This window comes from Indicator indicator, chromosome 11 (genome assembly GCF_027791375.1).
Source record: "Indicator indicator isolate 239-I01 chromosome 11, UM_Iind_1.1, whole genome shotgun sequence".
NCBI lineage: Eukaryota > Metazoa > Chordata > Aves > Piciformes > Indicatoridae > Indicator > Indicator indicator.
The window spans coordinates 17,559,626-17,622,496 of record NC_072020.1 but is presented as its reverse complement, the minus strand read 5'-3'; the positions used below and the strand labels follow the sequence as shown (position 1 = coordinate 17,622,496).

At 45.0% G+C, this 62,871-nt stretch overlaps 1 protein-coding gene across 1 annotated transcript; it reads right to left on the bottom strand.

Moving 5' to 3' along the window:
- Positions 1 to 5,222: 5,222 nt before the first annotated feature.
- Positions 5,223 to 40,410, bottom strand: ANKIB1 (ankyrin repeat and IBR domain containing 1). Its single transcript, XM_054384905.1, has 19 exons — positions 40,223 to 40,410; positions 36,006 to 36,306; positions 34,102 to 34,284; positions 30,761 to 30,878; positions 28,565 to 28,773; positions 24,492 to 24,580; positions 22,620 to 22,764; positions 21,158 to 21,324; positions 20,151 to 20,239; positions 18,516 to 18,646; positions 14,506 to 14,640; positions 13,846 to 13,932; positions 13,678 to 13,744; positions 12,512 to 12,657; positions 11,286 to 11,464; positions 10,717 to 10,768; positions 7,661 to 7,772; positions 6,323 to 6,456; positions 5,223 to 5,975 (listed from the first exon to the last, which is right to left on the bottom strand). The coding sequence occupies exons 1-19, from the start codon at positions 40,408 to 40,410 to the stop codon at positions 5,223 to 5,225; spliced, it is 3,285 nt and encodes a 1,094-aa protein (XP_054240880.1).
- Between the last annotated feature and the right edge of the window lie 22,461 nt (positions 40,411 to 62,871).

The following is a 62,871-nucleotide window of genomic DNA, read 5'->3' as shown; positions in this document are numbered from 1 at the left end:
GGGACAACACAGCACGATGGGTGTGGCAGAGCACAGGAGCTACCTCTGCTACCTGCTCTCATGTTTACAGCAGGACACTGGACTCTCATCCCAAGGTGTTCAGCTAGCCCCTTACTCACCAAAAATCAAGAAGAGGAGAGATGGATTCAAATGGCTCTCCTGATTCAGGAGAAGAGGGACTGCTCCTCTTGCATGAACCCTTGGTGGCATATCAAATACTGTAAATGGATAGGAAATGAACTTTGTGAGGGTTTGCCAACTAAATGAAGCATGGATTTAGCAGTACTTCTTCACCCCACTTACACGGAGCCCAGACCTCCCATTCCTTTAGTCTAATATTAAATACTCACTCACATGCAAGGACTTGCAGGCTCTTAGTTTCCATACTCAGCCTTCAGCATTTGGTTTAATTTAAACCGTCTTCGCTGCAAATGAAACTGATTTTTGTCTTGTTCTCAGTGGGCAAAAAGAACAAATAATCTTTAATACCATTCATACATAGAGGAATATGACCTTGCTAAAATAAAACTATTATTTTCTGTCAAATAGAGGATGTTTCAGAGGTATTATGTTAACAATTGCATAACCAACAATTTGCAGGGATCCGTTTATAGATGCTTCAACTCCTGCAGTGTGTCTTGGCTGGAGGGCTTCCCTGGGTTCGTGCTGACTCTTCACTTAACCTCTTGCACTTCTCTTTCACACCAGCTTTAACTTTCTTGTCCCAGATGCCAAATTTATTTCCTCATTTTGAATTAAATCCTGTTTTACCTTTCAAACTCTTCATAGTTCTTGGACAGATGTTTATTTTTTTCTTCTCTGCTTCTTTAATCCATCCCTCTGTAGTTTTATAGAATGATTTTGATTGGAAAAGCCTTTTAAGATCATTGGATACAACCACTAACTCTGTCAAGGCTGGTGCTAAAACCATGGACCTCTGGAGATCGAATCCAAGCTCCCTGGTAAGGCAGGTTTCCCTAGACCAGGTAAAATAGCAACACATCCCCAGGCCAGTTTTGAATCTCTCCAGAGCTGGAGACTCGACCACCTCTCTGGGCAGCCTGTTCCAGTGCTCCAGCAGCCTTAAACTAAAGAAGTTCCTCCTCGTGTTCAGATGGAACTTCTGATGTTCCAGTTTGTGCCTGTTACCCCTTGTCTTGTCACTAGGCACCACTGAAAAAAGACTGGCACCATCCTCCTGCCACCCACCCTTTAAGTATTGATCAGCATTGATGAGATTCCTCTTCAAGCTGCCCTTCTCCAGACTAAAAAGCCCCAACTGTCACTCTTTCCCCATCACAGAAAATTTCCAGTCCTCTAATCATCTTCGTAGCTCTTTGCTGTCCCCTTTCCAGCAAGTCCCTGTCTCTTGAACTGGGGAGCCCAGAACTGGACACACTGCTCCTGATGTGGCCTGAGTACAAAGCAGAGGGCTAACATGCCAACCAACTTAGAAGCTTAGATTTTAGAAGCTCTCCAGCACCTTGCTATGTTTGTTGGAGGAAGATAATTAAATTATTGTTACAATAATGTTTTGTAACATGCTGGAACTTCCTGAGAGGAGCACAAGCCTGGATATTAAGTGGTATTTACAAATCCACAGATCGCACTGGTTTAGAAGGGACCCTCAAAGGTCATCTTGTCCAACCTCCCTGCAGTCAGCAGTGATACCTCCAACTAGGTCAGGCTGTCCAGGGCCACATCAAGTCTGATCTTGAATGTCTCCAGGGACAGGGACTCAGCCACATCACTGGAGACATTCAAGTAACATTAATTAACAAGATCTTCCCCCAGATTATTCCCCCTCTTTAGCACCACTGTTTGCAAAGACAAGGTATGACTTTACAAAGAAGAGCATAGTAAGGCTGCAGCAACTAAGACAAAATTAGTAGCAATTCAGACAAAACGATCTATTTTAGATTGTTTTCAAAGCTTAGTGAATCTACTTAACATTCTGATTACAACTCAAACCATTCCACTTACTCCATGGGCCTCAGCTCTGAACATATCCTAAAATTGTCTGTCACAGAATCACAGAATGGTCGGAAGGGACCTCCAGAGACCATCGAATCCAACCCTCCTACCAAAAGCAGGATCACCTAGGCTGATCTGCACAGGAATGCATCCAGGTGGGTTTTGAAAGTCTCCATAGTCTAAAGCACCTGCTGCAAGAAATCTAAGATATAATGAGACAAAATTAGTTTAAGTAATAAATGTTTAATCAAAGAATTTTACATATTATTAACAGCATTCATTTGGCCAAACATCTACATGGTTGTAGTATCCTACTTGTATATAAAGTGGGAATGTATCAAGTATAGACTATGAAAGTGCAAATAACAATTCAAGGTTAGAGTAATTTTTTCTTTTTTTCTTCCTTTTTACATTATAAAATTAACAGGTTTACAAAATAGTCTTGCCAAACTTTTTTTTTCTTTTTTTTTTTTTTTATTTCTGAACTGTAAAGTCAATGACTATGATGTTAAAATAAGTACCAAGAAAATACAAATCTTCATCGGCTAATTTCATGCTCATAAGAGGAACACGGAAATGATGGATTATACGGCACAACGGAAGAAAAAAACAGAACCCACAAGCTTCACCACCTGACCAGACCTCACTGGAACTCTGCAAGACATCTCAATGCAACACACAACCTTCTGCTGAGGATCTTGCTCTTCAGAAATGACAATTGGAGGGAGCTAGGGGAGTTGAAACAGCACTGACTGACTTTGAACAATCGTTTACAGAGAACCGTTTGAGCTGAAGGATTTTATACCACACGTGTTTTTCCAAGGTCGCCAAAGGTTTATCATAGAATGGTTTGGGTTGGAAAGGGCCTTAAAGATGAGCCAGCAATGGTCACTTGCAGCCCAGAAGCCAACCATATCCTGGGCTGCATCAAAAGCAGTGTGACCAGCAGGACAAGGGAGGTGATTCTGCCCCTCTGCTCTGCTCTGGTGAGACCCCACCTGCAGCACTGAGTCCAGTTCTGGGGCCCCGAACACAAGAAGGACATGGAGCTGCTGGAGCAGGTCCAGAGAAGGTCGTGAAGATTATCAGAGGGCTGGAGAACCAGGGCAAGCTGCAAGAGCTGGGGCTGTTCAGCCTGGAGAAGAGAAGGTTGTGGGGCAACCAGAGAGCAGCCTTCTAGTACCTGAAGGGGGCTACAAGAAAGCTGGGGAGGGACTTTTTACAAGGGGCTTGGAACTAGATGATCTTCAAGGTCCCTTCCAACCCAAACCATTCTATGAATCTATGAATCATCTACTTCCAACCCCCCCCACCACAGGCAGGGACACCTTCCACTAGACCAGGTTACTCAGGGCCTCATCCATCCTGGCCTTGAACACATCCAGGGAGGGGGCAACACCTCCAGGAGCAGGGCAGCTAGAGGAAAAGCTGGCAGATGATTTGAGACTGCTCTATTCCCTTTTTTATAAAGATGCTTGCAAAATGAACAGGGCTTTTATGGCATGAGGGTAAAATATTCTTAATTAATTTGTTTTTTACTAACATGAACCTTGTGACTGCAAGGTTCAAAAGCTGGATTTGCAACGAATCAGTTACCAAAACACTCACTTGAACTCACAGTAATCAATACATCAACTTTGCTATCATGATACTTTGCCTATACACACTCAGGAGTAAGAAACTTTGATACCATATCAACAAATCTCTGGTAACAGTTAAGCAGAACTTAGAATGGAGTGTATGGAATTTGCTCGTGTTTTGATTATAGGTAATTAAAACAGCCATTTGAACAACTTACTCTAGTTGTAATTACATACTGTACCATTTGTATCTCACTAACTGTAGATTGAGTTATTTATTTATTTAATTCCCCCCATCCCCCACAGTACAACAACTAGGAAAAGGTTTGTTTGGGTTTTTTTGTGTTTTTTTTTCTTTTTTAGTTTTTTGTTGTTGTTTACACTAAACAGTAATCACACAGCAAATGAATATTGTGCAATTGAACAAATACCTAGCAGTGTTTTGTTTCTGCCAAACCACTGACTGAACATTGAGTTATTTACTTGTAAAGGCAAGGCCATGGGTGGTTTTTATGGAGGTCTTTGCAATTAATAGCATAGTTACTCCAGACCAGACAATGGCATTTTAATTACTGAACTGTGGCAATTATCCAGTTGGGTTAGGCAAAAAGGCACCATTAACGTGTTGAGCAAGGATGTGTTATCTGAACTTTAGTTTGTGAAGCTGGCTAAGAGATGAAAATTCTGTCTTCCTAGGGTCTTTATAAAATGCTGTTCAGTAAAAGTCAGTGCACTGGTAGTGCAGAGAATGCTGGGTTGGGTTATGAGAACAAATGTCGACGATTGCACTTCCATTAAAGTGTCTCTTCAAACACAGTCCAGCTGGTGCTACCTCGCTGCTTTTTCATCTTTACAAGAACTGTCTAACAGCAGCATTAGGTTTCATTAACTTAAGATACAGGCTACATTTAATTAAATGCAGTCACCATGGCAACAGATGCCAGTTCAATTTAGAGAAGCAATGCTACCCAGTGGTTTCTCTCACTGCTAAGGGTCGTGGGGTTAGTTTGATAGAGTAACACTGCACTGTTTCGTTAGGCTACTGCCAGCTAACTATTCACAGTTTGGCACATTTGGACTGTAAATAGACACAAAGAAACCTTTGATGGGAAAGAATATCCCCTCAGACTTGTTCCTGGAGCAGTACTAAAGAGAAGCATGAAATACTTCTGCTCACACTGCTAACCAAAATGAAAAATGAGTCAGGAAAAGTTATGGAAAACAAAAGGCAAATGAATCGCTAAATGTTAATTCTGGTGAAAGAATGAGTTCTTTAAAATAAAAAAAAACTTGGAATCAACTATTTCTTAGGAAAACCCAACTGAAATAATCAGTGTAAGCCTTTAATCCGTACTTTCAAGTTAAGGATCATCAACCTAAGGCTAAACAGATGCTGCATTGTTTTAGGAATGTGGAATACAACCTACTTACTCCTTTTTTCTTGAGAGCAAAAAAAGGCAAAGACTACCTAATTAAATGCAAAGGATATTCCTTGAAAGGTTCACATTATGGTAAAGAACTACAATCCAAGAGAACTCCTAACTATCCGTCGCTACGTCAGTGGTTACAGCTGAGTTGTGGTTAGGTGGAACAAAGCCTCCACAACGCTCACTCTGCATCCGCCACCGCCCGTCACCGCCGCACCTCTGCTCCAGCTCTACTTCCTATTCATACCAGATGAACATGTTCAAGCCATTCACTTGAGATCTGAGGAGTCTGACTCGCAGTATCTCCTGAAGCATTCAGGTTGCCCATTCGCTCCCTGCTGCTGTCACCACTTGGTGATACAGTTTCACCTGGAAGGAGGTTTTCTTCGGCAGCGCTTTCCTCTGTCTGGGTTCCTCTGCCTTCATTTTTGAGTGCGTCCTCGAACAGGGCGTGCTCCTCCTGAGCCTCCAGCCCTGGCTCTATGACATTGGCTTGTCCTGCTGAGCCATCTTCAGTACTGGGCTGCTGTGACTCCTCATCTGTTTCTGTACTTGTGGAGGGGATCAGAGCAATACTCTGTGGGTTCATGTCATGAAACCAGGCCATAATATTTCCAAGTAGGTTTTCACTGGTGTTGGGATCCTGACTGCTGGAGTCAGCGTCACTAGATGTTGAGTATAATCCACTTCTTGTGTCGCTGCAGGGGTGGGAGTGAACACGGTCAGCTGAGAAGGGATCACTGCCTGCACCTAGTCGCATCAGGCTGTCACCAAGTTCTAACAGCTCAGAGCTGCTCAAAGCACCTCTGGGGTTATCTATACTGATGGGAGCAGAGTCCAGTCTTGTAGGCAAAGAGGTCCCTATTGCTCCTAAAGATGCCTCGTTGTTCAGGAAGTCTCTGGTTTCTTCATCTATGGCCAAGCCAGATTCTTGTAAGGATAACTGAATAGCTAGCAGGATGTTTGGGTCATCTTCATCCAAAGAACTCAGAGCCTGTGGAAATACAGAAGGTTGCTGTCAGAACAAAACATTCATCTTGTTACATGTTTTGGATTAAAAGGTAATTTGTGCTCAGATCTGAAATTCATTGATTATCCCTGAAGGTCATAAATCATTTGTCAGAATCAATCGTTACTGACACAGCTGACAGCAGAACTTCCAAGGTGACTGTAGTTCCATTAGCACTTCTTACCGCTGGGAATCCTGAACTTCTTGTCCTCAATTCTCCCTTTCTCATCCAAGAATGCAGAAAGTTTGCAGAGAGACAAAATGACACAGAAGAGCACAGCAGAGGAAGGCAAGCAAAGCAGAGAGAATGGAAAAGAGGTTAAGGGAGATACCTGCAGAGAATCCTGGTTCTCAGAGCGACTGACAGGGGTATAGTCATGAAGCGAAGAGCTGTGCAGAATACCCATAGAGGCTGAACTCACCATGGAGGTGCCATGTCTTCTGCTGCTGCCACCTTCCTGAGTGTCTGTTTGGGCAATGGAAACAATAGTGGTTGAAGAACCAGTGAAAAAGCCTTCTCCACTGCTTCCTTCCTTTTAGATTCCAGCTGTGACATTTTACTCCTTTGTTTACTCTGAACTAAATCGTCCAAAATGCTCCTTCCATACCAACTCTCACTAGTCCCACTCTTTTAGGAGTGACTGCCTGGTTCATTTCACAGAATCACAGCATGGTGGAGCTTGGAAGTGACCTCTGGAGATCACCTAGTTCAACCCCCCTGCTAGAGCAATTTCACCCACATCAGGTTTAATAGGAACGTGTCCAGGTTGGTTTTGAAAGTATCCAGAGAAGACTTCACAACATCTTTGGGCCACCTGGGCCAGAGCTCCAATACCCTCAAAGAAATGAAGTTTTTCCTTAAGTTCAAGTGAAATCTCCTGTGTTCTAGTTTGTGCCTATTGACCCTTGTCCCATCACTGACCACCACTGAAAACAGCCCAGCCCCATCCTCCTGACCCCCACCCATTAGCTCTTGCTGGGCATTGATCAGATCCCCTCTCAGGCTGCTCTTCTCCAGCCCCAGGGCTCTCAGCCTCTCCTTGTCATAGAGATGCTCCAAGATACTTCTAAGATCACACAGAAAAACGCAAAAATAAGCTTTTATGTGTGTCCCGGACAGTACAGCAATGTGCCTGAAACTTTTTTCAAGTAGAATCATAGAACTATAGAATCAGTTGGGCTGGAAAAGTCCTTTAAGATCATCCAGTCCAACCATCACTCGAACACTACCATGGCCATCAAACCATGCCATCAAGGGCCATGGCCACACGTTTCTTGAACACCACCACTACCTCCCTGGGCAGCCTGTTCCAATCCCTGACCACTCCTGCAGCAAAGGAATTTTTCCTAATCTCCAACCTAACCCTCCCCTGGCACAATTTCAGGCCATTTCCTCTCATTCTGTCACCTGAGAGTAGAGATCGATCCCCACCTCACTCCAGCCTCCTTGCAGGGAGTTGTAGAGAGCAATGAGGTGTCCCCTCAGCCTCCTTTTCCTCAGGTCCCTCAGCTACTCCTCACCAGCCCTGTCCTCCAGACCCCTCACCAGCTTTGTAGCCCTTCTCTGGACACATTCCAGCATCTCAGTGCCTTAAGCGTCCACTGTGGCCACTAGAAACCATTTCTGCAGTAGGAAGAGAAGCAAGCCCTAGCCCCAGGTAGGACCATACCTATTGTACTCTCACTGGGGTCATCAGGATCTGGGGTGTTGCTCAGCAGGCTGTGCATATCCCCGCGGCGACGCTGGCGGTGCCTCCTCCGATACTGAAATTCAGCATATTCCTGCATAAACCAAAGGGTACAAAATACAGGGCAGCATGCAGGAATATTTTTTTCTGATGTCACAAGCAGCACATTTTTAGGAGAGGAAAATAAAATAAAAGGTGCGATTTTATAGACTTGCTATAAAATCACTTGTTTCCAGAAAAATACGTTGCAGGTTGTCTCATGCACAAGGCTTAACAGAAAGAATAAACCAAAGATGTCCAAGGTCATCCTAAACCTCTAAAATAATGAATTAGCAAAGAAAAAAAATACTTGCTGTATTACCAATTTTTTTTAAATACTTGCAATCTCCCTTCTTCAAGAATTCCAAGCTCTTGTGTTTTTAAAAGCTTTGATGCTAAACTTTCTGTTCACAGACAATCCACAGAGTATTACAGAAATATAAAACCAGCTGGGTTTGGAACATAAAAACTGTTCAGCTGAATTCTGAGAGTCTGTGTGCCCAGCAATAAACAGCAGAAGACAACTTTGGGATGCTTACAGAAAGCTGGCAGACACACACCAGGACTTGCTATGTTTTGCCCAGACTCCAGAACACAATGATGGATCAGAAATGTCTTAAGCCACAGCTGACATCTTCTACTGAACAGTCGTTGATGGATTTTCCTTCAATGACTGACACATCTCCTCTATTTTTGCCTAACTTGAGCTGCTAATGAGCTATGCCACATGGATTTGTGTTCCTGCAGCCTGAATAGAATCATTTTGTTTGGAAAAGGCCTTCAAGATCATCGAGTCCAACTATTCCCTAGCTACCAAGGCTGGGGACTAAAACATGTTCCTCAGCACCACATCTCTGCCTCTTTGAAACACCTCCAGGGGTGGGGCTTCAACCACCTCCCTGGGCAGCCTGTGCTAGGCTTTGAGAACCTTTTCAGTGAAGAAGTTTCTTCTAACATCCAACCTTAACCTTCCCTGGTGCAATCCAGCTCTCCCAAAGGCCCCATTCAGGTACTGGAAGGCTGCTCTTAAGGTCTCTCTGGAGCCTTCCCTTCTCCAGGCTGAACAGCCCCAACTCTCTCAGTCTTGTCCCCATAGCAGAGGTTCTCCAGCCCTTTGATCATCTCTGTGGCCTCCTCTGGAACCTCTCCAACAGTTCCATGTCCTTCTTATGTTGGGGGCACTCCAGAGCTGGACACAGGACTACAGTTGGGGTCTCAGCAGAGCAGAGGGGCAGAGTACCCTCCCTGTCCTTGCTCTCACTGCTTTTGATGCATCCCAACACACAGTTGGCTTCTGAGCTGCCAGCAACCATTGCTGGCTCATGGTGAATTTTTCATCAACTGACACCCCCAAGTACTTCTCCTCCAGACTGCTCTCAAGCCACTCCTTACCTAGCCTGGATCTGTGCTTGGTTATTTTATAACTGTGTAACTATGAGTTGGATATGCAATGAGAAGTGATGCCTGAACACTACGATTTATTTAGTCACAGCAGCTCTTAATCTCTTTTCTGTTTGAAACCAAATCAGAGAGTTTACTGACAGCCATTTAACTTTTGGGTTTGACTGCTTTTTAATCTTTATTCCTACTGATAACATTTTCTTTCTGATTACTTGGAACAATGTGGCAGACGTGAGCAAAAGGGGGGTTAATTTTACTGGGGAGGAGGAGGAGCATCATAGTTTCCCACAATGGTCTACACAAGGTTTTATTTTCTCTAATAAAACACAGACATTCTACTACTTGTCAGTAAAATTACAGCTCTCTGCCAATAAACTTGTAGTTGAATTCACTAAGCAAAACCAATGACCATTATTCATCCCACAAAATGCCTTTAGCATAGGTGGTTGCAAGTATCCTTGATAGCTACATAGCAAAGAAGCCAACTTGCAGCAGACAACACCATGTTTAGGCAAATCACAGACTCAGAAGCAATCATCTAAGCACGACTGCAATGGCACCTACTGCTCAACAGCTTCTGTTTCTGATCAGCTTTTTCTCATGACCAGTTCCCCTGATGACATAGTAACATCACAAGAAGTTTGGTATTAGAAATGTGGAATTATTTCCAAAGAAAGAACTAGAGGAACTAGACAGGAGAAACAAGTTGATCTTTTGTAAAGAAGCAAGCTATTTGCTGACCAGCAGAATGCTCACCAACAACAATAGGAAAGGAAATATATAGAAAAGATCCATGGAGTTTTCCAGGATGCTTTAAAATGACAAGCTGGGAAGAAAACAGCACCAAGGAAATGTTGAGATGAGGTTTCCTTCCTAACTGCATGCTTTAATCTTATGTTCTCAAAACAGTAATTAAAAATTAAGATGAAAAAGGAAAACTTTGTAGGAAGCTTCTCATATTTTAGTCTTGAAAATTACCCATATATAGTAGAATAGTCACTTTAAAAATGATCATTTTCCTTCAATTATACAATCATAGAACGGCCTGAGTTGGAAGAGACCTCCAAAGATCATCTAGTCCAATCCCCTCTGCAGTAAGCAGGGGCATCCTCAACTAGATCAGGTTGCCCAGAGCAGAAGTTCATCTGAGTGTGCAATTTCCATCCTGCTTCAATACATAAAAAAAAAAAAGCAGCATTTCCAATAGTTAAAAATATTTGGATGGATTATTAGAGAAAGAATTGTCAAATTCTACCCAACTGCTGTTGCATTGAAAAAGCATCTACACAATTTCATGTATTACTTGAAGGTTCCTCAGCACATAAAACCCAGGTTATCTACAATTTTAACACTGGTTATGGGAATGGAACATGATGAACTCAACCTAGCTTGTCTAATGCCACTTCAGATAACTCCAGCCACGTTTGGAGTCATTGCACAATCCGCTGGGCATATATTTCCTTCTATTGTGACACAAATAACATGGTAAGCTTAAACCAACTTGAGCTGCTTTGAAGCTCTTCATGCAGGCTGCCATCATACCTGTGCTTCTAGAATGCGCAGAACTAAGTTAAAAGAAGACAAAAGAAATAGTTTACCTCTGGGGATGCAAATCCTAAATATTCCCAATCCCACGTTCCACCAGCAAAGCTAAAAAATGAAGAGACACACCATAAAGTTTAGAAGTACAACAAAGTATGAACAACCTCCAACCATCGACCAAATACCACCATGGCCATTAAACACCTCCAGAGACGGGGATCCAACAAACTCCCTAAGCAGCCTGTGCCAGGATTTGAGAACCTTTCAGTCAAGAGGTTTCTTTTCATATCCAAACTAAACTTCCTCTGGTGTAACTGAGGTCATTTCCTCTTGTCCTGTCACTTGCTACTGGGGGAGAAGAAACCGACCCCCACCTCGCTCCAACCTCCTTTCAGGGAGCTGTAGAGAGGAATGAGGTTTCCCCTCAATTCCCTTTTTTCCAGACTAAACAACCCCAGGTCCCTCAGCTGCTCTTCCCCAGATCTATTCTCCAGACCATTCACCACCTCTGCCTCACCGTCACAAATCTCCACTTCACCTCACCATCACAGAATGCGAGAGGATTCACCACTTTGGCAGCCATCCAGGACCCTTTCTGACTTGCCCAGCATTTTGTTTGGGTTACCTGCGCCTGGGTGCTTCTGGTGAGTCTGCAGGAGCAACGCCACGCGCCACAGAGGCCAGGAACTCTTGTCTCTTCTGCTGCACCAGACAAGCTGCACGGATGATTTTGTGGCGAGGAGTCCGAAGGTAAGGCCTGTTCACTTTCTGTGCAAGGTCTTCAGTGACCATTTCTAGGTCTGTCTGCAAGCGTTCACAAATACAGAATAAAAATCACTTTACAGTGCAATGAAAATCAGGCAGAGCTTTACACCACAGATCCTGAGCAGAAGGACATCTGCTTTCCTGGAAACAGCATTTGAAATACCAAAATACCCCCAAACCTACCCTTCTACCCTGCCCTCTTACCAACCCATGTGCTCACCTCCAGCCTGGAGCAGGGATTCCCTGCACTCACACATACTGAACATCTTTCATTGAATCATAGAATTGTTTTCATTAGGAAAGCCCTCAAAGATCATCCAGTCATTAACCCAACACCACCCTGGCCATTAAACCACGTCCCCAAGTGCCATGGCCAAACATTTCTTGAACACCTTCAGGGATGGGGATTCCACCACCTCCCTGGGCAGCCTGTTCCAATCCCTGACCACTCTTGCAGGAAACAGAAGGGAAGGAGGGAGAGCAAGAAGGGAAGGAGGGAGGGCAAGAAGGGAAGGAGGGAGGGGAAGGAGGGAAGGAGGGAGGGGAAGGAGGGAAGGAGGGAGGGGAAGGAGGGAAGGAGGGAGGGGAAGGAGGGAAGGAGGGAGGGGAAGGAGGAGGGCAAGAAGGGAAGGAGGGAGGGGAAGGAGGGAGGGCAAGAAGGGAAGGAGGGAGGGGAAGGAGGGAGGGCAAGAAGGGAAGGAGGGAGGGCAAGAAGGGAAGAAGTAAGCAGCCCCTGTCACTGATGCCACCACCACCCAGGTATTCTCCCAGTTTTGTCCTGACCCGCTTTACCTTCCAAGATAAAATATTGTCTTCAGCAATTCAGGTTATCAGTAAATAACTTTGCTTTCTTCCCCTTCCAGTTATCCTTATCCATTTCATTCTTCAAACTGTTGCCTTTTCATGCATTCTACAACTGGCCTAAAAGCTGCCATGTGACAGAGCAGTAACAATGCATTCATTTCCCCAGGTGGTTACAAACACAAAGCAGTTTTAACAGCTTTTCTCTACACATAGCTAATTAATATTACACACACACACACACAAAGAGTAACATTAGAAAAGCAAACTATATTCCTATATTACCTGCATAAGTTCAAATATTTCTTTCTTTGTGCTTTTAGGCTCCAAGAAGAATCCATATGGATAAGAACACTTGAGAATGCGGCGGGTTTTTAGAAGCTCTTGTACTGCATCTTCGATGAAGGTGGTATCAGGACAACCCCCCTCAGCTGGAAGTTGAAACAAGAATTGTGCAAATATTCTCCTGCTGCTGCCAGCATTTCTGTTCCTCTAAAAGCTTCCCTCTGCATGTCAGAGTCACAGACTGCATTGGGTTGGACCCTCAAAGGTCATCCTGTCCAAGCCCCTGCAGTCAGCAGGGACACCTCCAACTACACTAGGCTGCCCAGGGCCACATTGAGTCTGATCTTGAATGTCTCCAGAGATGGGGCCTCAACCACATCTCTGGGCAGCCTGTTCCCACACTTCACCACTTCCTCCTAATGCCCAGCCTCAATCTACCCTGCTCCAGTTTCAAACCATTGCCTCTCATCCTATCAGTTTACATACTAAAAGAAGTAAACACAGAGTAGTAGCTTTTCCCTCACTAATGCTACTTGCTCCTTGAGTCTTCGGGGTAGGTAAGATCTGCTCTACAATCAACTTTCATCCACTGCTTATCAATTCCAGTACAGGAGGGATCCCAGCACACAATAGATTGATGTGAGTTCTATCAAGAAACAAAAAGGTTTAGCCATGACAGACAGGGAACAGCAAAGGGCTACAAAGGTGATGAGGGGACTTGATGAGGGATGAGGAAAGACTGAGGGACGTGGGGCTTTTCAGCCTGGAGAGGAGAAGACTGAGGGGGGAATCTGATCAATGCTGAGCAATACTCAAAGGGTGAGTGTCAGGAGGACGGGACCAGTCTTTTTTTAGCAGTGCCCAGTGACAAGGGGTAACAGGAACCAACTGGAACATCAGAAGTTCCATCTGAGCATGAGGAAGAACTTTAGTTTAAGGGTGCTGGAGCGCTGGAACAGGCTGCCCAGAGAGGTGGTGGAGTCTCCATCTCTGGAGTCATTCCAAACCTACCTAGACATTGTCATGTGCAACCTGCTGTAGGTGAACCTGCTCTGGCAGGCCGGGGTTGGACTTCATGATCTCTAGAGGTCCATCCCAATCCCCACTATTCTGTGACTCAGTGATGTGATTTCAAATCAAATCCCTAGATCACAGCAAATACTCACTTCCACTGAGAGCTCTACTCAACTGCTCCATCTTTTCTTTGGCTGTTTTTAGAAGGCGCTGTTCTAACTAGAAAAAGAAAAAGAACATAAATGAAATAAAACACAATACAATCATTACTGTATGAACAAAATAGAAGCAAACATCAGTAAAAATGGCTTGAACCACACCTGGTAGCTAAGTTCATGGTTCTTAAATCTTGTATAATAGTGCATAAACCTATCAAGCTCTTGAAATCTTCGATGCTTCTTTTCAGCCTGGAAAATAACAAAGAAACAAGAGAAAAAAACTTCAAGTTTATGATTGAATTTAGCAATCACCATTAGACAAAATTACACAACCAACTGTTTCCATCCCCACACCCATCAAGTACCACACACAACCCTGATGAGCGCCATGTGAGGAAGGAAAGAGACAAAAACGATTTTTGAAATTCACAAATCTTCCAAGTTCTCTAAGCAAAGGGCTCATTTGGAAACACAGAACACTGTCTGTGCAGCTATTTCAGCAGACTTTCCAAATGCTTTTAAAACTTCAGGCATGCCTTCTGTAGTGCACAGCAGCTAATTACAGGACCTGCATGCCCATGCCACAAAAGGAAACCATGGCACACAGAAGGAAAATGACTTGAGTGAAGTCACCTGGTGATTGCTACCAAAGCCAAAAGCAGAACCAGACCCTCTGTTTCTATCCACAAGTGGACGGTGTCTTCTTTCTGTCTCTTTGATATCTTTAAGGTCAAGTTTGGGAAGGATTTGGATTAAACTCCTCCTAAGTAGAAAATTGCAACCTTAGTGGCATGTTTTCAAACACACAGAGTCATTTGTTACCTCTACTGTCATCTCCTTGGACTGTTCCTCCACATGTTGAATAACCTCATAGCGAGTACATCTGTAATAGCCTCCAGTAGAAGAGCTGTGCTTCTTCCATTCCTCTAGGCATATCCAGCAGAAGTCATATTTGCACTTCAGAAAAAAGAAACGAACAAAAGGAGGGGAGAAAAAAAGAAGCTGATACGTTGTAGGTTTGCAGTTATGCATCATTATTCCTCCACAAAAACATAAATCAATGTTCTGAGGGTGCTCGTGAAGCAAGAAGATAAAGGACAATGGGTTGAAACTGGAGCAGGAGAGATTTAGGTTGGACATCAGGAAGTTCTGCACAATAACAGTGGTGAAATACTGGAACAGGCTGGCCAGGGATGTAGTTGAGGCCCCATCCCTGGAGACATTCAAGATCAGACTTGATGTGACCCTGAGCAGCCTGATCTAGTTGGAGGTGTCCCTGCTGATGGCAGGGGGGTTGGACAAGAAGGCTGCAGAGGGACTGTTTGCAAAGGCCTGCAAGGACAGGACAAAGGGCAGTGGTTTGAAATGAGAGCAGAGCAGATTTAGATTGGATGTGACGAACAAGTTCTGCACCATGAGGGTGCTGGAACACTGCAACAGGTTGCCCAGGAAGGCAGTTGAGGCACCATCCCTGTAGATATTTGAAGTCAGGCTGGCCAAGGCTCTGAGCAAGCTGCTCTAGAGGAGGATGTCCCTGCTGACTGCCAGGGGGTTGGACTGGATGCCCTTTGGAGGTCTTTTCCAACCCAAACCATTCTATGATTCTCCGGAGTGTGTGTCATTGTAGCAGTTGCCTATCGTTCAAAACCACTCATCTTCACCACAAGAAAGAAAAATCATCATAAAACATTCCAAATCTGGTATGAAACATGTTGCTTCACAAGCCACAGAACTCAGAAAGCTCGAGTTCCTATTAATTTATGTTTATATGCTCCTACTTTAATCATCTCACCTCTCCCAAATTATTTCCCTCCATGATCACTCCACCACATTTATCTTCTCAGTTCCCACATCTCCAAAAGCCTCCTCAAAAACCCAAGACTCACCCAGCATCCCCAGACTGTGACCTCAGTTGCTCAGTCTCATTAAGCGCACAAACCCATATCATCTCTTTTACACATCTCCCTCCTGCCCTGAGCTCTATTTTATCTGCCTTGGTGATCACTCAGCTGTGCAGCAGCTTAACAAAACACATCTGCTGCCTTGCCACCATCTGCCTTAAGCAGACTTGGTGACTGCTGAGCAGGTAACTGCTGAGTAGGTGTTTCAGCCCCTCCTGGTGGCAGTACAAACTAAGTCTGTGCACCACACAGCTACTAAGTTTCATTAAACTTGTGGTAATTTAATATCAGTGAACCTCCTCCTGTTTCTTTGTATCTCACTCAAGTGCCCAGAAGGTTAAAAGGCTTCTACAGGTAGGAGAGTGAGAGAACAGGACTGCCTAAGCCTTGTCTCCTTAGAAACTGGGCTCATAAACCAGTTAGGGGCTTGTTTAATTACTGGAATGTGATTTCATGATTACAGAACACCCTCCTCTACACCAAGGTACATGCTAGCTGCTAAGAGGCAGATGTAGCTCATCATGTAGTAAGCTTGAGCAGACCTTACTGCAGCAAGACCTTACTGCAGTGGAGTAAGAACTGACCACCCTACTTTGTGTCTGAGCCCTGCAAGGAGCTTGAGGATACTCCTCCTTTCCTGCCTCAGCAGGCTGAGGGGATGCACCTGTTTGCAGGGATTTTTCCACCACTAAAGGAATCTGACTGTCTTAAGGACACTTGAAGCTGTTTGTAAGGTACAGCATCAAAGAAGGCAAAAGAACTGGGGTTGGCAGCTAGGCCTCAAAGTGGTACTGAATTTAATTATCTGCATTTAACAGTATTTAACGGTCAAAGTCTTCTCCAGCCTGTAACTGACTTGAGCTCAGTGGCAAAAGTTGCAAGAAACTTATCTTTGGCAGTTGTTAGCACTGTGGAATGGATGAGAACTTTTAAGAGCCATTTATGAACAAAAAATGCCAAGCAAACGTGGTGTAAACCAAAGTGGAGGAGAACCTGTTCTCAGCTGCCACTGACAAAACCAAAGCAATTACACCAAGTGAAAACCAAGCCCAGCCTTCAATTCACACCACAGAAAGAGAGACTTGTCATGGTAAATATAAAGCAAATGGGATCTGCAGAGCAGTGGAGAGAGGCTAATTAGTTTCCAGAAAACGAAAGTGATTGCTTTCTAAATCTCTTTGCTTTTTTTTTTTCCTGGAGGCCAACTATGTCAAGTGTCTGCTACTTCTTATTTTGAATGATGCTCCTCAAAGAGCTATTAGCTGCAGTTATGCAAAGCATTAAGAAACAGTATTCTAAATATGCTGCTTCTAACTAAACTGAGAGAAGAAGAATCCTCAAATGATACTGAACTCATGGCAAAAAAAAATATTTTTTTCTATTTTGGTAGCACACTGCAAGCTCATGACTAAATTTTTTGGCTGCTGTCACCAATAGGTTACTTCTGGAATTACTCTTTGCTGTCTTTTCATTGCTACTGAATAATTAGTTTACCATTTAAAATTCTCTGGTTTGTTGCTATGTTAAAGAAACAAAGCAAAAGCTAAAAGGCAGTAAGGCAAAGCCTTCATTAGAGCTTTCCAGCTTAGCAAGTCTTTTGCCTGTTTATCCATACATAGCTTCCAGTTGTGTTCACAGAAGCATTTTGGTTGGAAAAAGCCTTCAAGATCATCAAGCCCAACTGTTCTCTAACTCTACCAAGACTGGTGCTAAACCATGGCCCTCAGCACCACATCCCTGACTCTTTGAAACACCTCCAGGAATAAGGACTCAATCACCTCCCTAGGCAGCCTGTGCCAGGCTGTAGGAACCCTTTCAGTCAAGAAGTTTCTTCTAACACCCAACCTAAACCTGCCTGATGCAAATTGAGGCCATTTTCTCTCCTCCTATCACTTGTTACTAGGGAAAAGAGACCAACCCACATCTTATTCCAGCCTCCTTGCACAGAGTTGTAGAGATCAATGAGGTCTCCCCTCAGCCTCTTTCTCTCCAGACCAAACAGCCTCAGGTCTTTCAGCTGCCCCTTACCAGCCCTCCAGTTCTCCAAACCCTTCCACAGCTTCCTTGCCCTTCTCTGGACCTGCTCCAGCACCTCAATGCCCTTCTTGGACTGAAGGCCCCAAAACTGAACCCAGAACTCAAGGTGTGGCCTTCCCAGTGGTGAGTACAGGGGGACAATCCCTGCCCTGGTCCTGCTGGTAACACTGTTGGTGATCCATGCCAGGATGCTGTTGATCTTCTGCCACCTAAAAATGTTTTTTTTCTTTTCTACATTATGCATTATGATTAAACTATCGATTGTTTGCTTCCTTAAGTTTCATGCTGTATTCCAGTGATTCTTAGGTGTTTATAAAACGTTGATCATTACAGTGTTCACCTCCTAGCCAAACAGATTTTACGAAACCACTGAATGTTAGGTGTTGGAAGGAACCTCTAAAAGTCACCTGGTCCAACGCCCCCTGCCAAAGCAGGATCACTCACAGTAATGTATCCAGGTGGGTTTTTGAAACCTGCCTCCACAGAAGGAGACTCCACAGCCTCTCTGGGCAGCTTGCTCCAGTGCTTCATCACCCTCACAGCAAAGAGGTTTCTCCTCATGTTGAGGTGGAACCTCCTGTGTTCCAGTTTGTACCCATTGTTTCTTGTCCTGAAAAGAGCCTGGCATCTTCGTCTTGACACCCACCCCTCATATATTTATAGACATTGATCAGATCCCCTCCCAGCCTTCTCTTCTGAAGACTTAACAACCCCAGATTTCTCAGTCTCTCTTCATAGCAGAGATGTTCAAGTCCCTTCATCATCCTTGTAGCTCTCCATTTGACTCTTTCCAGCAGATCCACATCCCTTTTGAACTGGGAAGCCCAAAACTGGACACAGTATTGCAGGTGTGGTCTCACCAGCAGAGTAAAAACATGTCAGGGTCTTCCTTACCTTTGCACATTGCATGTGGTTGCAGCCCTCATTCTTCTGAATTGGAGACTTGCAGTTGGCGCAGGGTTTGGAGTTGGTCAGTAACCACAGGCAGTTGGCAGCGTCCTCGTAGGCCTCACTCACTCCCACAACTGTTTCAAGGGTGACAGGAGGATATGGAGCATGCAAAAAGAGAGAAAGTGAGATTGTAGGCGGGAAAAGCTTTGTGAAAGTCAGATTAGGAAGGTGGATGCTTACCTGCTTCTTGGCAAAACATTCTAATTCTTTACTATATGTATTTCTACACCTTAGACAGAACATTCTTACACACAGCACTTCTCTAGATTGCCACATACATATTTCCAGACAAATTTATATCTATAAATGAGCAGATACATAATGACTACTAATATAATTTAACCTGAAAGCAGATTGGAACCAGGTGAGGGTTGGTGTCTTCTCCCTAGCAGCAAGCAATAGGAGGAGAGGAAAAGGCCTCAAGTTGCACCAGGGGAGGTTTAGGTTGGATAGTAAAAGAAACTTGACTGAAAGGACTCTCAGAGCCTGGCACAGGCTGCCCAGGGAGGGGGTTGAATCCCCATCTTTGGAGGTGTTTTAAAGAGACAGAGATGTGGTGCTGAGGGCCATGGTTTAACCCCAGCCTTGGTAGAGTTAGAGAATGGTTGGACTCAATGACTCATAGATTCATAGAATGGGTTGGGTTGGAGGGGACCTTCAAGATCATCCAGATCCAATCCCCTGCCATGAGCAGGGACACATTCCAATAGCCCAGCTTGCTCAAGGACCCATCCAACCTGGCCTTGAACCCCTTCATGGAAGGGACATCCACATCCTCCCTGGGCAACCTGTTCCAGTGTCTCCCTACCCTTACTGTAAAGACCTTAAAGATCTTTTCCAACCAAAATGATTCTTTGACTCTCTAAGAAAAATGGGCATAGCTTTACAAACTCTGGTGTATTTTGCCTCTTTTGTAACATGCTATGGAAAGGGTCTGAACTGTGGTAACAAGTTAAGTTTGTATATATATTCAAAATGCTGTTAATTTTTTTCATGTTAATATTTTTTTCCGTATCTTCCTGTATAAACCCAACCTTGATTTTTTTCATTAACTGTTATTTATCATCAAGTCATTCCCCACAATTCCCTTGAAATTCCCTCTCAACCTTACAATTATCACCTGTTGAATCGAATTAAGTTTTAACACACACACACACACCCCCCCCAACACACACACCCAAATGGAACACAACTCAAACAGAAATGCAGACAAGGTTAAAAGATATGAAGTTGCACAGAACATATAAAGTTATATTCAGGAATAAATCCATTAATTAATGAATCAAAGCTGTAAGAGAAAGGGAAAAGAATTTTGTGTTCTTTGACTGAACCACAATTGGATTTATGGGGAGGGATGGCTGATGAAGAACAGTCTACCACAGTGGTGCCTAATGTGTAGTTGAAGTGTGAAGCAGGTTCTCACAATCAGGGCTTTGTTGTCCTCCCCTTTTACTCTATTGTTCACGAAAGGTAGAGTTTTTACTTAATGCACCTCAAAAAATCCCTGTGAAATGAAAAGATCATGGCAACAACAGCAAAGCCCAAATTCATTTCCCCCCAAAGGCATGACTCTCTTACGTTCTTCTGGTTTCATTTCAGTTATCTTCTGCAGCCAGTCCTTCCATGTTTGGCAGTCACAGGGCTCGTGTGCTTCACCAAGACATTCCCTGAAAATGAAGGCATCACACACAGCTCCTTACCACTCAGAGATTTGGAACCAAAGTGAAAATTCTTTCAAGCTAAGAAACATGGATACTTATCAAGACATGCTTAACTTTAAATCTGGAGGATAAAAAAACCATCCAATTGGTATTATTTTAAAATACCAGGGAGACCTAACAGCAGCCTGCCAGTACCTGAAAGGGCTACAAGAAAGCTGCAGAGGGACTGTTTACAAAGGCCTGCAAGGACAGGACAAGGGGCAATGGTTTGAAATGAGAGCAGAGCAGATTTGGATTGGATGTGAGGAACAAGTTCTGCACTATGAGGGTGCTGTAACACTACAACAGGTTGCCCAGGGAAGTGGTTGAGGCCCCATGCCTGGAAATATTCAGGGTCAGGCTGGCCAAGGCTCTGAGCAAGCTGCTCTAGTGGAGGATGTCCCTGCTAACTGCAGGGGACTTGGACTAGATGCCCTTTGGAGGTCCCTTCCAACCCAAACCATTCCATGATAAGATTCTGTGATGATACTTGCTCACAAGCATAGGTGACCATTATGAAGAATTTAAATGAGACAGCAAAGAGCTTTTGTAAGTTTCAATCTGAAATAAATCACTTGGTTTGCAGTTGGACTGATGCCTAAGTGGCACAAAAAGTGCTAATATAGTTCTGCAGTAAAAGGATAGTAAAGATTATCAAAAAATAAAATGCATTTTATGTAGAACATCATAGCACCCCACATTGCTGTGGTATAGAGGCAATAATGAGTGCAAGTATCATAAACCTTTGCTGTGCCCCAAAATACTAAAATACTTGGGCACAGGGGAGGGGTTTTGTAGGGCATGGATACAGGATACACTTTGGTGCTTCTCTGGAACAGCAAGGGCTTTGAGTTTATGGAGATGTAAGTGATTTCTAGTACTGACCAACAAAAAAGATGTCCTTTTCCACAGTCCACAGCAGGGGCTTTTAACATAGGGAAGCTGAGTGTATCTGATCCTGTTGAGGTGGATCCTTGTCTTGTTAACCTTACTGCTCTTTCACAGCCAGGTATAGGACACCATTTAATAGCAGGATTATTTTCAACAAAGGCCTGGGAGAGAAAAAAAAAGAAAAAAAAATTAGTCCATAAGATCAGATTTCATCTTTGGTATAAAAGAATTATTATCTTCCTTTGAAGGAGCAAAGACAAAAAGCATAAGGGTAGTATTGTAGCTTTAAAAATAGTTATATAAAGGGAATAATTTAATTTCCACCTTAAAAATGGCATTATTAAAAAAAAGTAACATCAGACCTCCAGACTTGTGCTAAAACGCAAATGGCTTACATCCCAAACAAAATGTTCAGTGTGTGCAAGCCAATTCCTTTGTGATTTACTGTAAGCTGCTACTCTATATGCACTGGCATTAACAGAACTGACTCTTGGAGCTGAAAAGAATCAAAAGCCTTATTGATCACAACAAAAATCCGCAATAAAACTGATATCAGAACTGGACTACCCCAGGAATTGACCTGAGTCTTTTCAGGTCTTCTTTTGTAAAAATTACATCTAAAAAATTAGGAGGCAAAGGAATTTCTCTGCCTTGCTTCAAAGCTACCCTGATGGCCAGCCGTTTGAAATATGAAGATGTAAAAAATTAAGCAGATCTGGCCATTTAATTTGCATTTTACTGTAAAATTCTGTTACTGTGCATTAAAGAGACTTGTCACACAGAGAAAGTGGTGTATTAGGAAGGAAAAAATTATTTCTCTCCTTTATTTCACCCTGCCACCACTGATAAAGTAGTACAACTATCACAGACTGATTCATCACAACACTGGTATAAAAGCAAAAATAAAAGGATGAATTAAAAGATTGCTTTTAAAAAATAATTTTTAATCATGGAAATAAACACATTTTTAAAAATGGAACATGAAAACCAAAGCATGATTTTCCTACTTTTATCCCTATATACAGCAAGTATATCAAGCTTTGGATGGCAAAAAAAAAATATTCTTAAAACAGAAACATTTTGGTGACAAAAATAACCCAGAAATAAATCTTAACAATTTTAGGTTGCCAACACAAACAAGTCTGGCTGACGCAAAGCTTCAGCTCCCCTCTTACAATCATTAGTTTGATCAAATCCTGTTATTAATGCTGCATTAAGTTCCACATTACAGAAGCAGTGCATTTATGCTTAAGGAATATAATACAGTATTCTTGCTTTTTCTTTCAGTGCTCCAGCAAGTGTTGATATTACGGTATAAAGACAGCAAATAATTTCATGTACTCAATTTATTAGTTTCTACTTGGAAAACTACAGATCTGTTGCAGCATTCCACACTGAAGTTATCTTTATACAATGAAATACAGTTGAAGAGCACAAGAACAGTTGGAGAAATTACCTTAATGTCAAACTGAAGGTATCTTTTGTCCATCTCCTTGGAAACCACACTTTCTATGATGTCTACAGGCACAAGCTGGAAACAATCATATGCTGGGCAAAAAATGTTGTGAGCTTCACCCTCCTGAATTTTCAGGTTCAAAAATCTGCCAGAATTTTGTTAGTCAGTATTTGTGAATAAAAGGTTAAAGATTCAAAGGCTGCTGAATATTTATACTAGGTTGACTGATATTCACATTAATCCATTTATAAACACAGAATAGGAAGTGTCCCTTTCTGCTCAGGAGGGCTAAAGAGCTAAGAGCATAACTTAAAGACAAGAACAGTCATGGTTTGAAAGTGAGCACCATCAGCTATGTGTTTGTGGTTTCCATCCTTGCCTTTTATCAGACAGCTCTGCAATGTTTAATTAAACTGAGCATTACTTCTAACTTAGATCAGAAATGGAACATGAAAGTGTAATTAATCTAGAAAATAATTTACTTGCGATGCAATTAATTGGTCTAACTGTGCCAAAATAGGTCTGCTCTTGGAAACACACTTCTAAATGGTAACCTTTCCAGTCCCTAACTGAATGCAGGACAGAATGAGCTCAGCAGCCTGCTGAAAACTGGGCTTTAACTACAGGTGCTCAAGGTTGCTTAGTTCAAAAGCTGTAACTTCCTTATTAACTTGTCACTAAGGATGATATTCATCTTGTCTGACTTCAGTCATCTGAAAGATAGGCAGCTATTCCAAGTTAAGTCACCAGGATCCTTTAATAGTTAAGGTAGAGAAACTTGCCAATTCATTTGGATCCTAGAATGGGATAACTGAGTCCTGGCTTTGCTCCAAGTAACTTGGAAATGCCTGGCTCAGAGAGATAAATCCCACTCTAGATGTGTCACCACAGACACCTGCTTGACATTGAACTGTAGCTCTGAGTGCATGCCCAAATCACAGTACACAGAGTCCAGCACCCAAATTAGAAGCCCTATGTCAAGCCTGTGATCTTTTCTACACTGCTGCATAACAATTTGCAAGACAACGTGAAGTATGACTACTAATTTTCTTGCCACGGGAACAGAACTGCCTTCTAAAAGCTCATGTGGAAGAGAAAATGCTCTTTTTGACTTAGGAGGCACGGTTTGTCTGCAGGAGGACTAGCTGTGCTAGTGACACTAGCTGTGCTGATGTGACACTGGAACAAGACACTACAGTGGTGCAGTTCAAGGAGTAGAACCCCTGAATGGGGACAAAGATGACTCTAAAGACATCACACAGCCATGAATTTATTCCTGACGAGCATTATGAGTGTTTATACCAGCACAATTATCAATGGCTGTGGTTTTTAATAGAATGACTATTCTGACTTTCAAAATAATCCCGTGGTAACAAGAGCACTAGCAGAACTCAGAACACTAATAGCAGCACTAACACAACTTCTGAGCTCAATCTACTCCTCAGTTATCAACCCTCCACGTAAGAAAGCATTTTAATTGCTTTCCTGACTGGGAATGGATTTCTGGTGCCTAAGTTTAGTTTGCTAAACTAAGAGATGGAATTAAGCATGTGCTTAATTTAGGAAGTGTAAACCCCACTGCTGCCAACATCACACACACTGAGTAAATCAAGAGCAGGCTCTTTTTACACACAGGCTTCAATTATTTGCTTAAGAATTTTGCTTAATCAGGACCAAACCAAGCATTTTGCAAGCCCAGATCAGTCGATGGCCACTTTGAGTGACAACTTAAATATTTGATAGGGTCAAAGCAGCAACACGTTGAAGCCCCAGACACTACTTCAACTTTAGCTGTTAATGGTCTCTATCCTGTCCTCTCCAAATTGGCAACTGTGAATGTTCCTCAGAAGATAGCAAAGGACATGTACTCACGCCTCCCAGCACGCTCTGCAGAAGTCATGGCCACAAGGCATATCCACTGGGTCTTCAAACACAGAAATATTACACATACAAATGTCACACTGCAGATGGAAAGAAAAAAACAACAACTTCTCATTAAAAAATACCCTAAAGCCTTTCGTGTTGGTAGCAGGACACATCATGTTGGAAAATCTCTTCAAAAAATTAAGTGCTCACTGAGGGAAAAAAATAAATGTAACCCCTCCCTAAAAAAAAAGTGATTTAAGCTACAAAGAGATGGGGAAGACTAGGTATCTCTATTTCTATGCCTATTAAAACAGAACACCTTGGGGTGTCTTCTGTCATGTCCCTCAGCCAGCTCAGTGCTTTACCCTGCAGAATGCTAGGACCTCAGAGTTAAGAGTAATAAGGTCAAAAGGGATCTGAAATTTTCATCAGCTTCCCAGGCAGCCCAAAATAGAATTTGGAGATGATGGGGGAGACAAGAAATGGTTAGCATTTCACACAATCAAGGCCAAACTAAGGCAATGTAATTTGGTTGTGCAACAGCAGGAAATATTTTAAGTAATAATATATTTTTTTTAAATACTTTGAGGCTTTTGATCAAAATAAAGAATAAGTTAAGCTACAAACATTGTAACAGATTATATCTCTGCTGAATTTTACACAACTGGCTACTACAGGAAAAACAACATTCAATATTCATAGAATTCTAGAATGGTGTGGGTTGGAAGGGACCTGAAAGATCATCTAGTTCCTGCCATGAGCAAGGACACCTCCTACCAATCCAGCCTGCTCAAGGCCACAGCCAACCTGCCTTTGAAAACTGCCAGACTTGGAGCCTCCACAATTCCTCTGGGCAACCTGTCCCAGTGCCTCACCACCCTCATGGGCAGGAATTGCTTCCTAATGTCTCATCTCAATCCAGCTTCTTCCAGTCTGAAGCCATCACCCCTCATCCTGTCACTCCATGCCTTTGTCAGAAGTCCCTCCCCAGATCTCCATAGCCCCCTTCCAATCATGGAAGGCTGCTCTAAAGTCTGTCCCTGCACCCTTCTCTTGTCCAAGCCCAACTGTCACCATTGAAGAGGTGCCTGCTGAGACTTTTACTGTGAAAACATTTCAAGCATAGCCATGGAACTGCTCATTGCCTGTGGCAAAGCATGAAACTAAATACTCCTGTTCTTGAAGGAGTACAAACTAATCTTTATTCCAAGAGAAATAAAAATTCCATAGAGAGTTACTTCAGCTTTCAATATATTGGACATTACACACACACAGAGGACATTTTCACTCAGCCTATGATGAGCAACTTTTTAAAAACCAAAACAAAACACCCCCCACACACAAAAGTCAGCCTTTAAAGTGAAAAACAATGAGGGCACTTATTGTTTCAGTAATTTCAGCTTCTTGCCTTGCCAAAATTCAATGTTTTCCAAGCTGACAATGCAGCAAAATTGCCCACTAATGAATTTAGCTGACTTTTCAATGATGTTTAAAATGTAACTTCAAAATAAGTTCCAAATATCAAGTAGAGAGCATGAACTACATCACTTTGAATTATAAAATAGGATGTAAATGCAGGATTTGAAAAGGAGTTTTGTAATTCTGGGTTTCTTTTAGCTATTCCTTTTAGTTTGTATTTTCCTGACAAAAATGAGAGACTTCAGAAAAAATATGTGCAACTTCAGAAAAAAAAACAAAATTCTGACCATCTTAATAAGGTTTTGAAACAAAGAGGAATCCTCAGTGTGTATCTCTGGTTTGGATTGAGATACACTAGATGCAGAATGGCTGTCACTAGCCAAAACTGCATTCCTGGCTCATGGACTAGCAGTGGAAGAGAAAACACACAGAGGAGAACCAAGCATTCTAATTGGGAAATAAAGCTAGGCAGAATTTAACTGCTAAGTTAAACAATGACATGATTCCTTCTATATCATTTTTTTTTCAGTGTCTTGCAATTAAGAAATAAAAGATTTCCATGAAGGCTACATTTTGACTGGAGATGAGGAAGAAGTTCTTGACCATGAGGGTGGTGAGACACTGGAACAGGTTGCACAGGGAAGTTGTGGATGCCCCCTCCCTGGAGGCTGGATGAGGCCAGGCTGGATGAGGCCTTGAGCAAGCTGGGCTGGTGGGAGGTGTCCCTGCCCATGGCAGGAGGTTGGGGCTGGATGATCTTTAAGGTTCCTTCAAACCTAAAACATTCTATGAAATCTTTGAATGCAAAATCTTTATTTTAATATAAGCTCTAGGGCTGGTCCATTTGCAAGTAACAAGTGACACAATGACTGGAAATGGCCTCAAGTTGCCCCAGGGGAGGTTTAGGTTGGACATGAGAAGAAACTTCTTGACTGAGAGGATTCTCAAAGCCTGGCACAGGCTGCGCAGGGAGGTGGCTGAATCCCCATCCCTGGAGGTGTTTCCAAGAGGCAGAGATGTGGTGCTGAGGACCATGGTTTAGCTCCAGCCTTGGTAGAGTTAGGGAATGGTTGGACTTGTTCATCTTCAAGGTCTTTTCCAACCAAAAGGATTCTATGTCTCTATCATACTATGACTGCATACTACAACCTAGAAAAATGCTTAGGTCATGGAGCAAAAGTTTTATAATGCTGCAGCTGTGGATTATCAAACAGAGAACTCTCTCTTCCAAAAGCACCCCTCTGATTTTAATGAAAGGCACTTTCATATTTCAGATTTGCCATAGCCTTGTAAGCTGCATGAAGAAGCCCACACATAGTAAAAGTAATTATAAGCTTTACAGTGCACCAGTGGGCTGACATTTCAAAATGCAGACAAAGAGAATCTTGTTTTCAAAAGAAAAAAAAATCGAAAGGCAGGGTTCACAGCACTGAGAAGAGTCAGGGAAATGGAGACAATGGAATTAAAAAGTCCCTTCCCAGCTTTCCTGAAAGGGGCCTAAAAGAAAGCTGGGAAAGACTTTTTACAAGGGCTTTTAGTGATAGGATGAAAGGTAATTGATTGAAGCTGGAAGAAGGCCGATTTAGACTGGAGATTAGGCAGAAATTCTCTACAGTGAGGATGGTGAAACATTGGAATAGCTTACTCAGGGAGGCTGTGGATTTCCTCTCCCTAGAGGTGTTCAAGGCCAGGTTGGATGGGGCCTTGAGCAACCTGGGCTAGTGGAATGTGTCTCTGCCCATGGCAAGGGGATTCAACGTTAAGGTCCCTTCCAACCAGAATCATTCTATGAATCTATGAAGTGAACATCTTGATAAGGGTGAAACAAGAAGAGAAGCTCATGTCCCTGGACTCAGCACTGGTGAGGCTGGACTTCAAATGCTGGGTTCAGTTTTGGGCCTCTCACTCCAAGAAGGACATTGAGGGGCTGGAGCAGGTCCAGAGAAGGGCAACAAAGCTAGTGAAGGGTCTTGGGAACAGGGCTGGTGAGGAGTAGCTGAGGGAGCTGGGGTTATTTAGTCTGGAGACAAGGAGGCTGAAGGGAGACCTCATTGCTCTCTACAACTCCCTGCAAGGAGACTGGAGTGAGGTGGAGGTTGGTCTCTTCTCCCTAGTAATAGATGATAGGAGGAAAGGAAATGGCCTCAACTAGGAGAGTTTTGGGATGGATATTAGGAAAAATTTCTGTGCTGTAAGAGTGGTCAGGGACTGGAACAGGCTGCCCAGGGAGGTGGTGAAGTCATCATCCCTGGAGGTGTTCAAGAAATGTGTGGACATGGGACTTCGGGACATGGTTTGATGGTTATGGTAGGATTGGGTTGATGGTTGGACACAAAGATCTTAGAGAGCTTTTCTGACCAAGGCAATCCTGTGATTCAAAAGAGCTCTGATTTGAGTGTAGCTGCCTAAAATGCTACTTTGTGGGTGACAGCCAAGGTGAAAACAGACTGATTTGTATCACCAGATGCTCCATGGTGTTATTATATAGGATGTTTAAGATGTCAGCTTTTCTGTTCATCACTTTTGGAAACACTTTACAGCTTCACAAATGTGTTTTTTGGACTGAGATGAGACAACACAGCTCTCTTGTCTGCACAGGTGTACTATGTTTAGAATGATCTCTTCTGCCCTGCTAGTTCCAGATCTATTTATAAACTTACCACAGCTGTCTCAAGGTCTCCTGGTGAGGGGCTGATCTCATCAGGGGAAGTTACAGAAGAGCGAGTGGTGCGTGGAGTCCGTGGAGAGGGCAGCGTATCCCAAGCATTGTAACCGCTTGGAGGGGGAGTTGGCATCTGCACCCCTGAACGCTGGCAGCAGTTCTCTGGATTAGACATCCAGGCTTCAAGTAACTTCTCCCTGTCCCAGTCTCCAGTAAATGCACAGATACAGAAAATTAGGCAGCTGACAAGGTTACAAAAATACATTTTCCAACTGTGCCCTCAAAAGAATATACAGACACTAAGCTAAAATCATTAGAAGCAAATACACATGCTCAAGTGTGGCAGGATACATGGCTACAGGATTACAGCAAGTCAAGGAGCAAGGTCAAATCCCAGGGACAAGCCCTAGCAGAGTGGGTTGAGAGTAGCCCTGAAAAAAGAGACTTGGGGGTGTTGGTTGCTGAGCAGCTCCCCATGAGCCAGCAGTGCCCTCATGCAGCCCAGAAGGCAGCTGTGTGCTGGGCTGCATCCAGAGGAGTGTGGGCAGCAGGGCAAGAGAGGGAATTCTGCCCCTTGGCTCTGCTCTACTGAGACCCCACCTCCAATCCTGCCTCCACTTCTGCTGTCCCCAGCAGAAGGACACAGAGCTGCTGGAGTGAGTCCAGAGGAGGCCACAAAGACGATCCAAGGGCTGGAGCACCTCTGCTATAAGGATAGGCTGAGGGAGCTGGGGTTGTTCAGCCTAGAGAAAAGGCTGCTCTGGGGAGACCTAACAGCAGCCTGCCAGTACCTGAAGGGGGCTAAAGAGGGCTGCAGAGGGACTGTTTGCAAAGGCCTGCAGGAACAGGATGAGGGGCAATGGTTTCGAATGAGAGCAGAGCAGATTTAGATTGCATGTGAGGAAAAGGTCATTAATATGAGGGTTGCCTAGGGAGTGGGCAGCTGCTGAGTGCAGGGGGGTTGGACTGGATGCCCTTTGGAGGTCCCGTCCAACCCAAACCATTCTATGATTCCATGACACATGCAAAGACGGTGCCTTAAGAATCATCAGACTGCCACAAGTTCATGCTGACTGAATTCAGTGTTAAAAGGAACACAAGCACCAGTTACCGAATGTAAAAGAAATGAGTTCCAGGTACCAGAGCTCCTCATGACAGCCTGACAAATGTTGTGGGTTTAAAATCATGTTTTCCTATTTCGCTTTCCCCTTTACTTTCACCAGGAGCCCACAAATGGAAACTTAATCCAGCAAATCCAGCAATGAGCATGCGAACCATTAACTGCCTGAGTAGTTCCTTTGGCATCCAGGAACAATGCAGATGCTTCAGTAAGCAGAAGTTTGGAATCCCTGAATCAAAATCTAAAGCTTCCACTGAGTTTCAGAGATACTTTTGTCAGGAGCAAACACTCTGAATCTGGTACATTCCCAATCTGACAACTCCACTTTCAAAGACACGATGAGAGCAGGGAGTGATTTCAGTGGAATTAAACTAGTTACAGATCTACACATGGAAAAATATACCCTGCATTAAAAGAGTGACTATAAAAATCCTTCCAAGGGTACAGAAGCTGATGCTTCCAAACCCAAGGCAATTTCCAACCATGTATTGACATGGTTGGACTGCTTTTACTGCAACAAAAAAAAACCCCAAACTCCCAAAACCAAACCACATTTTTGTTCCAGTTTTATACACAAATAGACAGTGGCAGAAAACCCAATGGTGTGACAAAAATAGGTACAAAAAAGTTGAGTTTTTGGACATGGATGGAAGTTCTGCTTGTGTGTCTCTCACTACAAGGAGGGAAACTCTTTTCTTCCACACTGCATAATTCCAAGTTTGAATCACTTTCCTGTCTCCCTGTCTCCCTCAGTGCTTTTTGACATCTTGCAGCTGTACTTCTTTCTGAAGCAGTGTGTGAAATAGGAAAGCTCTGCTTCTCCATCTCCCTAAGTTAAAATGTCTTCCAGGATAATTCCCAGTTTGAATCACTTTCCTAACTGTCTCCATCTGCCTCAATGCTTGTTGACATCCTGCAGCTGTACTTCTTTCTGAAGCACTGTGTGAACTGTTTCCTGCCGATTGATTAACTGTTACTTCTCTTTCACTTGGGAAATCAAAAGTTAACTAGACAACAGCAATTTGCATTTTGCTGAAAACAGCTTCCTCGCCCCGAAAGGTTTTTCTGGATTACCGTGTGCACGAAGCAGAGCTTCTGCAGTGAAGAGAGGAGCTTGGAGCATGTCAGCAGATTCCACAATCAGCATATCCTTAAGCCTTCGCAGGTCCTGGAGTCTTAGCCCCTCGTATGGCTGTGAGAAGAAGAAAGACAACTGATGAGACCCTGGAACAGGTTGCCCAGGGATGTCCTGGATGGCCCTTCCCTGAAGGTATCCAAGGCCAAGATGAATGAGGCCTTGAGCAATCTGGTCTAATGGGAGATACCCCTGCCCATGGCAGAGGGGTTGGAACTACGTGGTCTGGAAGGTCCCTTCCAACCCAAACCAGTCAAAGATTCTGTGATATCAGGACCTTTGTGACTGGCAAGAGTAAAGGTGTCACAGCTCTGCACTGGCTCTGTCCTTTTGGAGAAAGCAAAAAAAGCTGAAAAGAAATGGCCTTTGAGTGTCCTGACCTTTATCTTGATTGCCCAGGTTGAGGGAGTTTCTGCATGTCCTTCCAGTGCTGCCCAGGCATGACTCAGTAAAGGACAATCTGAATGTTAATGGCATGCACTGAAATAAATCTGGGCCACTTGATTCCTAGCATGCTGGAATTTGACTGACCTACTTAATTTCCTACAGAAGAGATCATTTAGAAAAACATGTCAGAGAGACAGGGATACAAACAGCTGGGTGCCTGAATGATTCTAAGTGCAAGGAAAGAAAAAAAAATGGAAGCAGAGTGTAAATTGTCTTGACTGAAGTTGAACTGCATTTTGAATTGCAGTTGTGAATCAAGCAGCTTTGTCAGCATAACACTACAACTCTTGAATAACCATTCCCCAATGGGGAAAGAAATGGCTTTTCTGTTAAACCTGCAGCACAGATGTATATTTCAGGATCTAGTATTTTCTCCTCAGAATTCTATATTGAATTGATTGGTTCTGGGTCAAGCACAGACAAATATCTCCCTTGAGTAACAGCCTATTATGTGATCTTAGCTGGAGCATTCCACACAACACTGCAGGGATTTTGGGATCTTGCCTTTTTTTTTTTTTTTCTTTAAGGAATTCTAATTTTATCTAAGTAATGAAAGAAATATTTCTTAAGAATGTGTTTGAAACTTCAGGCATTTGTTTCATAAAATAATAGATGAGCCCAGAGAGGAAACTGAAAGAAAGGAAATGTTAGGCTGGCACAGTTTAGCTTTGTCTGGAAATTCCTAAGTGAAGGCTTTGCACAATGAGAATTCTTAAAAGGGTTGACATGTCCAAGACAGTCTGGCAGAGCCTTGTGAAGACACCATATTTAGTTCGAGAAATGTAACCTTCATGCAACAGCAGAGAGGTTTGCTTTGAACTGCTCTGAATATTGATGACTTCTCTCTGATTCCAGCTTATGATGCACAGAAACCTCCTTTAAAAGTCAGCCTTCCACGATTTGAAGAGGGCCTCCAGGAAAGCTGGGGAGGGACTACTGACAAAGGCGTGGAGTGATAGGAGAAGGGGTGATGGCTTCAAACCGGAAGAAGCTGGATGGAGATGAGACATTAGGAAGCAATTCTTGCCCATGAAGGTGGTGAGGCACTGGAACAGGTTGCCCAGGGAAGCTGCAGAGGCTCCAAGCCTGGCAGTTTTCAAAGGCAGGTTGGCTGTGGCCTTGAGCAAGCTGGGCTGGTAGAAGATGTCCCTGCCCATGTCAGGGAAGTTTGAACTAGATGGTCTTCCAGGTCTCTTCCAACCTAAACCATTCTATGAATCTATGATCCAACCATCCAAATAGTTCTACTTGTACAACCAAAGGAGTGGTAAACCGCAGCTTTTAAAGTGGTTTTGCCAACAGAGAAAAGAACCTCAAACCCTCCTCTTACAACCATTTGGGAGTCTCTGGATGGGCATATTCAGATCAACTACAATGAGTTCATTACATTTGCTCTTTCAATGTGCAACTGAAGGATATTAAACCTCACCTCCAAAGGTCTCACCTAGGAATAAGCAACCTAATTAAGCTTGTTGGTATTTGAATATAGTCAAGGAAATTAGCTTAGAAAATTAATTGAACAGTACAAGGCCTTTCTTACTATGGAAATGGAAGTGACCATGTGTGGCATGCACCAGGGAAATGTGATCTAAGACTACTCATATTTAAATCTGAATGAATTTTCTTTGGCATGTCATTAGGAGGTGGGCTAAGCTAGTCAAAGGCAAGGCCTTTCTGAAGGGAGCAGCCATAGAGAAATCTTCCAGTTTACCCAAAATGACGTCACAATATTGACTGGATCCCACCATTTCTCTATGTGTTCTGATTTTAGTTATTTAAGCTCAGATGATGGATGTGGAGGGAAATTTTGCTCAGAATCTTCTTGGTCAAATCACAGAATCATAGAATTGGTTTGGTTGAAAAAGACCTTTAAGATCATTGAGTCCAACCATCAGCCTGAGATCACTATGGCTATTAAACCATGTCCCCAGGTGCCATGGCCACACATTTCTTGAACACTTCAGGGATGGCGACTCCACCACCTCCCTGGGCAGCCTGTTCCAATCCCTGACCATTTTTGCAGCAAAGGAATTTTTAGTAATCTCCAACCTAACCCTCCCCTGGCACAATTTCAGGCCATTTCCTCTTTTCTATCACCTGATACTAGGGAGAAGAGACCAACCCCCACCTCTCTCCAGCCTTCTTTCAGGAAGTTGTACAGAACAATGAGGTCTCCCCTCAGCCTCCTCTTACCAAATCACAGTTCCCTGGAAGACATACCAGGATCTGGCCAATGTATGACAGTGAATTGTTCTCTCTTTCAAAACATGACTTCAGAATAACACCACCTCTTATTATCTGCTTTTCACCAAAGTTCTGCTATACAGCAGCTGCAGGCATCATGTTATAAAACAGAGTAAATGACCTGTCTGAAATCCTGCCCTACCCAGATGCTTTTGGGTGACATTCAATCCTGTTTCATCCTAGGAAAATCCACCAGAACATTTTCCCTCTTCAGAATTCCTCCTTTCCTGTCTTCTTCCCACCTGCTTTTTCAGCCAGGAAGGCTGAAGAAACACAAATACGTACAAAACATTTGCTTGCAGACACAGTTTCCCACCTTATTGGCCTCACTCTCTTTCCTTTCAAGACAATCCATGTAGTTAAGAATCAAACTTTTTAGTTTTGGCCATGTATGTTACGTTGTCTGAGTTTAACTTGAAAGCCAGAGAGAACTGTGTAGTATCAAATGTTTTACAAACCTACACCACAAAGTCCAGCACCTGCTGAAACGCTTTGCAGAGTTTTGCCCCAGTGTAACTGCTACAAATAGAACAATGTGTCAAATACCCCAAAATGTGTCAAATACCCCAAAAGTAAAGTATCCTCTGACCTCTCTTTTATCTAAAGCAGCATATTCAGCTTCAATGCTTTCAGCTTCAGGATCACGTGAAAATACCATGCGAGATTCCAGGTTAAGAGCCAGCTCTTTGTGGTGCTGTTTCTCTGCACAGTCACAGGGGGTGTCTTTATTTTCATTTTCTGCAAACAGATCTCCACCATGTTTTACTAGAAGCTGGAAAGTAAAACAGTGAAGTAAAGAGAGTTATTCATTGCCAAGTCTAATATCCTGAAGAGAAGACATCTTGGTTAAGAACACACGAAAAATATGAACAAAGAAAAGAGGATAAAGACATAAATATAACAGAGAAGCTTTGTTTGCCAAGGAGCACTGCTGTTGTTATTAAGTAAGTTACTGCTTGATTTCAGGCATCTACCCACAGTAACCCCACAGAGCCACAACACAGCACAGAATCACTTCACTTGGAAAACACCTTTAAGATTGTCCAGTCCAACTATTCTCTAACTCTGCCAAGGCTGGAGCTAAACCATGGTCTTCAGCACCACATCTCTGACTCTTGGAAACACCTCCAGGGATGGGGATTCAGCCACCTCCCTGGGCAGCCTGTGCCAGGCTTGGAGAACCCTTTCAGTCAAGAAGTTTCTTCCCTTGACCAACGTAAATCTCCCCTGGTGCAACTTGAGGCTATTCCCTCTCCTGTCACTTGTTCCTAGGGAGAAAAGACCAACCCCCACCTCACTCCAACCTCCTTTTAGGGAGTTGTAGAGAGCCAGAAGGTCTCCCCTCAGGCTCCTCTTCTCCACACTAAACAACTCAAGTTCCCTCAGCTGCTCCTCACCAGATGTATTCTCCAACCAGATGTGTTCAGAAGCCTCCTTGCCCTTCTCTGGGCCTGCTCAAGCACCTCAATGTCTTTCTTGGAGTAAGGGATGCAAAACTGAACCTAGCACTCAAGGGGTGGCCTCCCTAGTGCTGAGTCCAGGGAGACTGGTCTGACTCTATGACACACTGAGAGCAAATTGGTTTGGTACATTGAACAGTGTCTACTGCCATGAGAACATAACCCAGTTTCTGTGATTAACTGGGGAATTGGCAGTCTAGTGGCTGGATGCATCTAATGAAAGCTATCAGAGGCAGTGAGCAAAGGAGCAATTCTTTGTGAAGCAACAAGAACCATGATCTTTAATGATGAGTTTCAAACCCGCAGATTTTGCAGTCTGCAGTTAAAAGCTCCAGAAGCACAGTTTACTCTGCAGCAGTTGTGACTCTTTCTGACACTATGGTCTGCCTGCATATTTGTCATTTTTCCAATTAATGAAAAATGGAGTTAAAAAAAAACCACAGAATGGCTCAGGTTAGAAGAGACCTTAAAGATCATCTATTCCAACCTCCCCACCATGGGCAGAGACACCTCTCAACTAGACTCAGATGCTCAAGTCCTCATCCAACCTGGCCTTGAACACCCCCAGGCAGGAGGCAGCCACAGCCTCCCTGGGCAGCCTGTTCCAGAGTCTCACCACCCTCCTACTGAAGAACTTCTTCCTAAGCTCCAGTCTAACTCTGCTCTCCCTCAGCTTCAAACCATTCTCCCTTGTCCTGTCTCTAGACACCCTCAGGAAAAGTCCCTCCAGAATCCCTCCAAGTGCTGGAAGGCAGCAGCTCTAAGGTCCCCCTGAGTCTTCTTTTCTCCAGGCTGAACACCCCCAGCTCCCTCAGCCTCTCCTCACAGCAGAGGTGCTCCAGCCCGTGGATCATCTTTGTGGCCTCCTCTGGACTCACTCCAACAGCTCTGTGTCCTTCTTCTGCTGGGGACACCAGAACTGGAGGCAGGATTGGAGGTGTGGCCAATAGACTCTATCATGGTCTTTGCCCCCAAAAAAACTCTGACACCACTGTCCCTGCCAATGACCATCAGCAGTATGCAGAGCTTTTACCTCAACACAGGTTTTCATCCCTGAGGCAGCAGCATAGTGCAAGGGTGTATTTTTTTTGTTATCAACAGCATCGATGGCTGCTCGTTCATATTGGCCTTCATCCAGTTTTGCTCCCTTCCACTTCAGGATCATTTGCAGACAGTCTGCTCTTCTGCAGTCATCTTCCGAGGGTCGTGTCAGGCGAGGATGAAGAGCTCCTTCTGAGATCATGATCTGAGGTCCCATACACAGCAAGTGCATAGATGTCTCGTTGTGCACGTTGCGTTTGTTTGGGTTTCCATCTCGAACGAAAAGGAAAGTTCTGCAAGGGGGGAGGGAAATAATTAGCAATTAACAGCCTATCAGCAAGGTAGATCAGCAAGATGGATCAGCAAATATTTTTTTTTCAAGAAAGAAATCCAGAAAACCTTCTAAGAAGGCTATTCCCTTGCCTAAGATCAACGCAGAATCATAGAATGGTTTGGGTTGGAAGGGACCTCCAAAGGCCACCCTGTCCAAGGCCCCTGCAGTCAGCAGGGACATCCTCCACTAGGTCCAGCCTGACCTTCAATATCTCCAGGGATGGGGCCTCAAGCAGCTCTCTGGGAAACCTGTTGCAGTGCTGCAGCTCCTCATGGTGCAGAACTTGTTCCTCACATCCAATCTAAATCTGCTCTGCTCTCATTTCAAACCATTTCCCTTGTCCTGTCCCTGCAGGCCTTTGCAAACAGTCCCTCTGCAGCCTTCTTGTAGCCCCCCTTCAGGTACTGGCAGGCTGCTGTTAGGTCTGCCTGGAGCCTTCTCTTCTCCAAGCTGAACAACCCCAGCTCCCTCAGCCTGTCCTCCTAGCAGAGGTGCTCCAGCCCTCTGATCATTTTCATGGCCTCCCCTGGACCTGCTCTATCCTGTGCTTTCCTGCTTTCCTGTGCTGAGGGCTCCATAGCTGGACACAGCACTGCAGGTGAGGTCTCAGCAGAGCAAAGTGGCAGAATCTGCCCTTCTTTCAGAGTCATCTGCCAAAGAAGTGTCCAACCTCCTCTAAATATGTTGAAAACTTCAGTATGAATCAAATGTAAATTTTGGAGAACAATTTTATGGCCTTTATAAAATTCACTGTTGGGCTTTGGGAAAATTAGATTTGATTACTCATTCTCCTCACTTGTTTCTCTTCTGTGTCTCACAAATGGGTGAAAAACACCAGAGCTATCAAAGGCAACCAGCAGCTCATTCTAGACACATAAATGGGCTTCATATTTCTCGAGTCTCCTCCCTTTCCTCTCCTTCATCTCTTCCAAAAGTCTCCCTGAGAGGAGATTGGAGTGAGGTAGGGGTTGGTCTCTACTCCCTAGTATCAGGTGATAGAACAAGAGGAAATGGACTGAAACTGTGCCAGGGGAGGGTTAGGTTGGGCATTTGGATAAAAATTTCTTTGCTGCAAGTGTGGTCAGGCATTGGAAAAAGCTGCCCAGGGAGGCAGTGGAGTCACCATTCTAGAAGGTGTTCAAGAAGCATGTGGCCATGGCACCTGGGGACTTAGTTTAATGGCCATGGTGGTGTTAGGTCAATGGTTGGACTCAATGACCTCAGAGATCTTTTCCAACTAAAACCATTCTGTGATTTGGTGCAGGAGACTTTCATAAAATAGTATTCCAGACCCTTGCAATTTGGCTCACACCTTTAGAGGTATGAAAAGCTGCATTTTGCCTGGAAATGTACTGAGAAGATCTTGTGAAAATCTGCATTGCCTGTGGGAAATACCACTTAACCACAAGGCAGCCAGACTACTTTAGTTGCAGTCTTCAGATGTTGCTTCAAGCTGCAGCTCTTCGCAGAATCCAAACTTGAGGTGACAAAAGCATTAAAAAAAAAAAAAGTGTTGAAAACAGTGACAAAAAAGAAAGGCTGAAATGTTCACACCTCCTGCTATGGGTGTCTGCAGGAAAGCAGCAAGACAGGCAAGACCTCCAGGCTGGGAAGTTGATAAATAAACAACTGGCACATTCCCTCACTCCAGGAAACCAACATTTCTTTGCTGCAAGAGTGGTCAGACATAGGAATAGGCTGCCCAGGGAGGTGGTGGAGTCACCATCCCTGGAAGTGTTCAAGAAATATGTGGACATGGACATGAGGGCTTCAGATCTGGACACAGTACTCCAGGTGAGGTGTTACCAGAGCAGAGTGGCAGAAACCCCTCTCTCCATCTGCTGGTTGTACTGCTTTTTGTGTAGCTCAGGCTGCCATTTGCTGGGCTGCAGGTGCCCATTGCTGGCTCCTGTCCGGCTTCCCCTCCACCAGCACCCCCAAGTCCTTTTCTGAAGGGCTGCTCTCAATCTCATCACCCCCAGCCTGGACTGATATCTAGGATTGGGCCAACCTAGGTGCAGGACCCTGCACTTCACCTTACTGAACCTCCTGAGATTCTCCTTACGCACCTCTCTGGCCTGTCCAGGTTCCTCTGGATGGCCCCATCCAGTCCTTCAGTCCAGCTTGCTATTGAAATGTTACACTGCAAACTCCAATGCAGGCATAAACCTAAAGCTCACAGTTTTCTGAGCATTAAGAGAGGTGTGGGTGAGCCATGAGTTAATAAAAGATACAGAAGAGCCAATTCCTGTTAACAGTAATTTAAAACTCATATGAAATGAATTAATTCATGCAATTAATGAATCATCCACCTTCCAACAGAGCAGGTCAATATTCATGCATAAAACCTGGAATAATCATGGTTATTTCATTAACTCTAAGCACTTTTCCCCCTAAATGCACTGGAACAAAACAACCACAGTGGACTAGAAAGCCCTTGATGAAATCTTTTTAGTCACTGCTGACAGCTGTAGAGAAGCAGGAGCTGCTTTAAATCATTTTCTAAAGAGCACTTTTATTTACCTGATGGTTAAACTCACACCTAGTAAAAATAATCATGGATATTTTTACTCATTATATAGAACATTCTTTATTACTGCTTTCAGTTTCTTCTCTGTTTCATTATGCTCCACTTACAGCCCAGGAATCTCATGCATGGAGTAAAAATCTGAGCAGGAAACATTGATTATTTCCATTGTAAGTTCAAAAGATCTGCTGATAGATCATTAACCATTTAGCAGTGAAAATCCAGACTATTATCTTGACTTTTGTACACCTGAAATTCAATTGGCCCTAAGAACCATTACTAACACTGCCAGGAGTTAGGACAAGGGACACAACTGGAACACCGGAGGTTCCACCTCAACACGAGGAGAAAATTCTTTACTGTGAGGGTGCTGGAGCGCTGGAGCCCTGGAGCAGGCTTCCCTGAGAGGTTGTGGAGTCTCCTTCTCTGGAGACTTTTCAGACCCACATGGATGTCTTCCTGCATGACCTGCCCTAAGTGATCCTGCTCTGGCTGGGGGGTTTGACTCAAGGATCTCCAGAGGTCCCTTCCGACCCCCATCAGACTGTGATTCTATGACTTCCATACCACTAGTTACATCCTGCGAGCGAGAGCAAGGAGTGAGGTTACATCAGTAGTTATTTGGGGTGATGACAAAGGAAGCATCTGAAAGGCTGTCAATAACTGCTTCTGACTGAAGTCTGCAAGAGTTAATTCTTCCATCACAGAATGGTGGGGGTTGGAAGGGACCTCTGCATTCCAACCTCCCCTGCCAAGGCAGGGTCGCCTAGATAAGGTCACACAGGAACAAGTCCAGGCAGGTCTGGAATCTCTCTGGAGACGGAGGAGAATCCACAACCTCTCTGGGCGGCCTGCTCCAGTGCCCTTAGATTAAGGAAGTTCCTCCTCATGTTTAGATGGAACTTCTTATGTTCAAGTTTGTGCCTGTTACCCCTTGGACTGTCATGACACCACTGAAAAAAGCCTGATCTCATCCTTCCGACACCCAACCTTGAAGTACTGATCAGCACTGATGAGATTCCTCACTCAGTCTTCTCTTCTCCAGACTAAAAACTCCCAATTCTCCAAGTCTTTCCTCATCACAGAGATGCTCCAGCCCTTTCATCATCTTTGTAGCCCTGGGTGACAGAGCAACTGCCAGAGTTTAGACCCAGATAGGGGCTCAAGGTGAACACCAGCCTGTGATCCCAGACTCACTGCCAGGTTTTCTGTCCCTCTTTGTTACAAATTGTGTGTCTGCAGCCACACACAGACACGCAGACACATGCAGATGAGGCACTCAGCACCCAGTTCTTTGCTTTCTTAGCTTGGTCACTCACAGCCAAACAGAGCTTCCAAGCAGCCTTACCCCAGGATCCGGTTCATCCCATGCCTAGCAGCATAGTGGAGAGGAGTATTGTGCTGGTAAGTTTCTCCGTAAGAAGTATTTGGGTCAAGAGTTTCTTTGAGTTGAGGGTTGCTCTCATAGATTTGGCAGGCCAAGTTTTCATCTCCATTGATCAGAGCTTTGCGGAACTTGGTGGTTGTATTTCCCATCTTGCTCTCCTAGCTAGCAGTAGCACTTTTGCCTTTGCCCTTCATCCACTTGTTGGACAGTTCTGCAACATGCTTCACAGCCTAAAAAGACAAACAAAGGGTAAGTTATTCTGTAAAAAAAAAACCCTTCCTAGATGAATTCACCCAGAGCTACAGCACTGTGAGCAGGTGGTGAACAAGTCTGTGGGGCCTGGAGAAAAGAAGGCTCTGGAGAGACCTTAGAGAGGCCTTCTAGTACCTGAAAGAGGACTACAAGAAAGCTGGGGAGGGACTTTTTACAAGGGCTTGTAATGATAGGATGAGAGGAAATGGATTGAAGCTTGGGGAGGGAAGTTTTAGACTGGAGATTAGGAAGAATTTCTTTCCAGTGAGGGTGGGGAGACACTGGAACAGGTTGCTCAGGGAGGTTGTGGATGTCCTCTCCCTGGAGGCATTCCAGGCCAGGTTGGATGAGGCCTTGAGCAAGCTGGGCTGGTGGGAGGTGTCCCTGCTCATGGCAGGGGGTTGGAACTGGATGATCTTTAAGGTCCCTTCCAACCCAAACCATTCTATGAATCTATGAATCTCTGAATTGCTCAAGTCCTTCCCAGTAAAGACCCACAAATTACCATTTCTTCCCAGATGATTTTCTTCCTAAATTGTGTCATCACCCTGTGCAGCTCTTCACTACCTACACTCTTTGGCCATACAGAAAAGAACTTTCCAGCTGCTACACCTCCCAGCCTCTCACCTTTATCTGATGGAGGTGACCAGTAGCTCCAGTTGCATAAAGACAGGGCAGACAGAGCATCTCCACTCATGAGATGGGACAAGAGAAGTTTATCAGGCCATGCAGTTGGAAAGAGCACATGTTGCTTTACGTCAAAGGGACAGACAGACAGGGGACTCAGCACCAGGCTGCAGCTGGTAGCCCAGTGAACCTTCTGGGAGGTCTCTTTTGTGCATGAGTCATCCCATCCAGACTGCTCCATGCCATGCTCCATTCACCCCACAAAGCACACACTGGGATCCAAATATGCCAGGCACAGCAGGATAGGACAGAGATTTGCTATGTTGAGCACACAGAACCAGGCAGGGCAGGAGCTGCTTCATGCCCAGAGCCTCAAATTCAACTTGTGTCTGCCTCCAAACTTCTCTTTCTACTTCAGCTTTCTAGCACCAGCTATTGGTGCCCAAACAGTTCTACAGAAGAATCCAAGGAGTCTGAAGCTGGAAAATACCCAGAGGAATCAGAACGTGGATACAATTCATGTGACAAGGATTTCAGAAAACCCAGGGAAGAGCTGCAAGGAGGTATTTTTGTTTCCCCAGAGGAGGCCTCTCACAAGCTGCTTTCAGCCTCTATTGTGAACTTAACATGTCATGCTGCATCCCAGCATCACCACAGCCTTGATCAGATCCCATTCTGCACAAGGTCCTACCAGCAGAACTCTTGCATTGTCTCCTCATTTCAGTTCCTCTGAGAGGTCATTTTGTGAACACTCATCCTGATGTCACCAGTGCCACCAGGGCCATTTGAGAACAAGAGCAGTGGCCTTGGTGGTCTCCATTTTTCACAGAATCATGGAATCATTTTGGTTGGAAAAACCCTCTAAGATCATCAAGTCCAACCATTCTCTAACTCTACCAAGGCTGGGGCTAAACCATGGCCCTCAGTACCACATCTCTGCCTCTTGGAAACACCTCCGGGGATAGGGATCCAACCACACACTGGGCAGCCACTGCCAGGCTTTGAGAACCCTTTCAGTCAAGAAGTTTCTTCTAATCTCCAATCTAAACCTCCTCTGAGGCAATTTGAGGCCAATCCCTCTCATCCTGTCACTTGGTTACTACACAGAAGAGACCAACTCCCACCTGGCTCCAACTCCCTTTCAGGGGGCTGTAAAGAGCCAGAAGGTCTCCCTTCAGCCTCCTTTTCTCCACTCTAAACCACCCCAGGTCTCTCAGCTGCTCCTCACCAGCCCTGTTCTCTAGACCTTTCACCAACTTTGTTGCCCTTCTCTGGACCTGCTCTAGCCCCTCAATGTCTTTCTTAGGGTAAGGACCCCAAAACTGAACCCAGCACCCAAGGTGTGGCCTTGCCAGTTGCCAAGGCCAAGGTGACAATCCTTGCCCTGCTGGCCACACTATTACTAATCCAGGTGCGGGTGCTGGTCACCTGCCTGCCTGTTCAGTAGGAGGTGAGGAAAACACATTCAGCTGTTGAAAAGGATGAGGAACAGGGTTTGCAAAGGTCCAGATCTAGGAACAAACAAGTCCATGCTTTTATTGTTTCCTGGAAGCACTCCTACATGCTGGCTTTGTTCTCCGTAGAGCTAAAAGCCAACATGACCCTAACTGATCTTTCCAAGAGATCTTGATTTATGTCAGGTGAATGAAGAAACCGATTTCCTTCTAGCAAAGAGGTGATTTAAGTGGCCAACATTCCTTCAAAGCAACACCTTCAGTCAAGGGCTAAAAAATTCTTCACTCTAAAGAGAGCTCAGGCATTGGGACAAGTTGCTGGCGGAGTCATCATCACTGGAGGTTTTCAAGAAATGTGTGGAGGTGACACATGGGGATATCATTTAGTGCCCATGGTAGTGTTGGGCTGAAGGTTGGACTCAATGATCTTGGAGGTCTTTTCCAACTGAAACAATTCTTCAATTCTATGAATCCTGTAGATAGTTGCATGCCAAAAATGAGACGGATTCCCACAGCAAAATACTTTTTCTGCACAACAACTTCAGGACCTATTTAACTCTTCCTAGTCCAAGAGAACCTGCTTGACATGGTGCTAAGTTCCCAGAATCTCACAGAGTCACAGATTGCATCAGGTTGGAAGGGACCCTCAAAGTCCATCTTGTCCAACCCCCTGCACTCAGCAGGGACACCTCCAACTACATCAGGGTACCCAGGGCTACATCAAGTCTGATCTTGAATGTCTCCAGAGATGGGGCCTCCACCACATCCCTGGGCAGCCTGTTCCAGTGTCTCACCACCCTCACTGTGCAGAACTTCCTCCTGATATCCAATCCAAATCTGCCCTGCTCCAGTTTCAAACCATTGCCTCTCGTCCTATCCCTACAAGCCCTTCTGAATTGTCCCTCCTCAGCCTTCCTGGAGGTCCCCTTCAGATACTGAAATGCAGCTCTAAGGTCTTCCCAGAGCCTGCTCTTCTGCAGGCTGAACAGCCCCAACTCTCCCAGCCTGTCTTTGTATGAGAGGTGCTCTCAAGGCACCACAGCTAAGAAGGAGCCATTCAGCTAACTGCAATGACAAAGGCGATCACTTTGTGTGTGCCAGCAAATTAGCAACTGCTGCACCTGTGATAAAATATTTAATACACCCACTGGCAAAACGCTGCTCCTCTGGCAGGGAAATGGCAGGAGATAAATTGGACCTCATCTAACGTTCATTTACACCAACACAGACCTTCAGGAAATGTCTGTAACTTTTGCCAGGACACCTCGGCTGAATTATTAGGTTGTTTTTCCCACTGCATGCAAACTGTTCCGTTATTTACATAAAGGCTGGGGATAACAACATTTAATTCTAGTATGGCCCTTGCAGTTTGGATTTATGGAGATTATTCTTGACTGGTGTGGAATTACAATTACTGCCGTGGTGCATGGCAATGAGTTTGGGCTTCAAGATCAATATCAAGCCAGGGAAAACAAAGACAATAAGGCTTATTAAAAAGCTTTAATAATTGGTGAGACACGGGAACAGGTTGCCCAGGGAGGTTGTGGATGCCCCCTCCCTGGAGGTGTTCAAGGCCAGGTTGAATGAGGCCTTGATCAAGCTGGGCTGGTGGGAGGTGTCCCTGCCCATGGCAGGGGGTTGGAACTGGATGATCTTTAAGGTCCCTTCCAACCTAAACCGTTCTATGAATCTATGAGAAAAAACCCACCACCAAACCAACTTGAGCTCGAATCATATAATGGTTTGGGTTGGAAGGGACATAAAGATCATTGTCTCCAACCCTTGTACCATGGGCAGGGACATCTTTCAGTGCATAACATTGCTCAAAGCCCCATCCTACTTGACCTTCAACACTTCTAATCACAGGGCATCCACAACTTCTGTAGGCAACCTGTTCCAGTGTCTTACCATCCTCCACAAAAATTTTCTTCCTTATATCCAACCCCAGTCCACCTTCTTTGAGTTTAAAACCATTGCCCCTTGTCTTCTCACTACAGACCTCAGTAAAATCTCCCTCTCTAAAGCTCCCTTTAAATACTGAAACGCCGCAAGGGCAGAGCCTTCTCCACCCCATGCTGAACAACCCCAACTCCTTTGGCTTTTTGTCATAGAAGAGGTGTTCCAACTTTCTGACCATTTACATGGCCTCCTCCTGACCTGCTGTAACAGGTCCATGTCCTTCTTGTGCTGGGGACCCTGCAGCTGGACACAGGACTCCAGGTGGGGTCTCAACCGAGCATACAGGGAGAATTACAACCTTCAACCTGCTGGCCATGTTGCTGACCTTTTAGCTCTTCTATCAGTTCTCCTATTAAGATCAAGTTACCCAGTAACTAGTGTAGACACTAAGACAAGACAAAGGACTACTCTTCTCTGTAGGATTACTGCTGAGCTTTCCTAGGTAAAGCAAGGAACTAAGTAATTACAGAAACATACCATGCTAGGGGTTGGAAGAGACCTCTGGAGATCAACCCCACTGCAAAGCAGGATCACCCAGGGCAGGTCACACAGGAACGTCTCCAGGTGGGTTTTGAAGATCTCTAGAGAAGAAGACTCCACAGCCTATCTGGGCAGTCTGGACAGTCTGATTCAGGGCTCCAGCACCCTCACAGTAAAGAAGTTTGTCCTCATGTGAGGTGGAACTTCCTGTGATTGAGTTTACATCCATTGCCCCTCAGCCTACCACTGGGTATCACTGAAAAGAGACTGGATCCATCCTCCTGAAAGCCACCCTTCAGGTATTTGCAGACATTGGTTAGGTTCCCTCTCGGCCTTCTCTTCTCCAGACTAAACAGCCCCAGGTATCTCAGTCTTTCCTCATAAGAGAGATGTTCCAGTCCTTAAACACCCTCATAGCCCTCCATTGAACTCTAGCAGTTCCCTGTCCCTGCCCAGAACTGGACACAATATTCCAGATGTGGTTTAACTAGGGCTAAGCAGAGGAGGAGGAGAACCTCCCTAGACCTGCTGGTCAGACTCTTCCTAATGCACTCAAGAAGAGTAGAAGTAAAGAGGAATGCAAGTCACCAGAGTCCCTTATTCTGGAAAATCTGATCCATTTGGCATAAAAATCGGATGGAACAGAAGAGCGCAGCCAGCCCTAATGTCACAAAGCTTTTCAACAAGTGCTCTGAGGAAGTGCTCTGCTTCACCCAACTAATGGCATCTTTACGACTTTCATTGAAGATCTTCAGCTCTTTACTTCCACCACAAGTCACTACAGACACTGGAATCATAAAATACCTAATAGTGCTTGTTGGTGGAGCTTTCTCCATCACATCAGAGGTCATGCTGAAGCTAGACAGAGAAGGCAGTGACAGCAGTTGTGACATTTTCCCTGTGCTCTCACTATTCCTGCTGGCAGACAGATAAGGTAGTGGAAATAAAAAAAAAAAAAAAAAAAAAAGGCAGCAGGAGTAACAAGCCTGACAAGACTGCCAGGAGCAGGAAAAATGCATGAAACAGGGGAGACCAGTTTGGAGGAGTCAGTGGGTGGAAAGTGAAGAAAGGAAAAACACTACAAAGCCTTCATCAACCATAGGCCACTGTCATGCAAGCTAAAAAATGAAACCCAGCAGGTGCTGAGTTAAACTAAAACCCTATTAATAAAGGGTCTGCACACAGGGGTGAGTTGTGGTTGTCCTCAACCAGCATCCTTCATTCTGGCATTTTTTTGGTTCCAGGAAATGGCCAAGGCTGTAAAAATATCTTACAAGGATTTTTCTTTTGTGGAAGCTCTCACAAGCAGGAGGCAGCCATGGTGCTTGTCAGTGCTGCAGGCCGGACAGTGAATCACAGGATGGTAGGGGTTGGAAGGGACCTCTGGAGATCATCGAGTCAAATCCCATGCCAAGGCAGGTTCACAGAGTCACACAGATTCACAGAATACATAGGGGTGGAAGGGATCCTCAAAGTTCATCTTGGCCAACCCTCCTGCACTCAGCAGGGACACCTCCAGCTAGAGCAGGCTGCCCAGGGTCACATCAAGTCTGATCTTGAATATCTCCAGGGATGGGACTTCAACCACATCCCTGGGAAGCCTGTTCCAGTTATCTCACCACCCTCATTGTGCACAACTTCCTCCTGGTGTCCAACCTAAATCTCTCTCCTGCTCCAGTTTCAAACCACTGCCCCTCATCCTATTACCACAGGACCTTCTGAACATCCCTTCCCAGCCTTCCTGGAGGTCCTCTTCAGATATTGAAATGCATCTCTAACGTTGCCCTGGAGCCTTCTCTTCTGTAGGCTGAACAGCCCCAACTCTCCCAGCCTGTCCCATAGGAGAGGTGCTCCAGCCCTCTAATCATCTTTGTGGCCTCCTCTGGACCTACTCCCTGAATTGGTTTTCCATTATTTTGTTCAAAACCTCCCTGAATCTATGGAAAATTTTAACAGTCACAGCTGAAATTTCACAACTTAACTATTCCTTGTGAAGAAACAGCTTTTTTTAACCTGCCACTTGTTAAATTCTGTTTCCTTTGGCTGTAAGAGCTGAGAGACAGGAAAAAACTCATCCTTCTGATTCTAGAGGTTTCTATCCTACCCCCTTGTACAGGTGATCACCCTTTTGTCACCCGTTTGCTCTTTTACAGATTGATTAACCCTAAATCTTAATGAATTCTGTGCAACTTTCAGGATCCTTTCTGCTTTTTCTGGTTCATTTCCAATGGGAAGAGAAGGTTTCAGGGAGACCTTAAAGCAGCCCTCCAGGATGTGAAGGGGGCCTCCAGGAGAGCTGGAGAGCAACTGTTGACAGAGGCATGGGGTGACAGGACAAGGAGTTATGGCTTCAAACTGGAAGAGGCTGGAAGGAGATGAGACATGAGGCAGCAATTCTTGCCCATTAGGGTGGTGAGGCACTGGAACAGGTTGCCCAAAGAAGCTGTGGAGGCTCAAAGCCTGGCAGTGTTCAAAGGCAGGTTGGCTGGGGCCTTGAGCAAGCTGGGCTGGTAGGAGATGTCCATGCTCATGGCAGGGGGGTTGGGACTAGATGATCTTTCAGGTCCCTTCCAACCCAAACCATTCTATGATTTCATATAAATCTGGAACCTTTTTTTTCCCCAACCACATGAATCTTTCACCTTCAGCTGGATTGATTTTCACAGGCTATTTACTATTGTGCCTCATAAAATTCTTTTCCAGCTGACACTGTGTTTATGACACTGTCTGGAGACATCTTAGATGACTGCTTACCATCTTTTCCAGATCATTTATCCTCGTAATAAACAGCAGAGGTCCTAGCTGACCTATCTGGGACTCTATCAGTAACCTTCAACCACTGCATTAACTGTCACTACCTACGAATTTTCTACCTTTTAGCAGTTAGAGAGGGGTTAAGCATTGCAAAATGCAGGGCTTTTTTCAGTTTTAATGATCCAAAGGTGTACCAAAAGCCCTGCATTTGCACTAAGAGAAACCACTTGAATCTGAATCTCCACAGCTTTTCCACAAGACTCAACACCAGCTGACACTTCTGAGATCAGACCTGCAAATTAGAGCCTGGCTTTCATCATCAAGTAAATACAGCTCATGTTGGCAAAGGACACTTGATGGTGTCAACTCTAACCTCCTTTTACCTTCCTTGCTTCAGAGAGAATGCAGGAGACCTGGGAAGAACAGCTAGGATATTTTGTACATGAAGATGGAGGAGTGATGCTCTGCCTTTTTAGAACCATTAATTATTTTAAACTTTCCTCCTCATTTCATAGATTTATAAAATGGGTTGGGTTGGAAGTGACCTGAAAGATCATCCAGTTCCAACCCCTTGCCATGGGCAGGGACACCTCCCACCAGCCCAGCTTGCTCAAGGCCTCATCCAGCCTGGCCTTGAACACCTCCAGGGAGGGGGCATCCACAACCTCCCTGGGCAACCTGTTCCAGTGTCTCCCCACCCTCACTGGAAAGAAATTCTTCCTAATCTCCAGTCTAAATCTCCCCTCTTCAAGCTTCAATCCATTGCCTCTCATCCTATGACTACAAGCCCCTGTAAAAAAAATCCTTCCCCAGCTTTCCTGTAGGCCCCCTTCAGGTACTGGATCATCTCATGCCTTGTCCACTTGTTCACCTTTGTGTACTGCCCAAGTTTTTGCAGGAGTTTTTCATTGGGAAGGACTTACCTCTTTCTACAGCCAGTGACTGTGCCAGCAAGCTCTGAGAAGCAGCATGCACGACTCTTACCTACCTTGGGTTTCTAAGGCTGCTTGCCCACTAGTATCAAAATACAGCACATGGAGTTAAGACAGCCTGGGCTGTGTTCACCACTAACTCTGTTCCTTCTACCTCTGTTCCACACAGCTGCCAGGGTCATAAGAAACAGCTGAGTGACTGTGCTGCAGATAGAGCTGGCTCACCAGTGGATCTGGTCCTTCTGGTTAGGTAAGGTGACTTTTAGGAGCTCCGTGTCCCTTTATTTGCTGTTACATTAGACAGAGGTCCTGCAGAACAGAAAGATCCAGGTCATCCTCCTGACTCTAGAGGTGTTAGTGACACCACACAGGAGGTTCTCAGCCAGTGCTATTTATGAATGCTGCTGACAAAGTCACAGAGGACATCTGCACATGGGCTTCCCCCACTGCTGCTGGGCCTGCAGCACAGCCCCTGCCTGCCTGCCTCCACACCTAAGGGTATCACAGAATCATAGAATGGTTGGGGTTGGAAGGGGCCTCTGGAGATCACCTAGTCCAACCCCCTGCTAAAGCAATATTACCCAGGGTAAATCACGCAGGAACATATTCAGGTGGGGTTGAATGTCTCCAGAGACAGAGGCTCCACAACCTCTGTGGGCAGTCTCCTCCAGAGCCTTGTCACCCTCAAAGGGAAGAACTTTTTCCCTATGTTTAGGTGGAACCTTCTGTGTTCCAGTTTGTGTCCATTGCCCCTTGTCCTGCCATGGACAAGTCTGTCTCCATCCTCCTGACACTCACCCTTTAGGTATTGATCAGCATTAATGAGATCCTCCCTCAGTCTTTTCTTCTCCAGGCTAAACAGCGCCAGCTCTCTCAACCTCTCTTCATCAGATAGATGTTTCAGTCCCCTCAGCATCTTAAGTGGTTCTCCACTGGACTCTCTCCAGTAGCTGCTTGTCCTTCTTGAACTGGGGAGCCCAGAACCTGACACAATACTCCAGTGCAGGCCTTAGCATGGCAGAGTAAAGGAGGAGAAGTATTCCCCTTCACCTGCTGACCACACCTCAGGATCCCATTTGCCTTCCTGGCCACGAGGGCCCGTTGCTGGCTCATGAGCAGCCTGTTGTCCTCCAGCACTCCCAGGCCCTTCTCTACAGAACTGCTCTCCAGCAGGTCAGCCCCCTACCTGTCCTGGGGCAGGGGGTGGCTCTTCCCCAGATGCAGGACCCTACACTTGTCCTTGCTGAACTGCACGAGGTTTCTCCTCGCTCAGCTCTCAGCCTGGCCAGGTCTGGCTGAACGGCAGCACGGCCTGACAGGGTGTCAGCCACTGCTCCCAGTTTGGGATCATCAGCAGAAACTGGCTGAGGGTCCGCTCTGCCCCTTCATCCAGGCCGTTGACAAATAAGTTGAGCAGGACTGGAGCCAGTGCTGACCCCTGGGGAACCCCACTCACCATGGGTCTCCAATTAGACTCTGCCCCACTGCCCACAACCCTCTGAGCTCCCTTTCCGCAATGGCTACCGAAGCTGGCTGCAAAGCAGTGCAGCACACACCCAGCCAGCCATGGCACCTGGCCCTGAGATGATGCAATCCAGCCTAACTGCGTAAGGGAGCCAGCTTGCTGCCATCAGCCAAGTCACCATGACTGTCCTGCAGCTTCACAAGCCCTTTCACCTTCCCCCACCATGGCCGCTAAAGCTGTTCTGAAGCAGCCTGACCTACCATGAGGAAAAGCACAATTATGAATCCAGCATTTGCTAGGTACTGGTAGAACTTGTATTTGGTAGCCTAAAAGTGAGAGAGAACTCCACTGGGGTTGGGTCTGTGAACATCCAGTTTGTTAGAAGAAGAATCCTGGTGCCAACTCCATTGCACATATCTGCAGGAGCAAAAGCAAGCAGTGGTAGATGAGACAGAAGCCGGGGGACCCAGCTGTGCTCATTTCAGCAGCTCACAGAGTTCAGAGATTTCATAGCATGGTTTGGGTTTGAAGGGACCTTAAAGATCATCCAGTTTCAAACCCCCTGGCTTGGCAGGGACACCCTCCACCAGACCAGGTTGCTCAAGGCCTCATCCAACCTGGTATGCTTAAGAACCCCTTGGTGACTACTCTATGAAAAGCCTGCTCCAGTGCCAGTGGAACACATAGGAGCTGGTTTCAGAATGCTCTACCACCTTGTAAAGTAAAAGGCATCAAAAGAGAACACCCTCCCTGCCTCATAAAGTAAGAAACCACCCAACAAACACATTTCTTTTGCTCCCCACACTTCTGGTTGCTCTCTTGGCTTGTTCTCCTCTCCCAGCTCCCTGTATGGCTGCCCAGACCAACGTGACCTCTACCAGACCTCCCTGAGAGCCTCAGAAATTATAAAGCCATTTTTACAGTTATTGCAGAGCAAGCACTTGGCAAGTTGGAGATCTGCCTCCATTATCTCTTTATGACACTAATGTTGTTTGAGGAGCCTAGCCTGTAATTTCTGAAGTGGTTTTAATTGCCACCAGAGCTGATCCTGTCCTTTCTGTTTCTGATCCACTCCTCTGTTCACTCATATTGCTGTACCTTCAGAAATTTACACAGTGCATCAAGTTGCCAGGGACCCTCAAAGGTCATCTTGTCCAACCCCTCTGCAGTCAGCAGGGACATCTACTGTGGTCCAGGGCCACATCAACTCTAACCTTGAATGACTCCAGTGATGGAGCCTCATTCACATCCCTGGGCAACCTGTTTCAGTATTTCACCATTCTCACTGTGAAGAACTTCCTCCTTATGTCCAACCTAAATCTACCCTGCTCTAGTTTAAAACCACTGCCCCTCACCCTATTACAAGATCATCCAGTTCTACTCCCCTGCCATGAGCAGGGATACCTCCTACCAGCCCAGCCTGCTCAAGGCCCCAGCCACCCCGGCCTTGAACACCTCCATCTTGGAGCCTCCACAACTCTGGGCCACCTGTCCCAGTACCTCACCACGGCATACTGTAAAGAGTGGAAATAATTCCAACATGTTGTTTGCTCAGATTGAAGTGCAGACAGAAGCAGAAACAGCAGCAATGTGCAAACTGTGCAAAGCCAGAGCTGTTTGGGTGCTGGAGGTAAAGCAGGAGGACACCAGCACTATGGCCTCAGTTAAAGTCAAACCTGTTTTCAGGAACCTTCTCCTGAAGCTCAGCATTATTTGATCAGCCAGAACTCTGGCAGTGGCAGTGCTTTCAGAAGGGCATGGTGGATGAAGCATGGACCGCAGTGTGAGGATGGAGACGCAGAGCAGGCATCCCAGCATCAGAGGCAGCACTGCCTGCTGTAAGCTGCACCCAGGCTCCCAAGCACCCATGCTGAGAGCTGCCTACAAGGAGTGCCACAACACATCAGGGTGCAAACTCCCATCCAGTCACTGACACAGCAACTCCACTCTAGCCCATTCAGAAAACATCAGCAGAACTGGTACTGCTGGCCTGGTCTGGTTCTTGCCTCATTCAACCCCAGATGATCCTGAACAGCAGCAGCAGGTGCCTGATGCCAGGCAAGCAGGGCCTAGGTGGGAACAACCAACATGAGTGTCCAACAGGCACTGAAAGCACACAGGTGAGCTTGCATTTACTAGAGGGCAAAGACATCCGAGTGCCCTCCCTGGAGGTGTTCAAGGCCAGGCAAGATGAGGCCTTGAGCAACCTGGTCTAGTGAAAGCTGTCCCTGCCCATGGCAGTGGGTTGGAACTAGATGATCTTTGAGGTCCCTTCCAACCCAGTCTATGAAGGTCCTGGTGAAACCTGTTTGCTTTACCTGCAGGAGACCCAGCAGGACTCTGGTAAGGACAAATTCTACTAACTTGGCACAAAGCTTTCTGAAAACGCAGTCCTGAAGCTGAGGAGGTAGGAGGTGAGACACCTGCACGCTGGGAAAGGCTGATGTTTAACAGCACTCATCCTTCCCTTCCCTCCTCCATCCTATATCCTGTTGCATCATACTTTGTAACAGGTTTAAAAATTGCTAGAGAAAAACCCCTGGCCCAGATTTGTCAGTTGCTGGTGGATCTGAAGAAACAACAATACTTTATCAACGGGGTTGAGCTGTTCTTTACAGGATTTGAGTCTTAAGGCCTTCTCAAAACTTCATACACGGCTTTAAAAAGCCACCTGGTGTCACCCTATATGTACTCAGGTAACATCCTGAAGAGCAATTAGCATGTTCTAATTGTATTAAACTATTTAGGAGATTCAGGAAGGGAAAAAAAAGCAACAGACAAGAGTTGAGAGACAAGAAATGGAGCAGTCTTGTATTACAAAGAAGCATCTCTGAAGCAAGCACATAACAGCTGAAAGAACAGCCAGGGCTAACAACACACAGCAAGAAAAAATCTGCCTCTATAAGGAGATGAAATAAATACAGAGGAGGCCATTTTCAAATGGTTGTTGGCATTGCAGCAGAAAGGCATGAGACTGGAATGTTCCAGGAATCAGGAATGCTGGAACCACCTACTCTAAAAGGCACATCCACCTATGCAAGAACTTGCTCATTGGCAGGATGTCATCCTGTGTCTGTGTAACATGGGAATCTCATTTCCTTAATCAATTGGAATGGTCAACTATTTTAAAAAAGCCCCAAACTTTGCACTTTACAGCAAATTGAATCCATTTTGACAACAGAATCACAGAAAGCCAGGTTGGAAGGGACCCCAAGGCTCATCTGCTCCAACCTTTCTAGGTGATAGTCTAGTTGAAATGAGCTGGCTCAGCACCCTGTCAAGCTGAGTTTGAAAACTGTCCAAGAGAGGGGGACTCCATTGCTTCCCTTGGGAGATAATTCCAACGTTCAGCTGTTTTTATGGGGAAACATTTCCTTCTGAAGTTCCTACCTGCCATATGAGGAAAGGCTGAAAGAGCTGAGTTTGCTCAGCCTTGAGAAGAAAACAGAATACTGCTCACAGGTCTTCATAGAAACCTAAGACTAGTTTGGGACAGAAGGGACTTTTCATGGAATCCCAGAATGGTTTGGGTTGGAAGGGACCTTCAAGATCACCTAGTTCTAACAGTGGGGAGGGACAATTCCTACTAGAGCAGCTTGTTCAAGGCCCCATCCAATCTGCCTTTGAATGCTTTGTGGACAAATTTCAGCCAATTTTAAGAATTCAAACACTTGAAGACAACTGGTTCTGCATCAGAAGCATCCTCAAAGACAGGGTATCGAGGCCACGCCATACAACCACTGCCTGGTAACATTGCTTAGGTGCCCTTGGTTGGAGCTGTTTGGATACAGCAGCTGAGTGGGAAGGTTGAGAAGGACAAGAGGAATCTTCAGAGCTGGAGCAAGCAGAGCTTGCTAAAGGATAGAACAGCTCCAGCAAGGCATGAGGAGCATGGACTGTCTGGCTTTAGGAATGTGGAAGGATTTCTTTTCACAGTAAGCCGTGGGTAGACTGCTTGGGGAGGTGGTTTTTTTTTTGTTCCAAGTTCATACCGAGGGTTTCAATTTCAACATGTAGCTTTTTTGAACAGCTCCATTTAGCACTTTTCCAGGCTGCTTTGATCTGCACGTCAGCAGAACTCTGAAGGAGCTAAAACATGCTGAAGACATACAGAAAATACTGTCTGGTTTTGCTAGAAATGGTGGAATTCATGCAGAAGTTATTCCCAGGGAACATGGGGCTTCTTCCCTTGCACTCCTGAGGACATGCTATGATTGAGAACCTCTGTAGATTTGCAAAATGGTGAAGGACACAGTTACTAGAATCAAAGTGTGGCCAGCAGGTCTAGGGAGGTTTTCCTCCCCGCCAGCTCTGCCCTGCTGAGACCACACCTGGCATAGTGTGCCCAGTTTTGGGCTCCCCAATTCAAGAGAGACAGGGATCTGCTGGAGAGAGTCCAGCTGAGAGCTACTGGGGGACTGGAACATCTCTGCTATGAATTCAAACTGAGAGACCAAGGATAACTGGGGGACTGGAACATCTCTGCTATGAATTCAAACTGAGAGACCTGGGGCTGTTTAGTCTGAACAGGAGAAGGCTGAGAGGGGATCTTATAAACACTAATAAGTATCTGAAGGGTGGGTGTCAAGATGAAGGGGCCAGGCTCTTTTCAGTGGTGCCCAGTGAAAGGACAAGGAGCAACAGGCACAAACTGGACACAGGAGGTTCCACCTCAATACGACAAAAAACTACTTTGCTATGAGGGTGATGAAGCACTGGAGCAGGCTGCCCAGAATGGTTGTGGGGTTTCCTTCTCTAAAGACTTTCAAGACCCACTTGGATGTGCTCCTGTGTGACCTGCCTTAGGTGTTCCTGCTCTGGAAGACGGGTTGGACTCAATGATCTCCAAAGGTCTCTTCTAACCCCTAACATTCTGTGATTCATAGCTGCCCCAATACCACAACTTACAAAACTGAAGTTAATCCAGTAGACTTTTAAGCTTGGTGACTAACTTAAGAGGAACTTGACTCAGTTTCTTCTTAGAAAACCATAGGAATAGCTAAAAGAGATGGGGAGGGGAATAAAAGCAATTAACTGCTCACCTTCAAGACTGATTTTAACACCCTGGTTCTCCATGCTGATTTCTCACTCAGAACAGGAATACAGAAAAAAATGCACAGGATTCCTGAACTGAGCTCAGTGAGGCTGAACTTCAAAAAGGTATTTCTAAGAAACAGGTATCAAATCAGCAGGCACTTCAGAAGGCTTGCACAGGACAATTATGTGATTATTTTATTCATATTTATTTTATGTTGTAATAACACCCACAGTAACAGATATTAAATCCTCCAAATGAATTATTTTTAGTTAAACATAGATTCATAGAATTGTTTAGGTTGGGAGGGACTGTAAAGATTAGCTCCAACCCCTTGCCATGGGAAGGGACACCTCACACTAGCCCAGCTTGCCCAAGGCTTCATCCCCTCATCCAGCCTGGCCCTGAACACCTCTAGGAAGGGGGCATCCACAACCTCCCTGGGCAACCTGTTCCAGTGTCTCCCCACTCTCACTGGAAAGAATTTCTTCCTAGGATCCAGTCTAAACCTGCCCTTCTCCAGCTTCAACCCATTTCCTTTCATCCTATCACTACAAGCCCCTGTAAAAAGTCCCTCCCCAGCTTTCTTGTATGCCCCCCTGGAACCTTCTCTTCTCCAGGCTGAACAGCTTCAACTCTCCCAGCCTGTCCTTATGGGGGAGGTGCTCCAGCCCCCTGAGCATCTTCACAGCCTCCTCTGGACAACAAAGTATTTTATACTAGAACATGCTGCCTAATTCCCATTCCAGACAAAGGAATTTAACTTTTTATTCCTTTATTAAGTAAAGAACTAGAAACCTCAGACAGCTTATGTATGAGAAAGGCTAAATTTATGAACTTGAAAAAAAACAATCCCAAAGATCTCAGCCTCAACAAACAGACCCAGAAGAAACCCATATTCCAAATACACTTCTACATTTATGTCATTGCCTGAAAGGATGCACAGAGGTCAGGCTACTGCCGTGGAGCAGGAAAACATTTGAAGCCATACCACAGGAGAGAATTAAAAAAAAAAAAAAAACAAAACAACAGCAACCACCACCATTATTTAAAACCACAAAACTCTGGGAAAAAAGATCACATATTCATGGAATGGTTTGGATTGGAAAGGCTCTTCAACATCATCTAGTTCCAGGCCCCCTGCCATGGGCAGGGACATGTCCTATTAGATCAGTTTGCTCAAGGCCCCATCCAATCTGCCTTTGAGCATTGTCAGGGTTGGAGATCCCTCAGTGAGGATTTCATCACAAACAGGTGATAATTCCAAGCATTAAACCCATCACTACTAAGCTTTAACTATGCAGAAGTCAGCTTGAAAACATGAGTTTGAATGTACAGTAGAATTTACATAACATAATCACAGAATCATGGAATTGTTTTGGTTGGAAAAGCCCTTTAAGATCATCCAGTCCAACCATTCTCTAAGCCATGGCCCTCAGCACCACGTCTCTGACTCTTTGGAACACCTTCAGGGATGGGGAATCAACCACCTCCTTCGACAGCCTGTGCCAGGCTTTGAGAACCCTTTCAGTCCAAAGGTTTCTTTCCATGTCCAACCTAAATCTCCCCTGGTGCAACTTGAGGCTATTTCCTCTCATCCTGTCACTTATTCCTAGGGAGAAGAGACCAACAACCACATGGCTCCCATTCTCTTTCAGGGAGTTGTACAAAGCCAGAAGGTCTCCCCTCAGCCTCCTTTTCTCCAGACTAAACAAACCCAGGTCCCTCAGCTGCTCCTCACCAGCCCTCTTCTCCAGACCCTTCCCCAGCTTCCTTGCCCTTCTCTGGACCTGCTCCAGCACCTCAATGTCTGTCTTGGAGTGAGGCCCCAAAACTGAACCCAGCACTCCAGGTGTGGCCTCCCCAGTGCTGAGTGCAGGGGGACAATCCCTGCCCCAGTCCTGCTGGTCACACTATTTCTGATCAAGAACAGGATGCTGGTGGCCTTCTTGGCCACGTGGGCACACCTAGGCTCATCTTCAGGAAGCTGTTGACCAACATCCCCAGGCCTTTCTCTGCTGGACAGTTTCCACTCTGCCCCAAGCCTGGAGCCTTCATGGGGTTGTTGTGACCCAAGTGCAAGACTCTCTTCTATAAAACTCTGCAGCCCTTTTGGCCACACACTTTAGCTGGCCCAGAACTGGTTGTATGCAGAGGAGGGAGAAAATGGTTGGTTATGCAACCATGCCATCTGATATGGAGCAAGCACATATTTACATTGGAAGGAACCTCTAGAAGTCAACTGTTTCAATCCTCTACCCAGGGCAATCTTCAAAGCTTTAAAGGCTGCTCAAGGCCATTCTCAGTTAAGTTCAGAGTATCTGCACGGAGGGAGATCCCACAGTCTCTGTGAGCAACTTGTAGCAGTATTTGTCCACCCTTGTGGTGTAAATCTTTTCCTAACATCTAACTGAAACAATCCTTGCTGGATCTTTTTCCCTATTGCCTCTAGCTCTGTGTTCTGGTTTTGCTGGGACAGAGCCCCAAGCAGGCTGTTATCCAGGACAGGTGACTTCAGCTGGCCCAAGATGTTTCCCAGAGCTTCAATGTCACACTCATTATAAAGGGGGAAAGCTTGCTTAGGATAAGAGTGAGGCTCCTGTCTTGGCTCCTTTCCTCTGCTGAGAGGAAGATGACTGCTTTCCCATTTGTTGTGACCAGCACAGGTTCACTAGGTTGAGCATAGCTTTATCTAGTTTACATTGGTATTAGTTTGGCTGTTTCATGAAATCCATTTTCACATCAACCCTCTCCTTTTCCTGCTCCCCCTTCTCTGCTGGGCAGGAGAAGATAGAGCAACTGCTAGATTTTAGCCCTGGGGACAGGCTAAACGTAGCCACCCTGTCACCTAGCTCCTCCAAGAAGGGTCTGATTTTCCCTTCTGAGACCAAGATCCTGTCCCAGGTTTTCCCTGGACACTGAGAACATCCAGCTCCTCCAGCTTCTCTCTTCACACCATGCACTCCTGCCCCTAACTATCTTGGCAACCTTCCTCTAGACCTGCTTCAGCAGGTTAGCTTCTCTTCTCCACTGGGCAGCACAAAAGTAGACACTGTTTCAGCAGCAGTCCCAGAGAAGCCAAGCTGACAGAACTACTTGCTTCATGGTTGCCAATTGTTGACTCACGTTCAACTTGGGGGCCACTGTGAAAGTGATGTCATTTGCTGCCAGGTTACTTTTTGGCCATTGGATCAAGGCTGTGCCACAGGTGTAAGGTTATTCTGCTTTGATTTTCAGAGTCTTTGTTGAACACCACAAGGTTCTTGACAGCCCATTCCATTCCTCCAGCCCAGTCAACGTCCTGCAGAAGAGCAGCCCTGCCCTCCAGCACGCACAACCCAGTGTCATCAACAAGCTTGCTGATGGTGCACTCCATCACCTCATCCAGGTAATTAATGAAGATTATAAATGCAAAACCTACACCATTTAATCTTACTGAATACTAATTATCATGTCTTGAAAAGGATAAAGGTGTTCCAAGTAGTTTAATTTTAACTAATTAACAGGTTGGTAAATGGGCTGTTACAAAGAACTTGAATTTCAATACACAAGCCACCAAATAAAGCCTCTTCAGTAGGTTTGGTTTTTTTTTCTTTAATGGGCAGTTTGTGCTTGGTGACTCATTGAAATAGCTCCAATGAGAGATTTCTCTCCAACACATCCTTCTAAATATGGAAAACTAAATATATAAAGTATCTGTGTCAGTGACTCTCCAGAAGTCAGGCAAAAGGGCCTAAATTAAGAGCTGTTTTATGTCTGTTAGCAAGGTCTCAGGATTGCAGGCTGTGTACCTCCACACACAACCTTCCTGAGAAGCCAAGCACCTGGAGTTCTTCCACCAAGAACCAATCAATGCTTTAGCTTAGAACTGTGTAAAACTCACAGTGCTGCACAGGCCTAGATCATTCTGTATCAAAATGTTGGAGTAGAACAGAAAAAATATGTCAGATCATCCCTGAAGTACCACATGTTCTGCTCTTGTGAAGTCTGATGTGTAGCTGTGTCTCTTGATCTGAGCTTGGAAGGATCAAAATCCTCACCTTAGAAGATCAAAATCCTCACCTTATGGGTACTGGGGTAATTTCAACTACTTTTCAAGTGTGAATGAAATTGTGTCAGTCAAATTTTGTTCTTCAAACTTTTTGAGTTCTTCAAAATGCTAAAATGTATAACCTGCATTAGTAGCACTACCAGAACATTCGGCTTTAGAGTTTAGTAGCTCCACACTTGGGCAGCTTCTTCAAGTTACTAATAAAAAAAATCACTATTTTGATAGATCAAGAAGAAATCTTCTTGGCTTTGCTCTGCCAGGACATCTCTACCTGTCTATCCACAGTCTTTCAACACTTGGACATTAGGAACAAGTTCTTTACCACCAGGTTGCTGGAACACTGCAACATGTTGCTCAGGGAGGTGATGGAGGCCCCATGCCTGGAGATACTCAAGGTGACGCTGGAGAAGGCTCTGAGCGAGCTGCTCTAGTGGAGGATGTCCCTGCTGACTGCATGGGGGTTGGACTAGATGGCCTTTAGAGGTCCCTTTCAACCAGTGCACTCCACGTGCTAACTGCAGATCAATACATTGTTTGTCCCCCAGCAGCCTAGTGATGTAGAACACAGCAGAATACAACCCCAAAACCCTCACCAAGTAACAATTCTTTAAACAATTCATCTAAGCAAGGTAATAAGAAAAAGACTCTTGCAGAAGAAAACTGGATTGCAACAGTATTTGCAGGTTGCTGTTGCTGAAATCAGTCCTGATGTGCATCCAGCCTGGCATATGCTATTTTTACACCTCACACACATAGTAGCTAATAAAAATGCGACTTAAAATACACAACAGCGTAGCACAGCAGCACAATAGCAAGCAATTTCTTAGTGCAAAGTTAATTAGACATTTACAACAGCCTTGAAATGACTCTTTTTAAGCCTGTGATAAATTTTAATAGAACCAGTACTTAATATATTAGACAGTGGTAGTGCAAAAACCAACACAGACAGGTATGTATCATGATCTTGCCTCCTAATTTTTCAGCTATTTCTCCAAAAGCTGGTTGCTAACAGGAAATATTTCAATGATCACCATCAGTGCTTCATCTCTGCACCCTAAAAAATACACTCTTGGTCTTCATACAGTAAGATTTTGAGTTTCTACACCACAGCTCTGATAGAAATTTTTAACTTTACCTTCCAAATTCCTATTTGACACAAAAGGGGCGGGGGGGGGGGGGGGGGGGGGAAATTGCTACCCTAGATAACATCTGCAGAAGCTTCTTGAAGAGGAGATCTTAAGTGGATTGTGAACACAGCTCAAACAAATAAATATAATTCAAATTTGCTCCACAAAGTTATTTCATTTATAGCCATTTACAATCAGGACCCAAAGCAGCTGCACACAAAAAGGATGAGATGTTCCTGCAGTCACTTTAAAGTACCTGCTAAAGGAACAAGCAGGGACTGGGTTTTAAAGCAGAATTATAAACTAGAAAAACAGATTTTTTTTTTCCTATGCTAAATGCCAAGAAGAGTGATCATCGTGAGAAGCACTTGGGGCAGAGAAGCAGCTTCCAACTTATCTCTGCATTTAACTGCAATTGAACAGAGAGTGTATGAACCAGACAAGAAATAGGCCACTAGAATAGAGATAATTATGTATGGCAACTTCAAGTGTGTTTTCTCAGAAATAGCTTTGAAACCTCCAAAGCTGCCTTTCCTCAAGTCATATTTCATTGGGGAAAAAAAAAAAAAAAAAAGGGAAGGGGCAGATAGAAGCATGGAATCGGAGAACCACGGAATTGTTTTGGTTGGCAAAGCCCTTCACGACCATCCAGTCCAACCATGCTCTAACTCTACCAAGTCTGGGGCTAAACCTTGTCCCTTAGCACCACATCTCTGCCTCTCTGAAACACCTCCAGGGATAGCAATTCAACCACCTCCCTGGGCAGCCTGTGCCAGGCTAGGAGAACCCTTCCAGTGAAGAAGATTCTTCTCATGTCCAACCTAAACCTCCCCTGGTGCCACTTGAGGCCATTTCCTCTCCTCCTATCACTTGTTACTAAAGAGAAGAGACCAGTCTCCACTCCAGCCTCCTTGCAAAGACTTGTAAAGAGCCTCAGCCTCCTTCTGCTCTCATCACCTTGTCATAGAAGATCAGGTTAGTTAAGCAGGACCTGCTTCTCATAAACCCCTGCTGGTTGGGTCTGATCACCTGGCTGTCCTGTATGTGCCATGTGATGGCACTTAGGATGATCTATTCCATGACCTTCCTTAGCACCAAGGTCAGACTGACAGGCCTGTAGTTCCTCAGATCCTCCTCCTGGTCCTTCTTGTAGATGGGTGTTTTATTTGCCAACTTCCAGTCAGGTGGGTCCTCCCCAGTTAGCCAGAACTGCTGGTAAATGACAGAAAGCTGCCTGCTGAGCACAGCTTACCTTTGGTGGCTCACACCCAGCCCCTTACACCTCTGTGTGTCTAAGTGGTACAGCAGGTCACCATTTCCCATTAGGTTATGAGGGCCTCATTCTGCTCCCTGTCCCTGCCTTGCATCTCAAGGGGCTGGGTAGGTGGAGAACAGCTGCTCTTACTACAAAACACTGAGGCAAAGAAGGCATCAAGCATCTCAGGCTTTGCCGCTATGTCTCCCCCACATCCAACAAAGGATGGAGATTCTCCTTAGTCCCCTTTTGTTGCTAATGTATTTATAGGAATTGGGGGGCAAGGGTTAACAGCAGTAGGCAAATTAAGGGCTTTGGCCCTTCTCATTTTCTCCCTGTGTAATCTCCTGACATCCTTATAGCCCTCCAGAGTTGCCTGACCCTTCTTCCAAAGGTGATAAACTCCTTTTTTTCCTACTGACTTCCAGCCAAAGCTGGTCTCCTTCCCAGCTGGCTCAGCTTTCAGCACATGGGGACATCCTGCTCCTGCACCTTTAAGACTTCCTTCTTGAAGCAGATCCAGCTTTCCTGGACTCCTTTGCCCTTCAGGACTGTCTCCCAAGGAACTCCGTCAGCCAGGCACCTTCACAGACCAGTCTGCCCTCTGGAAGTCCAAGGTGGTAGTTCTGTTAACCCTCTTCTTACTTCTCCAAGAATCAAAAACTTTATCATTTCATAATTGCTAAGCATAAGACAACCTCCAACCATCACATCACCTCCAAGTCCTGCCCAGTTCAGGAACAACAGTCCCAGCAGGGTGTCTTCCCTAGTTGGCTCCCTCACCAGCTGTGTCAGGAAGTTCTCTTCCACACACTCCAGGAACCTCCTAAAGGGTTTCCTCTCCACTGTATTGTATTTCCAGCAAATGTGGTAAATTGAAGTCCCCCAGGAGAACAAAGGCTGGTGACTATGAGACTTCTTCCAGCTGCTTATAGAGTATTTTGTCTGCTTCTTCATCCTGGCAAGGTGGGAGGTCACAGAGGAGCTGTGCCTGCTGCACCAGGCAGGAACTTACAACCATCAATCCCTACTCCTTAGGTCACTGTGTTCAGCCAGGCAGAGAGAGAACAGGGAATCCTCCAGATCATGCATGGCAGTGGGGTTGGAACTAGATGATCTTTTAGGTCCTTGCTAACCCAAACCATTCTATGCATCTATGAATCAAAATGGCAGACACAAGCCAGGAGGAAACTCCCTTGAGTAGGGAAAATCCCCAAGA

What these genes read in the sequence shown, in the direction of transcription:
- ANKIB1 (XM_054384905.1), bottom strand. Translation starts at nt 40,410, where the DNA reads ATGGGAAATACAACCACCAAGTTCCGCAAAGCTCTGATCAATGGAGAT. An exon ending in TGCAGAGCGTGCTGGGAGGC is followed by an intron (nt 22,765 to 24,491) that starts GTGAGTACATGT and finishes AAATTCTGGCAG; the next exon opens with ATTTTTGAACCTGAAAATTC. An exon ending in TGAAATGAAACCAGAAGAAC is followed by an intron (nt 18,647 to 20,150) that starts GTAAGAGAGTCA and finishes CCCTTGAAACAG; the next exon opens with TTGTGGGAGTGAGTGAGGCC.